We start from the raw sequence: 64,345 nt of genomic DNA, 5'->3' as shown, positions 1-64,345 counted from the left end.
AAAATCTTCACAAGTAGCTTGCAGACATGGAATCTGCATAAGTGAAGCTGCTCTAAAAATCTTTTCAGCATTGTCTTCTGAAACAACATCTTTTCCTGTGTATAGAAAGTCAAGAATCTTTCCAAAAATATCGGCATCAATGTCATACAACTTCACAACACCATCTCTATTTTCCCTCATATCATGGTAAAACATTGCTTCAAAATAAGGGGACATGGCACATAATATGACTTTATGACATCTGAATGACCTTTTACCCACAATGACCTCTATGTCTGAATGCTGACCAGAAGACAACATGCTCTCTAATCCACCAGTCAAGGTGTCCAGATATCGTAACCTGCCTTCAGCCATTTCCATTCTGCAATAGAAAAATCTTGCAATCTACATCATTAAGATTAATACATCAAATTATTTGTTGAAGGCTATAATAAAATGTTCTACAAACCCTGCAGAGGTTTTGATGGGTTACAGTCATCACAAATCATTAAACCAGTAGTCTGAAGTCCATGGCTGGTGAAATGGCAGTGGGCCTATGAAAATTCCTCTTACAGTCCAGTAAAATAAATACAATACAAATACAAAATATTTATTTGTTCAAATACATGTACATGTATATAAAACAAATTCTCAAAATATGGATTGGGCCTCTGAATCAAAAGTCTACTGTAGGTTAAAAGGGTTATAGCGAGCATTGCGAAGCGGTGTGAACTTTATGGTTATTACATATACTATCTAAATTTCCTTTAAGGTTCCGCAATATACTAAGGCTCCCAGGAGCCTGAATCGCTCACCTGGTTTAAGATTGTCTTTCAAGAGCAATAAATTTAACAAGGAGTAGTCCAACAATTTTGACTCAACAAGACTTTAGTAGGACTATCTTAAGGATCATTTTAGCGATTGAAAGTTTCGTTCTATCTATTATAGTTTTCAATATATTGGCTGAAAACTGTAAAAAAAGGCATTTTTTATCTTTCAAGGGCAATAACTATTACAAGGAGTGGCCTGACAACTTTAATCCCAGAAGACTTTTGAAGGCCTTATAATAAAGGTCATTTTAGCAATTGAAATAATAATGCTAAACCCAACGGTTTTGGAAATATATGCGATAAACACAGTCTGGCCCCTATGTTCTTTTTTCAGTGATGGTGGCTATGTTCTTCAACAATCAAAAATCCCCACATCAGTTCTACATTGTTATGTATGTAGGATACCCCAAAAACATTCATACCAAGTTGATTCCAATTGGTCAAGTGGTGTCAGAGGAGAAGATTTTTGAAAGAAATAACATTCAAAATAGCAAAAAAATGTCTAAAAAGGCCAATAACTCCAACATGGCATAACAGATTACAATGAAAATTTAACCAAGGATAGATCTCATCATGCTAAATACTTTTATCCCTATCTCAGAATTTGGCTAAACCTAACAGTTTTGGAGATGCAACATGTGTATGCGAAAAACTACTGTCTGACCCCTTTGTTCTATTTTTAGTAACGGCAGCCATGTTTTTCAACAGATCAAAAATCCCCAAATCATTTCTATGCAACATACCCTAAGGAACATTCATACCAAGTTTGGTTTCAATTGGTCAAGTGGTGTCAGAGGAGATTTTTGAAAGAAATAACATTCAAAATAGCAAATAACTAGAGGCTCAAGAGAGCCTGAATCACTCACCTGGCTCACCATTTGCTTATTTGAAAAACTTGAGGAATGAGACAGGCTAAGTTAAAATCAACTAAATTGTCAAATGCAGGAAATGCTTTTCATAGCATTTTCATGACCTGAACCAGAAAGGCAACAATTTTTGAATTTTTTTCAAAAACCTGTCTTATGACCCCCAAGTTCCATTTTAGTATAGGCAGCTATATCTATTCACGGATTAAAAATCACAAGAGTCATTTTGAGCACAATACACTACAGAACTATTATGCTTATTTTTATTCAATGATCTTAATCAGGTGGTGTCAGAGGAGAAAAGTTTTGAAAAATTGTTAACAACAACGACGACGACAGACGCCAAGTGATGGCAATAGCTCACATGGTCTTCGGCCAGGTGAGCTGAAAAGTCGTGTCCCAGAAGTAACAAAAAGTGACTGTCCTTACGGAGAAAATTCATCCCTTCCTTAAACCAAACAAATAAAAAATGCAAAGGTCAAGATTACGTTTCAGTAAAAATAAAGTCATCTTTTCTGATAGTTTTCGAGTCTTCCTCTATTTTTTTCACCAATTAAAAGAAGTAAATATGATGTTTTTAAAAAGTTCATGAAACATGTGGATGTATGTATGTGTATCTTCGCTGGTCCACTGTCGCTATAGTCAAAAACCTAACCCGCATTGGAGAAAAAAACATAACTCCAATTATATTACCCAAATTGAAGCATAGCTTTCTAAGATAGAAAAGACAATCATTTTCTTGTTTGGAATTCGCAGCTATCGTATGAATTTTGTTTATGTCACATGATATGTGTAAAATATTCCCACCATCTGTGGAGAACTGCCATATTTCGGGTATCTGTACAGATTGATCTGACGGGCCAAAACTGAAAAGGATGTTGCTAGAGATGCCTTTAAGGGATAAAATATGTAAAGTATTGCGTAGTGCTATAAAGTTATCAACCATTTTCAGAGAGAGGGGTATGGGGTTGGAATTTAGGAAAAACTTTTTTTCATTTCATTATGTTATTCATTTATTGAAAAAAACTGCCCATTAAATAACAAGACTGATTTTCAAATAAAATATTGATTTTGCTTGCTGCTTAAATATAAATAAAAATATTGCATCTGAGAAGGTAAAATTTTCATCCAGGTCGACACCCCTTTGTAATGTCCTTTATTATTTTTACAAGCCTCACAGACAATACATGTATGGTAAAGCTGATTTACCCTTCTGTGGTACATGTAAGTTGGTGAGCATGCTCAATATACACTTCCAAGAGGTAGGGCTTGGGTAGAACAAAAGAATTTTTTTCGCGGAAATGTTTATCGATTACCCTATCATTGGCATAAAAAGGGTTTATTAGCTTACAGACTTGGTTTTTTTTCTTTCTCAAAATATTTTAAAGTACAATGACGTCAATGACAATGTATTGCTGTATATTATACATGTAGCTAAAAATGTACATGAATGTTTGGCTTTGCCACTTAAGGCACAGAAAAACTAAACAAAGAGGAAACCATGACAATAAAACTTTAAAAAATGTTTTTTAGACTGTTCAGAGTAACTAAATCAGAAGCGCATGTGGATGCGGTCAAAACATGTAAACTTTGTAGGGAGCAGTACACCAGCAACTGGCACTAACTCGTGTCATATACAATTAATTCAAAACACTAAAATTGTAGCATTGTTACATACATGATTAAATGTATCCATCAAATCAACAATTACCAAGTCAAAAATAATTAGAATCTTTTCTTCCGCATATTTTTTGTCGCCAGCTGCTGAAAATCTTTTCCAAACAAACGCTTAACAGCGTGGAATTCGACGAGACTTACAAGCGCACATGTGATATTAAAACACTATACACATTTGTTAATCGAAAAAACGCTTTCTGGAAACAAAATATACTGTATAATACCATGGCCATCTGTCAATAAATACATAATTTATTTTAAATGAGCGACAGAAAACATAATTATACCTAAACACAAACATCTTTTTGTTTCAATTAAACTGAGTGTACGGGGAAATCAATGGAACCTGCACTAGAACGTTGATAAAAAAAAAGAACACAATTGATCCACAGGTTTTGTTTAGAAGAAAAAATAGGTAACTGGGTGTTAAATAACTGAATTATGTCATCGTCATATTAACATTTAACATTTTAATTAATAGATACATTAGCAAATTATGATTGGATCGACTTGAAGTTGGAAATCAAGTCATTAATATGTAGATTGAAGAGAATGAGTCTAAGGAAATCTCCTTGTTTTACTGCACCTTACTCAAACCTTGAAAGAATGATTCTAAGAAACCGAGGAGAAAAAATATTTTTCCACAATTTTTAGAAAGACCATCGCGCCATACTGTATCAATGGCTTTTTTTAAATCATGAATATGGACAAACTATTGCATAACGTATTAGTTATGATGAAAACTCCATACGCAGGCGCTGAAGGGATGTTGTCGAAGATGAAAGGAAACTTAAGTCGACGATACGAAGGTCATCTCGTTTGTCATGTGTTTTCCTTTACCATCGATTCTGTACGTAATACCCTCTACTTTCTTTGGGGCAGATGCTTTGCATAAAATCCCCGATGCTAGGATTTTTAAAAATGTATAATGAGAGTGAATAAATAGGTCAACAAGTAGCGAACATTATAGACAATAGACAATAGACAATTATATTAGTTCCCACTGGTATATATGTTGACAATACGATAAAAAAAATCCCTTCCGAAAATTGTAGTTGCAAAGTATTGGCACATTCTTCAACCCATACAACGATGATAATTTTCATCTCATGATTTATTGCTATGTGATATCAAAGATGGCGTTTTTAAACTTACAGTTGATAATTGCACATGTTTTACGGTGATTTGTTATTATCTTGATTTAAATTTTGTCTATTTCGGATAATTTCCCACAATTTTTACATATTTAGTATGTTAACATCATGATACTTTGTTGGAATTGATGTTTGAAATCGCCCTCGTGACTCGTGTCGGAGAGCTGCATTGTTGTTGCTAGACTTTTACCAGATTAACTTGCATTATGGCGGGTGACATAGCGGAGCAAGACACCTTCCAGGGCACCTGAGATAGTACTATACGGTTAGGTCAGTTCTGAAAATTTTGTCTCATTTTTTTCTAATAAAGCTGTTTTGAGGTAGTCCACACAGAAATTTCAAGTGGTTTTTTTTTCATGAAAAATACATATTTTTCTAATCCTTGGTGTGTGGAGGTTCAAGTAATTTATCGGTAATTTAGTGATTATTGTCATAGAATGCAGTATAGCCATGGTAACATACTGAAAAAAATATTACTGAGTTTTAGTACAAAGCAGGGGTGCCTATCCAAAGCTAACAGCCACATACTATGTTTTATAAAAAATCAGGCACCTAGACACTAGCACAGAATGAAAACCAAGTTAAATTCAATTTGCGTCGGTAAAACAGTAAAGCTTCAAATACTAAATATGTATCTCTAAATGTTAATGAAATATGTAAATACGGAATCATACGGCAAGTATTTAGGTTACAGACCACCAATTCAACCAATGAGCATTTGGAACGTAGGCAAAAATAGTCCTACGCAGAAATTACCCCTGTTCCTCATAGTGCTGTGAAAAAAGTTCTCATCTTATTAAAAATATTTAAACAGTTTCTGAAAGGAAAAACATTTCTGTACATTTTATAGGTGCATTTTGCTTCTTGTGATGTGAAACCTAATCTCCATAATGATTTTTAAATATACCGCTATCTTGTGAAAACACTGGGATTTCCCATGCTATTTATAGACCCTTCACTTCCGGTGACCAGTACTGCACTGCAAGTCTGCTAACCCCACATGCCATTCTGAGGATTGTGAGCTGACATATGTAGAATCATGCTGATATATAGTCCTCTGCAGGTTAAAGTTAAGGTAAAGTCCAGAGAAGCCATTGAATATTGTGAAATTAGCATAGAAGCCTATGGGAAGTGGAATTAGTGGTTTTTAGCCAGTATCAGTATTCAATAGCACTTTATATAATTATGTGTGAAGAAAGGAATTATGTTGTTGTTTTTTGTTGTTTTTTGTTTGTTTGTTTTTTTTTTCGTATTATTTAGAGAAATATATGCTTGTATGTGTTTTTTCTTTTGTTCACAAACATATTACGTAAGTGGTTCCAAATATATTATAATAATATAAACCACTTGAAAACATATGTTGCCATCAATTTTCATATTACCGACTTTGACTCTGTTTTTTTAATTATAAGAAAAGGGAAGTAAATCGTCAACTCAGTAGACTGGTGTACTGTCCGTTTGGAGCAAAGAACAGTAGTAGTCTTCAAATTCAAATGTTTGATTTATTGGAGCTGTGGTAAGTACTTGGATACTTTCAAATAACTGATATCCAACCATGTAGGTACATATACTTACTGAATTGTATAAAAGAATGTAAAAATATGTTTTAATTTTTAGCTCTATTAATGAAAAAATTATTCCGTTAGTAGTGTTTTGTTTATAAGATTAAAAAATAATTCTGGTTTTCTGAAATAATTTCGTGATCCTTTTACTTCACTATGAACATATATTTTTATGTACATACAATACTAAAATACACACAATGCAACTTAAATTGTAAAGTGAAACCGGTATCGATTTCATAATGTATTAAGTGTAAGTATTTGTAAGAATCAGACAAAATGGGAAAAAAAAATCAGAAACATGCATGTAAAAACCCCATTGATATGACAATATAATTTCACTCAAGGATGTTTTCGCTATTTGAAAAGACCATTATTTAATCTCTGCATCACTGGCTTTGCTCAGAAACTTTTCAATAGAGTGTTAGAGAAATTAGGTTTTTGACAGAGTTATCTCCTTTTGAAATATTCATTTTTCAGTGCATTTCAATGAAATTGTAACTCAGTGGTCCTGCATGATATGGAACGTACTGCCTTATTCTTACAGGAACTGACACTTCAACATTGATTTTGAGTGTTTTGTTAGTTCCTCGATGCAAATAATGGAATTAAATATATATATATATGAAGTCTAAAGGAATCTGCCAACCAGCAAACTTAATGGGTATCGGATCGTCCAGTCATGACGATGCAGCACAAACAAAAATAATTATATAAGTCTAAAGGATTGTACAACGATACCGATAAAGATGTTAACACACTATAAAAAAGTATATAATGGGCAAAATTTTCAGTCAACAAATGACCTTCTTCAGTGCCTTAAATTATATATATATATTCAATTTAACTCAATGAAATAAAGTGTTATTTTTTTTTCATTTAAAACGAGTTTTACATCAAATAACACAAAAAGTACTTATCTTTCATAAAGCTAGCTACAAAAACGCCTTTTCTATTCACCATAATTTTATAAGTACTTTAAAATACGTCCCGGTGAAGAAAAATATTCACTTAACAACTTTTTTTAGGCTTGCTTTTTTTTATATCTTTATACCCTTCCGGGTCGATTCACAAACTATGGGCGTATGAATATTACAGTCAAGATAATTTACAAAACAATTAAATTGGCTGAATAACTAATTGACAACAATCATAATGACGATTTTGAAGAGTCTTTTATTGTAATTAAATGTTTTTTTACTACCTAATGGGCTTATTTTAATTTCCTATAAAACAATATTCAAGATTCCAGATTCAAAAAGTTTATTGACAGGCTCAGGCACCTATATGCAACCTGAGCAAACCAATAACATGACATACATACATACATAGAAAGTAACATGTAATAGACAACATTTTTACATGAAAAAAAAACGGGGGATAGAGATGACAATTAAGTAAATAATCTGTTTAAACCTTTCAGAAAAAGAGAAAATATGAAAAAAAAAAACCACGGTAAATTCATAATCTCCATATCTTTGAACGAATATATAATTTTCTTTGCAGTTTTTGTTTGTCTGTTTTGTTTTTATTTTTGCAGCTGTACATGTATATTTTTAAGTAAGCACATTATCAACGTGCTTCATAAAAGAAATATGTGCACGCAAAAAGTATCTTTTGCGTGCATTTGTTAATATTTCTAACATGTTTGACAATATGTAAAATTTATTTCATACGATAAAAAATTGATTTTTTTTTCATAATTATTCATAAATCATATCACATTAGTAAGTTGCCATAGTGATTTCCCTGTACTTTGTAGTTTTATTTTCAATACTCAAAAATCAATTCAAAATGTTTTTTTCATCCTTGTAAGGACAACGAAATGTATACACTGCTAAAATGAATTTTTATAGGTCCCCAAACAAAATTAAATGAACTATCATCAATTGCTGTTTTGTCATACATAACAACTACTAATGTATTCATATAAATTTAAATGATGTGACTCAGATCCTCCGGCGCTCCTTTATTGTTAGAGGTTTTTATTGCGTTCCTCAATTGTTATATATTACCATCCAACCTTTAGCATTGCAAAATATAAAAACTATTTCTGAAAACGTTCAGTTTTCTGTACACTGTTCCATATTGCCACAGACGTCTTTGTGTCTTCACGCGAAATAGTACCTATAATAAGATTGCATAATTTTCCTTTTTCAAGAAAACATTTAGCAGTGTCATTCACACTAAGTGATACGTTATCATTTATTGAATGGTATTTAATTCCCTTCAATTTTGAAGGTAAAATTCCAAAAAGATAAACATCATCGATCCAAAAGAATGGCGAAAAAAGAGCGGAATGTAACAACTTTGGAACTAAATCTGATGTCATAAAAACAGCAGCCCCGGAACAGGAAGTAAATGGATATTTTGCTATTCGTTTAAATTCGTCATTATCAACTCGCCAAGTGTCATTTTCACTTCTGTGAATGAGATTTGTATTTGGCAATATTTTCCTACATGTAAACGTGTTTCTCTGGTATCTTAGAAAAGGTAGTTCATTGAAGACCCTTGAGAAATACACAAATACATCATCGTCTATTTTCACAACAAACTCAGCATTCCGACAATTGTTGCCTATCCATTTTAACCCTATCATTCCTTTATATGTCAAATTATGGTACGAGTCTTTAAAGTGCCCTTGTACAATATCTCCATGTCGCTCGCTTTCTTTTTCTAATTTTTGTTGTAGCGTTGAATTTGATGGAGTCCCAAAAAGAAAAATAATCCGAATAGATTCTGGTCTGTAGGCTGTCAAATTGAGGAAAGTTTTCCTCATGACTTCTCGTCTTTCAAAATTAGAAGGGTCACTATGAATTATTATAACACACGAAAGTCTCTTTTCTGTTCTACAAATGTTTTTATTTTCTATACGGAAATTTTTTGACAATGTTATTGGGTATTTTGTCTCAATATTTGTTACTCTTCTACCAATATCACGCGATGGTAGTAACTGATGCATCTTTGTTTTTTCTCCATAATTTAAAATCTGTAGTTGATATAGGAATCCAACAAAACTTATAATCGTAATAAATTGTAATATCAAAAGTTTATGAGTTCCTTTGTTGATCTGATGAACCATAGAGTACAGCATTTTCTGAGAAAAAAAAATAAGTATAAGCAAAATGAATTATGCTGCAAATCGTTTGAAAGTTGACAATTTCAATGTTATGCATGAAGTGTAGTAACAAAATTACTCTAGGTAATAGTAAAAAGGAAGATTCGCGCTAGAATTCTAACAAATAGGCTTCTGGAACAGGGTTATGTTGCTACAAGATTGAAGTTTTATAGTCGTCATCGTGAACTCGAGAATTATTACGGTGTATCTGTGCCATGAGAGGAGTATTACGGTGTATCTGTGCCATGAAAACTGATTTATTTAACGTGTCATAGTTTTTGGTCTACGCCAAATTTCATTATGAATGTAAATTCGAATTTGTAACAAATCATACCAAACACGAAATTTGCCATCGTACGATATTACAATTCTTTCAAAATGTTTAAAAATCAGAAATAAATGTGTAATATGCTCAATAATCCACCAGCATTACAAAAATGATCAAAACACTTAGATATAAAAGATGAAGGTGACAAAATATTGTAACCAAATCAAAATCAATAAAAAAATAATTCAAGTCTAGCTGCTTTTCTGTGATAGCTAACAGTGTGTTTTAAATAAGTAGTAAAATAAGTTTCAATGTGATCAGTAAACATATGCAGGGACGACTACGGTTACGATATCGACAAAAAGCGAAGCGTGAACAATCGGACAACAAAGATACATCGAATGATAAAACATGGTCAGAACGTGTTAACAAAGATGATCAACGTACACAATATAGCGAACCGAAAAATAGAATGCATGTAAAGACTGAGGAAAAGGAAAACAGGACGTAACACAAAAACTTAAGCTCTAGCAGTATTTAAGTCTCACAAAAAACTGGAGAAACATAAGGTGCTACGAAAAGATAAGGATGTTCTGCTACACCAGCGGCACCAATCATATTGCGAGTGAGTGTAATAATGATAATAGTATGGGAACAAAAATGCAGCTCCCCGACACCGCGTTTGGGTGATATTATTCAATTTATGTGCAATACATGTATATTGCCGAAAAATAACAAATTCTTTTGACGAGGTTTAGGAACAGTCATCGCGAAAGTTCCCTGAGCTAATCTGTTTTGAAGCGATACAAATAAATACATTAATATTTTCGGCAACGTTCATGTATTGTTTTTATCATACAACCACATTTTCACGTTCCTCATAAATGAAAATGTAACCTAGGGACAATATTATGCAATGGAGGAATAAAGCTTTGCGTTATTCGACACCCTTTATTTGTATAGTAGAACGCTTATTCGAAGGATAAAACAAAATATCATGTAAATTAAAGTTAGTCATGCGAAAATAGTGGACAATTATTCAAAACAGAAAAAAATAAATTAAGAAAAACAAAAATTACAATTAACATGTGACAATATCAACTATATATATAAAAGAACACCATTTGGTTTTTAACTTGATAAAATAAAGTAATTTATCATGGGGAAAACTCACATACTGTCAAAAATATAATTATATTAAAAATACTGTAGTGAATCATATGATCTAGCCCCTTTGACTTGCTCTGAAAAAAAATTTATTCCAAAGGAGCTATACCACTGCAGCTAGTAAATTTTAATATGGTTGGTTGTCAATACTGGAAGACGGGGAATCTAATTCAAAATGCCTTGTCTCATTTGTAAGATGGGAACTTCATATAAACAAATCTTGAAAAAATACTGGATTTATTGAATAATTAACATCCAATTCTCTCCACAGAGAACCCTAAACGTACGTCATATATACAAAATTAGATATCCACTTAAAGTACGCTTGCTCTGATCTAGCTCAGAACATACATGTATTAAAAAATGACAATACCAACATTAAAGTAATCGGTCACTTCAATTCCAGTGGACTGGACTTGGCGTAGGGACGTCAGTTACTAGACTAACAAGATTTGTAGTGCACTACTGAAAAATGACTTTGTTCTGGCGAAGGGATGCGATCAGGGGTCGAATATATCTATTTCTGATTTTATTTGAAAATCTTATCCTTTACGGATAAATCAATCAAGGGCATTAGATAAATCCATCGGATTTTGTGTTAAAGAAAGTGCTATGTAGACTATATTTCTGTAAAACTGGGTGATTTTAAATACCATTTTCAATTAAGTACCTACGAGTTCTTTTTGTATCAAAGTTTTAAACGGTGAAAAAACTTCACAAGTTTGTGATATCGATACCCCTGGTGCAAAATTAGTACGAAACTATGCAGTATAATGAATTATTTTTTCATTCGTCAAGATTTTTGATAAACGAAAATTTGTTATTATTTATATAGATTGGTATATTCTTGATTTCGTTCATATTTAGAGAAAACAAATCAGATTACAAACAAATTAAATAGGTTAAGTTAATAAACACTCAACTGCCTCCAAAGCTGCATTCATTTATCCCTTTTAAGATTATTTCTCAATAAGTTCCTCTGTATGTAAGAATTAGACAGAAGTAAAAACATTGTATAAAAAAACCACCCTGTTGGAAATGCAATTTGACTATTTGCACAATCGATGTCAGAATCAAGGAAATAGGGGATGATTTTCCATTGAAATGCACTGAAACTGATACTTTTTGGCAGAATACTCTGTCAAAAATCTTTTTTGAAAATTATATAACATTGTAAAAACATTCTGAGCAAATCCAGTGATTCAAAGATCGAAGAGTATTAAAGGGAATCTTTTCCAGCGGAAATCAAAAGAATGTACTCCAGGGACAAAGACCAGACATGGATAACAGGCAATCACAACACAGTAACTAAAATATACATACCAAGTAACAAAAGTAAATGAGCAACTCAGGACTCCACAAATACTGGGAGCATGAAACAGGTGCACCGGGAGGGTAAGCGTCCTCTGCTTTTCTAGAAATACCCGCCGAGGTTCTCATAAAATGTCAAGTTCGAGGTAGACGAAAGAGGAAAGGAAAACTATGGTCTTCCCAAATGGATAAAACATCATGAGTGAAATTATATACTGTCAGATTGGTGGGCCTTTACCATCAATGTTTCTGATTTTCCAATTTTGCCTTATGCTTACAAAAACATACACTTAACAATTATTTGTTTTAGTTTAAATCTATAAAACTTTGAATGTTTTTGCAAGTTTTTTAATGTGAAAACATAGATAAAGTGTATAGACTACAAAATAAAATCAATAAAATATTCATAAAAATCGTATTGAAAGATCTAGAAAACACTGCTTTGAGTTGTTTGTTTTGTTAGATTTTTGTATTTGTCTTTTTTTTTTTTTTTTTTTTTTGCTTATTCATACCTGTTCTAGAACAGTTCTATAATTTTTATGACAAATCAAATCCCAGCTCCATCTTAAAGATGTATGCATATATGTTACCGCTACTTTCTTTATTGAAACGTCGAATACATTAAATTTCTATTGTATAGGCCAGGTGGAAATCGCCGGGATAGTCTTAACCTATCAATATCATTTACGGTACATGTTCAATACTATCAATGGTTAAATTTTGAATGAACTGGATTGGTTAAGTACTAGTTGATAGCAATAAACCTTTATGCCAATTTTGTGAAAAAAAAATCTCGAAATGTATCGGAGAGAATCAGGAAAGATAATCCTAAGGCACTAAGTGAGTGATTTTACACTAGTCATAAGAACGGGGCTTTCAAAAACCCGAAATCAGCTTTTCATTAAAAAAAAAAAGACAAATACAGAAATCCGACCCAATTAAAATGAGAATGTAACAATGTTTTTTTGCATAGTTTATCACAATGGTAATCACGCGACTGTTTAAACAAAAGATGGGGAATACTGTTTTGTTTGTCTTTGTCCTTATTGTTTTATTCTTTTTTAAATTGGTACCTTTTTGAATACAATAATCTGCATGAAGATTGCAAGAATGTTTTGTTATAATAAATTAATATCGAAGATCGGAATTTTTTACATAGCATTCAGCAGAGCCTAGATTTGTTTGCTCCTGCAATAGTATTTTACACTGCAACAAAAGGTAATTAAATTAGCATACCCCTTCATTTACGTAGATTCACTTAACAGGTGGCTCTCAAATATTAAGGCTATTATCATGTAATTTACCACAATAATCAAACACAATAAACCACTTTTATTTAAGCTAAATATGCTGAATAATTTGGTTTGAATAAACAACGATCCCATTAAAAATAATTGAGCAGTACTTCCCTTCCTTTTTCAATGCATTTCCGAAACCTTTTCGCCACTGTCAATTTTCAAACTTTTAAATTTATTTCTAACAACAAATTTAATTTTATAACACAAGGGATATGTACATGCTCAAATTTAACAAGAAATTAATGTTGTCAAAATAAATAGAAAATAATAAAAGCATCAATTTATAAATCCAATTGTTTTAAGTGAACCTTTCATGTCTTATGATAGGGTACCTTTACTGCTTTGAAAGCTTTGAGAGTTTTTTAATCAACCCTATAATAATAAGACCTTCCAAACGTCATGAAACTGATAAGATATTGATTGAAAGTCATAGGCAAAAAATATGTATTTTGATTAAGGATGCCTAGTGGTTTATCATGCTCACATTACACGTGTGAAGACGCGTAAATTAATACTTACAATTAAATAATTGCTAGAAAAAAACAGGACCATGTTGCAAACTTGTCAACGCTCTTGCAATCTTCCAATAGAAAGTTTTAAATCTACAAAAACGTTGCACCACTACGTGCACATAAACATGCAGACATATTTTCTGTGCCACAGGTACAAACACATTTATTCTGATGGATATTTTGTACATCTTGATATCTTAATTTGATGCAAGATGTATAGAAACAAAATAAATTATTTTGCCTATGGGTGTTTTGAGAAAATTTATAGTAATTATAGTAATACTTTTCCACGCCTCATTGAGTTTTGATATGTATTTTATTCAAAATAAATTTCTAAAAATGAAAAGAAAACTGGTATGTGATTTCTTTTAAATCAATTATTTAACATGCTAACTACCCAAACAGTCACTGGTACTTTAGTATTCAAATAAAAAAAAACAAATATAGAACCAATGTTATATCCTAACTTCATGCATTATTAAGGTATTTAAAATATGTTCCTAAACATAAAAAAGCCCACCAGTTTCAGAAACGTTTGTATTCCTAAAACGTGTTAATGAACACATGCCGCGTACATACGGAAAATTTTCGTACGAATCTCAGAAATATTGCCATCCCTTCATTGCCATGGAAGAGGCAAACAAAAACAACAAGATCATAAAGTGTTGTAGATATAGCAGATACACAGAGACGGGTTGAAATCCACTAGATAGCAAAATTAACTGTATCAAACACAGGGCATCCAGGATTGACTTCAACGTCAAAGCGATAAGTTAATTTCTGCTACAATTCCTAGTAAAAAACATAATCATCAGGATTGTGTTAGTTCAAAACAGAAGTTCAAGGAGTTCGCCAGGAAATTTCGGGCGCGTCATAGAATTCCCTGAGAAACGTTAGTAACATATTCGGACATTGAACGGTACTATCAGATAATGTTGTGCATATTTATGCACTCTAAATACATTAATGTATAACCTTTAGATCAAATATGCAAACACACTTAACCAAATGTTGAGGTTGGATGAAATATTCAATGAATTGTAAAATGTTGCGTTCACATAAATTTTGCTTAGATGATTGGCATAGTGATTTGGATAATACAAAACTTCTCTGAAATGTTTTATTTTATAGTGTTGTGTTATTGCATTTTTTAAATAATTATTGTTTGGCTATTTTTCCATGAAACTTTAATATACCAGCGTATTATTTCAAAAACTAAGTGCATCAATCATCATACCTTAATTTTGAAGTTCGTATTATAAAACTTCCGCGTTCATTGATGTTGATGTGCATGCATGTCTCTGGATCTCATGTATCTTACCAACAAAATTCCCCCATATTTCAAAGACAAATCCATACCAATTATTTCATATTCCTATACTTCACCCATCGCATCCAAAATTTCAATTATAAAAGGCTATTGCAGAACCTCGAGATTGAGGACTTCAAGGCTAAACCACCTGACTGTTCTTGCAAAACCTCTCCATTCAAATATGGTCCTTCTGGTCACGTCGTTACGGGAGATTTAATCATTATCGAAAACGAATCTCTTCGTAATATCCTTTCTAAAGGTCCCAAGTACCGTGAACCACGCTCCATAAATTGGAATTATAACTTTAAAGTTCTTATGGATGCCGTCGAGGACTGTGCAAGAAAATGGATAAAACGAGAACAAGAAGACATTGATTCTCTGTCAGAGTGGTTAAAGGCCGTGAGGTCTTTAATTTTGAAACGAATGAAAGTTTTAAGTAGGTCAATGAGTGCCAAGGCTACATCAGTTTTCAAAGACCCCGATGTTGCAAAAACATTGTCTACTATACATGACAATTATGTTGTCGTACCAGCAGACAAAGCCCAAAACAACATTTTTTTTGTCTGCAAAACGTTTTATATCCAATGTTTATTATCAGAGGTAGACGTAGAAAATAATAGCAGTGATAAGACCTACACTGCTACCACGCTTTCCAAAGAAGAGAATGTGGAAAAACCATAAATCTGTACTATTCTCTTTTGGTCTCTCTACCAAGGACGATGATTGTGATTTACCGTCTATGTACTAGATTCCTAAAGTTCACAAGAATCCATACAAACAACGTTTCATAGCTGGATCTGCAAAATGTACCACCAAAGCTCTTTCAAAACGTTTAACTTCTATACTCACAACTGTCAAAGAGGGTCTACAGTCCTACCACAACACTTGTTACTCCCGTAGTGGTATTAATTCAATGTGGATCCTGAAAAATTCGAAAGATCTTTTGAAGACAATCAGTTCAAGACTATTATCTGAATAAAATAGCATTAAAACCTATGATTTTTCAACACTGTATACTTCTATTCCCCGTACTCAGTTAAAATCCCGACTTAAAAACATTACACATCGTTGTTTTTCCAAAAAAGATGGTGCACCTAGATACAAATATATAGTTCTTGGTAGAGATTCCTCATACTTTCTAAGAAATAATTCCAAATCATCTTCCAAATATACAGAGGAAGATGTTTACAAAATGCTGGAATTTTTAATCGACAACATATTTGTCCAGTGTGGTGGACGTGTTTTTCAACAAACGGTCGGCATTCCAATGTGGAACAAATTGTGCCCCTTTACTAGCTGACCTATTCCTGCACTCTTATGAGGCTGACTTTATAGCTGATCTGATCAGAAAGAAAGAATATTGTTTAGCTAGATCCTTCAACCTCAGTTTCCGCTATATAGATGACGTGTTATCTTTAAACAATCCTAATTTCGGGGATTTGATACATCGCATCTACCCAAAAGAACTTGAGATAAAGGATACTACAGACACTGTGAAGTCAGCCTCATATCTTGACCTACACTTAGAAATCGATGGTAAAGGAAAACTATTGACCAAACTTTACGACAAACGTGATGACTTTTCATTCAGAATTGTCAACTTTCCTTTCACCTGTGGCAACGGGTCATAGTTTTCCTTTCCTCGTTTGTCTACCCCGGACTTGACTTTTTTATGAGCAACTCGGCGGGTGTTTCTATAAAAGCAGAGGACGCTTACCCTACCGGTGCACCTGGTCCATGCTCCCAGGTTTTAGTAGAGTCCAAGTTGCTCATTTACTTTTGTTACTTTGTATGTATGATTTTATTTACTTTATGTTCTTTGTTGTGTATGTCTGTTTTCCATGTCTGGTCTTTGTCCCTGGATTACATTCTTTTGATTACCGCTATAACCTTGGTTCCCTTGATTACTCTTTAAAGCAGCAATAGTTTCAATGATTGTGGCTTACGTTTGGATGATTGGACTTGCACCTTCGACTTTAAGGTCGATAAATTGAATTTCAACTTGAAAGACAGAAAACTTTAATATTACACAAACCACTGGAGCACTGGCTTGATGTCCCGAGAACTTTGCTTGAGTTTATGTAAAGATAATTAAATGTGGTTCATAATCAGAATGTGGAATTTAAATCAAAGAGTTCAACATTAGTAATTAACAAGAAACTTTTTGTTTCGACACGTTCGCAGTCGATTTCCGTCCTTTACACTTCTCTTATCCCTTTTTGTCAGGGTGTTGCTTCTGGTACATTTTCAATTTCCACTTTCTTACCTCTTTTCAATAAAAAAATTCCCTCTGTTTACAATAGTGTTTTAACAAGAAAAGTTTTGATCGATATATATATCGTATGGAGGTTGTAAAATTTGGTGATGTATAAGAATGATAATGGCGTTTCTTTTTTTCTTTGGCGGATGATGAATGATGCACTAAGTACTTAAGCCCAGAGGAAATGTTTGACGGAATTTAGTTTTGCGTTTTCTGATAGACCGATATAATGCGCCAAAATATGCGTAAGAAACCGATTAAAACGAATTTGTATATTTTTTTCTTACGAGCAAATGAAAAATCTCTATAACGATATAAGTTCCAAGGTTCTCTCACGGTATATTTGTATTTTTGTGCTCTATGCATCAGGAATAACAATTTATCTAATATTTCACATAATGTTGACTAGTCGTTTATAGAAGGGTTTTATTTTGTTTTAAGTTAGATTTGAGATGTTCAATATTAATGATATACCCTACTGTAATAGATTTAATAATAAAAAAACAAAAAAACAAATGTGATTGTAATTTTGTAGCCTCTTTCTGAAAGATCTAAATGATGATGTTACAATGAAAAAAATGGTCAGCAAGTAGAGGAACACAATTTGTTCCCATTGGAATGCCGACCGTTTGCTGAAAAACGCGTCCAACACACAGGACAAATATGGTGTCGATACAAAATTCCTGCATTTTGAAAACATAGTCTGCATATCTGGAAGATGATTTGGAATAAATTTTCACAAAGTATGGGGAATCTACAAGAAACTATATATTTGTATCTAGGTGTACTATCTTGTTTTTAAGAAACAACGATGTATAATGTTTTTGAGTCGGGATTTTAACTGAGTATGGAGAATGGAAGTATACAATGTTGAAAAACCATTTTAAAAGGTTTTAATGCTTTTATATTCTAATAATAGTCTTGAAATGAAAGCTTTAAATAATAATGTTACAAAGTAACAACAGTTCCGTGTGAGAACCAGGATAAAATATTTAAATTCAATTATTTCCATACTTTTTTATCATTGAAATAATCTTACATACATAGAAAGCACTAATTGAACATATAATTGGAAGACATATGTTTACTAATTGTACAAATGATTCAAATGAAAGCAAATGTTTTAATGAAACTATTAAGTGGGAGTCAATGTAAAACCAAGCAGTGTGTGCCACATGACATATTTTTATTTCAAAACATTTGCGCCCATTTTATTCTACAAATTCATCCTTTTTCAAAGTTGAATGTTGGTTTTTGATTAACGGTTAATGAAAAAACAAACTTAATAGAATGCATTGAAATTCTTTGAAAAAAGAGAGACATCCCCCTTAATTGAGCAAAATTTAGTTTCTATGTTAAGGAACTTTAAAATTAATTTCTGAGTCATCCATAGGCAATTCAAAACATCTTTTATATCATTTGACATGCATATAATCATATAATAAATACATTACATTGAAAAAAATATTCAATGAGATAGTTTACCCTGTGCAACACATATCATACGATATACCTTAGTTTTACATGGATACTCTTAATCTGCTATAGATGCATTAAATGGAATTTGTAGATAATTGATATTGTTAATATCACAATGTTATTACTGGGTACAACTTTATTTTGTGAACGACAAAAATGGTTGCTCCTACTTATGTTTACTATTTACTTTAAATACTTTAAAACTTGGGATAAAGGACAATTTGAAAGCTTTCTAGTAGAGAATAATACATTGCCATATCTGTATCATATATCATAATCCGGGAAATAAATATTTTTTTTAAACTTAAGCCTGTGGTAATTAAGGCCCAAGTGACATGGCGTGAAATTCGGACTTTTTCAATGGTACGCCCTTTGTCAAATATTTGGGCAGGAGATAATAGTAACAGTAAAACATTATTGTAAATGTTATAATATTTGCAAAGTATCGAAACTATTACTATTTATGTTCAACTTTCTTTACACTGTTCCATATCGCCATAGACGTATTTGAGTCTTCACGCGAAACTGTTCCTATAATAAGATTACATAGTTTTCCTTTTTCAAGAAAACATTTAGTAGTGTCCTTCACACTAAGAGTAAAATAATTATTTATTGAATGGTATTTAATTCCCTTCAATTTTGAAGGTAAAATGCCAAAAAGATAAACATCATCGATCCAAAAGAATGGCGAAAAAAGAGCGGAACGTAACAACTTTGGAACTAAATCTGATGTCATAAAAACAGCAGCCCCGGAACAGGAAGTAAATGGATAGTTTGCTATTTGTTTAAATTCGTCATTATCAACTCGCCAACCGTCATGGCCACCTCTTTGAATGGGATTTACATTAGGCGATATTTTCCTACATGCAAACGTATTTCTTTGGTATCTTAAGAAAGGAAGTTCACTAAATACCTTTAAGACGTGTACGAATACATCATCGTCTATTTTCACAACAAACTCAGCATTCCGACAATTGTCATTAATCCATTTTAACCCCATTACACCCTTATATGTCAAATTATGGTACGAGTCTTTGAAGTGCCCTTGTACAATGTCTTTTTGTCGCTGGTTTTCTTTTTCTAATTTTTGTTGTAGCGTTGATTCTGTCGGAGTTCCAAAAAGAAAAACAATTCTTATTGTTTCTGGTCTGTAAGCTGACAAATCTAGGAAGGTTTTCCTCATGACTTCTCGTCTTTCAAAATTAGAAGGGTCACTATGAATCATTATAACACACGAAAGTCTTTTGTCTGTTCTACATATATTTTTGTTTTCTATACGGAAATCCTGTGACAACGTTATTGGATATTTTGTCTCAATAATTGTTTTTCTTTTGCTGATATTACATGCTGGTACTAATTGGATTATCTTTGTTTTATATACATAATTTTGTAGTTGATATAGGAATCCAACAAAACTCAAAATTACAATAGCTTTTAAGGTCACAAGTTTATGAGTTCCTTTGTTGATGTGATGAACCGAAGATTTCAGCGTTTCCTGAAGAAAAAAAGTATTAAAATAATGAATTATGCAAATATGAAAATTATGAAATCTAGTGGAAATGAATACTAGTAGTCAAAAAGGAAGTCCGTAAAACAATTTGCAATATCAAGGCAACAAGCTGGAAAGTTGGAACAACCGCAATGATTCTGACTTGTTACCGCTATTTCGGATAGAAATGGTGGATTATGCAATAACGAGCAAAAGTTGTAAAATTAAAAATTAAAACAGTATAGAAAAAATACTGTGATATCATATTAGGGTTTGTTGAGTCCTATCAAAAATGCAAAGATTCTCAAGGACGCATTTGAAACCATTGTTACACCAAGAAAGAAAGAGAAGAGTTATTGACGACACTAACGTTTTTATATTCTAAAACAAAATAAGCTTAAGAATTCATACGAAAAAGTGTATACATGTCATATAAGCCCTGCCTGAAATTCTGATTGGCCTAATATACATTTTCTGACAAATTGTCTTTCAATTTTAAGAGGTAATTTCACACAAACATCATGTAAAAACCTTACCGAAAGTTTCATAATGTGATGCTACCGCTATTTTAACCTTCTAATATATCTAACAAATATATCTATCTATCTATATATATATATATATATGTATGTATCCATCGTTCTGGGGTGAGTCTTTGGGAAATTTACAACATAGTTCATACTTATCAACATCCTTTTAGATGGATAAAATACTATGAATGGCTAAACATAATTTATGTCGACAATCAGGATTGGTTTAAAAGTACAAGTACTTGATAACGATAGAACCCATTTGCGGATTTCGTGAAAAGACTATTTCGAAACTTATCATCGTGAATTAGAATAATTACAATGAATGTACTTAGAGTGCGTTGTTTGGTAGTTTGTGGTAATTTGGTCTCCTTAAATATGTAAAAACAAAAATTGATCGTTTAATCAATAAATAGCTTGTACAGTATACATCATTGAGTACAAAATCTTGTAAATCTAACAAAAGAAACAAAGGGAAGACTTACATTTCATTTCTTTTTTAAAGATAGTAGTGGTTAGAATTTTGTTTGCGTTTCCCGCATTTTACCCGTCGGTCAAGTCTTAAGAATATGTATATTCGTTACGTGATTATGTACCCTTTCAAATATTTTGTTTTAAATTGAAATTCTATATCCAATATGATTATTCATATTCTCAAAACAAATATCTGTGTTTAGCTGACGAGGAACTGAATTTTGCAAATATATGATGCTTGAGTCTATAAATTAAAAGAAAATCAAGGGTACCAAGTTTCCAGTGGTTATCGAAAAAAGTTTTAAAGAAAAACGACTTATTTAAACACAAAAAAAGAACATGAAATAAACCAAAATAACACACAAAAAGAACCAAATGTAAATGAGCATCCACTGAAAAACTGGGAGCATGGACAAGTGCACTGGTAGTGTAAGGTCCTTAATATATAATTGGCATTATATAGTTGATGATACTATCGGATTTTGTTTTTCAAGAATGTGCTTTCTACACCATATTTCCGTAAAAACTTGGTGAGCAATACCATTTTCAATCAACAACCTGCAAGTGTCTTTATATTCTTGTATCGGAGTTTTGTAAGTGTGAAAAAACTTGATAAATGTATTCGAAGTACCCTTGATGGATAAGGAGTACGAAACAATGCAACATTGTGAATAAACAAAAAAAAGATTAAAACAATTTCATTTCGTCAAGCCTTTGATAAACGATAATTAAAGCCATTAAAGAAATTTAAGCAATCGTTATTGTTTATATAGATTGATATACTCTTGATTTGCATGACTATTTTCAGATGACAGCACATCGTATCGGGGGGTGTTTCTAGAAAAGCAGAGGACGCTTACCCTACCGGTGCACCTGGTCCATGCTCCTAGATTTTAGTGGAGTCCGAGTTGCTCATTTACTTTTGTTACTTTGTATGTATGATTTTAGTTATTTATGTTCTTTGTTGTGTATGTCTGTTTTCCATGTCTGGTCTTTGTCCCTGGAATACATTCTTTTGATTACCGCTATAACCTTGGTTCCCTTGATTACTCTATCAGTAAAGAAAATGAATAAAATTTAACAAAACTATAAAACATGCCAGATATCTTTATAATTTCGAGTGGAGGATGGTCTCATCAAATAACTTCTTTGATATACATTGTATTTGGGTACCAAATATGCATTTAGTTACCGATTTTTTTTTTATTAGATTGATTTCATTCATATTTATAAAAAGCAAATCTGATAACATAATTATTCTGTTAAGTTAATTAACCCCTTCAGTGCCATTAGAGTTGATAATATTCCTTTTTAGTAATATTGCTTATCTACAATTAACTTATTTTATTTAAATCTATAAAAATAAATGGTTTTGCATTTATTTCAAATATTTTCTTTTTTTTTATAAATCGTATTGAAAGAAGATCGGCCCGCCTTTTTATTCTTAGCTCGTGTGTTTGTTCACAATTGTTTTAGAACTGTTATCATTTTTTTCTTTAGAAACAAATGGTTTCATCTATATAGGTTAGGCATATTCTTACTGATACCTTCATCTTTTGAAACGTCGAATAAATTAAAACTTTCAGCTCAAGTTTTGTATAAATATACATTTTGTACATCGGCCAGGTGAAAATCGGGAAATTTATGACAGTGTTAAACTATCAAAACACTTTATTTTATATGTTCAATGCTATCAATGGTCGAACTTAGAATGAACCGGATCACTTTAACGCTAGCTGATAACAACAAAACCTGTATGCGGATTTCGTGAAAAGCATATCTCGAAATATATCGGAGAGAGTTGGGAATGATTATTATACAGATATTCATTATGGGATATCATAGTAGTTATAAATATTTGGGTTTCGAAAACCCGGAAGCAGCTTTTTAAGTTGTTCCAAAGGTAAATAAAGTAAAATAAAGATGTTGGGCATTATTGGTTTCAATTTGATTTTGTCTTTATTTCTTTTTTCTTCTTGTTTTATCGAGCATTTTTTGATATAATAATTTAGCAGATAGACAGCGGAAAGTTTGTCTTGATGATTAAATGTTTCGCATATGTTTAACCGAAACAAAATTCCGCAGGAAAAAAAGGAGACGGTTTACATAGGAATCAAACTAAGGCATAGTCTGATGCCCATTTCGCTGAACTGATACATTTAATATTTAAGGGAAAAGTCAAATGCAGGCTTCGGGTGTGACAAAAATGTCATCTGTCAAAAACTGCGATTGGATTTAGCATTAGGTAGGGTTGTATTGTTTGTGAAACATATTCCGTTTCCGCCTTCTTCTATTCCAATAAAACAAATTCTGAACATTCCTCTGAAACAACATTATATTACCAAGCTTTGATTGGCATACATATACATTTAATTGAATTTAAAATATATTTGATCCAATTTCTGAAGAAGAGTTCAGACACCGCAAGGCTTGTTGTCCTCACAAGGCATGTTTAGCTCATCTGGCCCTAGGCATGTTTAGCTCATCTAGTCTTAGGCAATGTTAGCTTTTGCAATCACCTGGCGTCCATTGATAATTTTTCAAACTTTTCTCCTTCGAAACCACTGGACCAATAAAAACCATATCAGGTATAAATGTTGGGGTACTGTACTTAGAACTGATGTGGAGCATTTATATCCGTCGAAAATCATCGCCACCGTTACTAAAAACAGACCATATCTCCAAAACCTTTAGGTTTAGCTGAATTCTGACAGGTGTAGAAGTGTTCAGCTGGAGAAGATCTATCTATGGGTAAATTTTCGTTTTAATTGTCTTTTCTCGACGTCTTTTTGTTAGAGTCATTGCCCTTCAAAGCCAAAATAAAAAAAAACACACACAAAACAGGTGGGCGATTCAGGCTCTTCGGGGACTCTCGTTTGACATACCTAAAGTGATAAAAAGGACGAAAGTAAATATATCTTAAATATTTGAACAAATGTTCACATTTGTTCACATTGTAATACCGAGTGATTGCTGACAAATTGTTACAATGTACCGATAAAACCAATTTGCATATTGTCTTCTTTGGAGCATCATAAATAATATCTTTAACTAAATAGATTCCGAGGTTCACCCAGAGCATATTTGTACCTTTGTGCTCTATTTTTTTCTATGCTACAGGAATGACAATGTGTCTAATGTTTTACATAATGATGGTAATTTCACCAGTCGTTTATAGAAGGGTTTTACCCTGTTTTAAGTTAGAATTTAGGTGTTCAATAGTATGCTCTTCTGTTATAGATTAAAAAATTAATAAAAACAAATACCATGATTATTTTGAACCCGTTTATGCAAACTATAAATAATGATGCTAAAATGTAGCTAAAGTTCCATGTGAGAATCAGGATATATTACAACTCATATACTTCCGTAGATAGATAGCACAGTTGGAGCAAATATCCTTCCTTAGTTGCCTTGAAAACACGTTTACTTATTGTTCAATTGATACAAATGACAGCAAACGTTTTAATTAAATATTAACTAAGTGGGAAATGCTAGATACTAGTAATATGGTTTTCTTTTTCTTATTTCTGATCTACGGCGTAGAATGTACAGACAAAATCTTTGAGTATATTTGCTGTATCTGGATTTAGAAAATAGATATAACATTTTGCTACAGTATTTCGTCTTATGATACACTCAAAATGAAAACTAATCTGAATGTGTTTTCCCGTTTTATTAATTTCCTTAAGCAGAGTCCTTCAGAAACTATCAAAAGCATGGAGACATTCCTATGTAGATGCATAAACTGGTTTCTGAGTTAAAATGGTACTTTTTGTTTATATATATTATTTTTTGTCTGATGGCAAAATATCGCAATTTTATTACTGGATATTTTATGCTACTTCAGAAATGACTGTTATATTTTTAATTTGGTCAATGAAGAAATAACCTTAATCACGCAGTACACAATAAATAACCTAAAATAGACCAAAAAATATAACAGTCATTCCTTAAGTGCCATAAAGAATCCAGTATTAATGAAATTGCGACATTTTGCTTTCAGATAAAAAGAATATATCCAGATCTCCAGTGTTATAGTTTGTGATACAGGCCTTTTAACATTTTAACAGAAGATTGCAGTTAAAATATAACATTGTTTTAAATGTTATAATAATTGCAAAATATCGAAACTTTAACTGTTAAAGTTCAATTTTCTGTACTCTTTCCCATATTGCAACAGACGTATTTGTATCTCCACGCGAAATAGTTCCTATCATAAGATTACATAATTTTCCCTTTTTAGGAAAACATTTAGTAGTGTCCTTTACGCTACATGATACGTTATAATTTATTGAATGGTATTTAATTCCCTTCAATTTTGAAGGTAAAATGCCAAAAAGATAAATATCATCGATCCAAAAGAATGGCGAAAAAAGAGCGGAACTAACAACTTTGGAACTAAATCTGATGTCATAAAAACAGCAACACCGGAACAGGAAGTAAACGGACATTTTGCTATTTGTTTAAATTCGTCATTAGCAACTCGCCAACCATCACGTTCACCTCTTTGATTGGGATTTACATTAGGCGATATTTTATTACATGCAATCGTATTTTTCTGGTATCTTAAGAAAGGAAGTTCATTGAATATCTTTGAAAAGTGTACGAATACATCATCGTCTATTTTCACAACAAACTCAGCATTCCGACAATTGTCGTTTATCCATTTCAACCCCATTACACCCTTATATGTCAAATTATGGTATGAATCTTTGAAGTCTTACCATGTCTTTTTGTTGCTCGTTTTCTTTTTCTAATTTTTGTTGCAGCGTTGAATCTGTTGGGATTCCAAAAAGAAATACAATCCTTATTGTTTCTGGTCTGTAAGCTGCCATATCTAGGAAGGTTTTCCTCATGACTTCTCGTCTTTCAAAATTAGAAGGTGCTGAGTGAGTCATGAAATTCTTTTATCTGATCTACATATGTTTTTATTGTCTTTTTCGAAATGCTGCGTCAACTTAATTGGGTACTTCGTCTCAGTCACTGTAGTTCTACTGTAATTGCGATTTGGTAAAAATTGTACAACTTGTGTGTCTGTGTCATAAACAAAACTAGCCATCTGTTGTTGATACATATACCCGACGAAGCCAAAGATTAGTATAGCTTGTAGTGGTACAAGTATGTAAGGATCTTTTATGGTCCGTTTGAAAGTGGATATCAACATTGTCTGTAAAGAAAGCAACGAGCGTTAACATATCATACTTCACAAATAACGATTTTAAGTATACAATACCTATTATTTTTTTGATACGGAAATAAAAGGATTTGAGCCTCATCTCATTACAAATGATGAAATTTATAATGATATAGGAGTAATTACTGTTCTCCTCGAATACAAATAAAAACAATTACCATTCAAATGTCATGTTGGAGAGTGAACGGTCTGATTTTACACGTCCATAAATTCTGGAAAAAGGTGCTAAATCTTAAAAATGGTTGTATGAAAATGATTTTGCATTTCTGGATGTTTTTGTTATTTTGAGGACGTTGATGTATAATTCACCTGTGTATGGCACATATATAACTAAGCTAGTCCAATGTTTCTCGTATGTACAACAAATTGTATCATTTTTATGAAAATGACTATGTTTCGACATTGCATTAGACTGACACCCCAATGAATTGATCAATGACGCGTTATTGTTGTTTTGCTGTATGCTATTGGTAGAGGCCCAATATATCCAGTGTAATTCGGCGAAAGTTTATGAAGGACATTTTCTTTGTGTACTTGGTCCCAACACTTTTGGGGGTGGGGGGGGGTAGCAATCCAGAAAAAAACATTTTTTTCGTTTTCTTATACCTACTCTTTGACAGGAAAGTGTGGTTTAAATGCACAATTTTGGTAATATTTTTCTATACGCCTACTTATGACATGGGTTGAATACTTTGACTGAAGCTTAAATTTTGTATGACATTTCTATTGTGTGATTGAAACGTCTTGTGGGTCAAAACTTTCTTGTTTTACAATACGGTGGATAATGAACGCAATTAGTCACTTTACAAATGATTTAGTTAATGTACGTCCCTTTCGCCTTTTTCGATAATCTTCAGGATTTTTTTATAAACTAAAGTACATGTTACTCTGCTTATCAAATATAACGGACGATAGTAAAATAGTTTGAGTGGTTAAATCTTACATAATCCTTGTTTATGTTGATAATCCGAATTGGGTTAAAACTGAAACGAATTTTGAAGCACGTGCGGGCATTGTGTGAATCTTATATCGTGAATCGTGTGTTTTTCATCATTTTTTACATAATACGAAGTATGTTTTTAAACAATATTTATATTATTTTTTGAAACTGGTTCACCGTTACTTTTTGTTGTGTATTGGTTCTTTAGGTTCTCCTTATGTTAATAAAAAGGGTTATCTGCTGCATCAAAACAGGCAATAGGTCTAGATCTTAATATTCTGAAAACGTGGGTATCAATTTTAATCATTTGTCAAAGTTTTGTTAGTTTGCTCAGTTTAAAATTAGTAGATATCTAATTGAGCTATTCAGTGGAATATAAATGTAAATTTTATTTGTTAACTCTACAAAAGGGATAGGACACAAGTTTTACCAACTTATGAAGTCTTCTCCCATTAATAATATACAATGCATATATAAGAACATTAGGAAATTGAGGGCACGCATAAAATCATTATGAATATTGATAAAGACAATTCTGAATTAAATTTTAAAAGACAATGAAGAAAAAAGAAAAGAAAATGGAAAAACAACAATACTGTGAAAAATAAATAAAAATAATTAAAAATAAAACACACTAATACAATGAAAAAAAATAATTAAAAAAAAAAACACCAAAGTTTCAGAAATATATGTACAAAACTGAAGCGAAACATAAAGTGGACGGGTGGATGCGCTGTTCTTGAGTGACACTGGTTTTACCTCCATAATAATATTAGGTCAGAAATCTTTTTGACCTTTTAATAAACATGAAGACACTATCAAAAATAAGTATATTTTCTTCGTTCGTTAGATCAGTACTGCCCCTGGTAAGCAGTGGAACATCCATTCTTAAAGGAATTAAGCGTAAACTCTCGAATAGTGTAATACGGTTTTCTGTATATTTTTTGCATTCGAAAAAAAATGGTCGACACTTTCAATTGCACCGCAACTACACGCAGGATCAGCTACAATATGGACTCTGTGTAAATCGTAGTTAAGGAAAGACGCAGAACTTCGTAGCTGGGTCAAACAGATATTTAATTTACGAGGGCCGTAATTACAATATTGGGAAATGTCTAGTTTATGCAAGGTGATTTTGCTTCGGATTGCACATTTGAATCTTGATATTGAATTCACATTTCGCACGTCTTCACTTAAATTGTTCCATTCTCTTGTAACAGATGGCATGAATGATTCACTAGTTAATGAAAATCTACAGAAGGGTAGTATAATATCAGATCCATTTCGTACCGGATAGACTGTTGTACTCTGAACAGGAGGGGGGATAAGTTCGCGGAGAGAGCCTGGAGCATTGGCATTTTGTATATTGTAAAAAAATTGTAATTTTCTCTTTTTTCGCCTGTCAGACAATTTTTCCCAACCTGTTTTATCGTATAAGTAGCAACATTTCGTAATTATAAATACTGGAAGACCTCTTACTATCATCTCGGCTTCTAATTGCAATTTTTTCCAGTTTGTTAGAGTACGTGATACCACAATTATCCCAGACCTCACTGGCATATTCTAAGATGGGGTGTATAAAGACAACATATAACTTACCGATATTTTTCTACTTAATCTAAATTTTAATTTTCGTAGTACACACAAGTGTTTGGATACACTTAGAATAATGTTATCAATATGAATATTCCATTTACTGGGATATTTTTTTTTTTAATATTAATTCAAATTTTGATCAAAAAAATAAAAATATTTTGAAAACAGCTGAAAAAAATAAAATAATTCAGAATTTAAAAAAAAAAAAGATTTGAAAAATCTGAAAAAAAAGAGGAGGAGGAGGAAGAAGAAAATGAAGAAGAAGAGGAAGAAGATGAAGAAGAGGAAGAAGGTGTTCAGTGCATTAAATGTTGTTATTAAATTTACCATGTGTTAACTTTTTTTACTTTATTTTCTATAAGGGTCCATGTTACTCATGTTTATTTTAGTTCTTTGTTGATTTTAGTTCTTTGTGTGCTTTATATGCGTTTGTATATATGCATGTTGGTTGGTTTATCTGATTTGCAGGCTACCGTTCACTGAAGATATATAGGTCGCCAAAACAGTTATTCAAGAAACACTACAAACAGGTATTATTTAAACACTTTTATTTGCAATAAATCTTGGTAAATGTCAAAGATATCATTCTTGGATATGTCTTCAATATAACTTGTGTATCATCTGTTCTTGCAAAAATAATATCAGAAGGATCAAAATTTTGATCACTCATAAAATTAAATAGAAAAAATAGCTATTTAAATAGTTGAGCGAAGTTCTATAGTATCTTTTTAGGAAAACGTTTTTTTTTTCAAAACTTCAACTGAAATGAAGTACCTTTATATTATTTACAGATGTACAGGAAAGCGGAAGACAACTCAAAGAGTATTTGTGAATGGCCCACCAATCATGCTTCCTATTGAAATAAGTAATGCTCCTTGGACGGTCATACCGGAAAGTGTCAGAGTAGCAGGAGAAAGGTAAGCAAAATGTTATGATTGTTTTAATGTACAGAACACAAGAATGCCTAAAAAAGAAAAAAAAACTGCTGCCATACATTATTATACAGAGCATTTTGAATTATATGTTCAGCTTTATTATATTAAATAGTTAAGTTTAGCTAAGATGATTGTCACGTAGCTTTTACCTATGTTTTATTAATATCATTTTATACTCATTCATGTATACATATATTATGGTGTAATTTACATTATAGAACTATTACTATTGACGCTAAATATCTCTAGGGATCATTTGTTGTCACTGTTCAAACCTGATATTCTCTGAAACAAAACAAAAATACTGCAAAAAGATGTCTGAGTATGTATTTACGTGTAATTTTTTTTCAGGTATTCCTTGCTTGTGATAACATACGGAAATGGAGGACATTTTAATTGCAACATGAAAATTCAAGGACCTCGGTATCTCTATGATGGTCTAAGGGAATACCATAGTGCAGGAACTGGCCTACAGAAACTATGCTCACCAAAACCAAGACAAGGCTATAGACAAAATTGTTTTATATTACCGTAATAAAATATCACTTTGAACCATGTGCTTTATAATATGCATTTTTCCTATAAGCATACGCTGGGATATTGCTCTTGCAGAGAGCAAAAAGCACACATTTCAGGAAATTCAAAAAAATAGATTAGTTTCTAAAAAAATAAAAAATAAAAATAAAAATATTTGCTGAAAGTGTAAAATAAAATCCAATTTTATTATGGTCTGAAAAAAAAATATTTTAATATTGGGAAATCCCAGCCCCCCCCCCCCCCCATAAGAAAATGGTTCCTGCCTAAGCCATTTAGAGGACCAATTATTCAATTCTCTTAAATCGTGATTAATTATATTTTTATGTCTTCAAGACTGGAATTGGAGTAACTCAAAGACGTATCATCTGCAAACAATCTAGTTAGAGGCGAAAATTTGTCCCCGATATCATTTATATAAATACTCACATTAAGTATTCTATCTTTACCAAATCACGATATTTATCCCTTAATAATTAACATGTTTTCTATCCACAAAAATATACAAGTAAAATTTAGACCAAAACACATTTAAATTTATTATAGATTATAGTTTAAAAAAATAGGAATTAAGGTCTTTAAGCCTCATTGCCCCTGGAATAAACATTTACGTATGATACCATAATGACGAGTAAAAGGATGAGATTTGACAAGAGGGAAATGAGCCTCCTTTTTTAAATAGTGCTTTGTAGGTGCCTAGGTTTTATAGTAGATGAGGATAATCGTAGCATCAGACTTTACATTCATGAAGTGAATGTTAGTACAGTGAAACATTACTTAACAGAACCCAAAATAAACCAAAAACCTATCTACTTCAGACACTTTTTGTAGTCACTTTGTAATACTTTAAATGTATTCTAAACTGGGTAAACTGAATCCCTGTAAAAAGGAACATTCTATGGTACAGAATAGGTTCTGTACTGACAGGTTTCATTGTATTAAAAATTTTGGTCTACATTTCACTTTTATTTGGTAACTTCATGCTTGAATAGGCCTCAGTGTATCTTTTTTTTTTTGTTCAACTGCAGTCTGCGGTACGTTCATTACAAAAAGCTTTGTAAGCATCAGTAAGTTATGGAGGAAGCAGACGTCTCCCCTGTGTAGAGCTTGGCTGAAACCTAAACTTAAAAAGAAGTCCAGTAAAAAATATTGGTATTACGAACCACATGAAATGATAAGGAGAGTGTTATCTGGTTCTTAAAAACAATCTTGAATTTGTTAATGTAAAATTCAATTGCTTAGGAAATACGACAATTATCTTCATTTAAGGTTGAGAGTACCGTATTCAGCAAAAGGTTAAGAACCTTACCAAAATGAGATTTGATTTAGCCAGTACAAAATAGGGTGACTAAATGATAGTTCAGAAGTTTTTGGTTTTTTTTTATATATTTTTTATTACAAAGGCATTGACTTCTGATATGTGTACTCACTCCTTCCATAATCATTTATCAAACAAGATATTCTATGAATTTTCATTGATGATATTTTATGGTTAGAATAAAAGGGACCTTAATGCACCTTTACACATGGTCTATTAATTGTTTGACTAGGTGAAATATTGATATTAAACCATTGATATTAAGTACAACGTCTATCATTGAAAAACATGTGACAAATTCATAATAAATTACAATGAATGTCTTTTTATTCTTTAAAACGGTTTGAATGGCGTCCTTCTTCTCCAGCTAGTTCGAAGCTGCAAATATAGTATTCAATATTAGCGGTTTACAAAAAATTCACACACAAAGGGTAAAGCAGTTATAAAAACCTATAAAAGATTAGCATATAAACACATTAAAATTTTCTTCGCAATTTTGTACAGTTAGATTTGATGTAATTATAATATTATCTATTTTAAATTGTTGCTTTACTGAAATCGACAAAAAAAAAAACTTCAAGAAAAGCAAGATAAATGGTAAACAGTAAAACCAGTCTCAATGAACCCTGATAATCTGAAAACCTTCTTAACTAGACCTTTTTAAAAGCTTCTTAAGGAAGTATCTGCTCTGTTTAAAAAAAAAACCAATCTTTTAGAACTCATCATGCTAAAACAATATGAATAGAAACAAGAGGCACCCAGGAGCCTGCATCGCTCACCTTGTTGAATTTTGCCTTTCAAAGGCAATAAATTTAACAAGAAGTTGTCCAACAATTTTGACTCAAGAAGTCTTTGGTAGGATTTATCATAAGGATCATTTCAGCAATTGAAAGTTCTTTTAATCTATCATAGTTTTCAAGATATTGACTGAAAACTGTTTAAAAAAAAGTCATTTTCCCCTTTCATGGGCAATAACTCTTACAAGGAGTTATCTGACAACTTTTATCCCTGAACACTTTTGTAGTCCTAAGTATAAGGATCATTTCAGCAATTGATAGAATTTGGCTAAGACAAATAGTTTCGGAGATACAATGTGTATGCAAAACTCTATGTTCTATTTTTAGTAACTTCAGTCATGTTTTTTGACTGATCAAAAATCCCCACATCAGTTCTATGCAGGATACCCAAAGGAACATTCATACCAAGTTTGGTTTCAATTGTTCAAGTAGTGTCAGAGGAGAAGATTTTTGAAAGGAATAACATTAAAAATAGCAAAAATTGTTGAAAAAGGGCAATAACTCCAACATGGCTTAATGGATTTAAATGAAAATTTAACTGCAGATAGATCCCACCATGCTGAACACTTTTATTTAGTCAAAATTCAGCTAACTATTTAGAGATATATGCAAAAAACTACTGTCTGACTACTATGTTCTATTTTTAGTAAGAGCGGCCATGTTTTTTAACAGATCAAAAATTCCCACATCAATTATATGCAGGATACACCAAGAAACATTCATAGCAAGTTTGGTCCCAATTGATCAAGCAATTTCAGAGAAGAAGAGTTTTGAAAAATTGTTAACGACAGAAGACGACGAATGCCAAGTGATGGCAATAGCTCACCCGGCCTATGGCCAGGTGAGCTAACAAACTACTGTCTGACGCCTATGTTCTATTTTTAGTAATGGCAGCCATGCTTTTCAACAGATCAAAAAACCCCACAATAGTTCTACGCAGGATACCCCAAGGAACATTCATACCAAGTTTGGTTTCAATTGTTCCAGTAGTATCAGAGGAGAAGATTTTTGAAAGGAATAACATTAAAAATAGCAAAAATCGTCGAAAAAAGGCAATAACTCCAACATGGCTTAATGTATAAAAACCAAAATTTAACCAGAGATAAATCTCATCATGCTGAACACTTTTACTTACTCAGAATTAAGTCAAACCTAATGATTCAGGCGGCAATATTTCTCAACGAATCAAAAATGCCCACATCTGTTCTAAGCAGGATACCCCAAGGAACATTCAAGTTTAGTTCTAATTAGTCAAGCAGTTTCAGAGGAGAAGAGTTTTGTATAATTGTTAACAAAGACGAAGACGACAGATGACGATGAGGGATGACGATGAAGATGGATGCCAAATCATGGCAATAGCTAACATTGCCTTTGGTCAGGTGAGCTAAAAATGATCCTGAGATATAATATTTGAAATTGTGGCGGGAAAGGGATTTCTGTGGATTTCCCATTGGTCTTGTATTAGTAGGTTTTATGCATGAAGAACCCGAAAAAAATAGTAAAATAGTAAAATTTCATAAAACTTCTTAAATAATAATTCCTAATTCAAATAATACCTTGTCTCAAGGATATAAAAAGTAAAATAAAATTCACCTGAACATAATGAAGTAGTTTCATCATGTCTAAGAACGTTTGTACCAATTCTCTTCTATCTTCTCTCTTCAGAATGTTATATTCTCTGCTATATGTTATTACTGCCTTCTTTTTCTGCAAAAATCCTTTGCATAAATTTTCATAATATCCATCTTCTGGTTTAAAAGTTGTCAAGGTCACCTACAATACAATAACAATGTATGACTTGCATGATTTGCTCGAGTAGATCCCCAAAGTTGGGAATCTCTGGTGGAGTGTCTGACATCTTCACTGATAATCTACAGCAGAGGACGTTCTTTCCATTTTTTTTAAATTATTTCTTCAAATATTTTTTTAATCGATAGTTCATTTTATACAACAACTAAAATGCATAAATATGAAAAAAAAAAGTTTGAGCTATATTCATTGTGAAAATGGTACAAAAATAGCTACAATTGAACATTTACATTGGTAACAAGAAGGCTGTTAACTTGGTCACACATTTGTTTGCATAGTAGCAACTATGTATGAATTGAAAAAAGTAGTTCCAGTCACATGGGCAGTGGGCGTGGACTAAAGTGATACTATGACATTGACATTTCAAAACCTCATGAATAAACAGTCAATGTGTTTAACTTGCACAAATAAGCAGTATTCCCTGAGAAAAATGTTACGAAAGTCCTAGTTACTGACGGAATGATGGAATGACGGATAGTGGGGGTATGATTATCAGTAAAGTTTGCACATGTAATGTTTTCATAGTAACAAAACATCCTACTAAATTTGAAAGAAAGTGGTTACAATGGAGTAGTTCTCATAAGGTCCTATGAAAAGAGAGATGAACAAACAAATAAACAAATGGATAGACAGACAGACAGACAGATAATTACATTAACCCTATTTAATTAGGTCATCAACTTATAGTTTCTACTGATGCTTTGACTTACATTTGTTCCTTGTACAAGAAACCCATACATTCCATTGTTTCAAAAAGCAGAAGATGACAAAGTACAAAGGAATTGTTCTCCTAGCTGACCTTTCAATGATGATCCAATGTGTTTGGCATAGTTTGCGTTCTTTGTATTTCTCAAAGGTCTAACAACATCCATGTCTTCATCTTCCTTGTAACGCTTCACCTATAAATGCCAGTGATGTTAAATCAGTGGTCAAATGTTATTTGATCAAGGAGCTTATGATAAACACTAAATCAAATATTTATGTTAACAAACATGTTCTCTAGACTGTCACACTGTAATTTCATATCTGACATATTTAAGTGTTATTAATTGCAGCAAAAATTTAGTTCGACATTTTTTTTACAAATAAAATCCCATGACTCAAAAATTTAAAAAAAAATCAAATACATATATAAAATTCAAAAGGCAGCTAACACCAAATAGGAAAAAATAAATCACTAATATTTCATAAAAATTAAGAGCAGTGTTTTAGAGTTCTTGTGCCTGAAGTGGACAGCTTGACACCAGTATACCATTACATGTCCCGTCTAATAAAACAAGCTGATAAAAATTATATAAAGTACCACTAATTGCCAGTTTCATTTATTATAGTTGTATGAAAATCAACAGTGATAATATAGACAATGAGAAAAGTGAAATACAGTACCGGCATATGGCCACCAAGTTTTTTTGTGATTTATCAAACCCTAAGATTTATTTCTTAACCTGAAAAAGTGGTTATATATTTTTTTTCTAATTTTTAATTTTAAATTTATGACAAACGTGTTTGATTTCTGCTGCAAAAATGCAAATGAAATAGTTAATACCTTAATGATAGCACATATTCTGTCCTCATCTGTATCAGTGGTATGGCAAACTAATCCATCAAGTATAGCAATAATGTCAGTGTCATTGATCTTTAATGTGTATTTTTCAACATTGGAGCCACTCCTGGAAATAACATTTGGCAAGTAATGGAAAACAATTTTTTTTAAAATACCCTACAACATAGTTAGCATGATGGGGCAGTCAATCCATGAACAACTAGAAATACTGTGAGCAAGCTCATAAAGAAAAACCCATAAATACCAAAACTTACCTGTCAACATTTCATGAAAATAGAATTGAAATAAAATAAATCAATCATGGACAGCACCATGATCAGTTCAGCCCAACATCATAAAGTCAGTTGGTAAAGTGAAAGTGCAAATTTGTTCCTTATAATTTCAATCCAAAATAACAAAATAAAAGACTAAGACGCAATGTGAAAACATTGAAGGACATCATATTTGCAGCTAGAAGACTCTGAGGAAAAATTGTGATAGCAATTTCCTTAAATTGTTCAGGTTAAAAAATAATTTTTGAATATTTCTCTTTTTCATCTGTGTAATTAAAAGCTTTACAAAACAGAATGTGTTGGTTAAATGCTATAACTAGAAAAACAAAAACATAGAATATTTACAGAAAAGTCTTTGATTACATATACATCTGAATAGTACTGACATCAGTACCTAACAGACATAGCTGCATAATTCAATTCCTATGGGCAACACAACTATCATCATTTTTTTTTTTGAAAGATTATGATTTATGCAAAGCCTTGTACATTTTACGAAAGTTGGTTTTGCATTAAAAGTTATTTTTGTTAACATGGTGTGAGTTTTCATTGGAAGCCAACATAATACAAAGGTGGTCTTTCCCTTTATTATTTTTCATTATCACCCTTTGGAGTTCTTCAAGCAAATCTAAAAATATATGATATCAAACCTTCCATTCAAATTTCATCAAAATCCCTTCAATAGTTTGGAAGGAGTTGGGCTTATGAGGTTTTAACATGTAAATCTTCTCCAATAATAACTGTTTTTCTTCATGCACATCTATGTATCATATTTCACATTCCTATCAGAAATCACATCAGGTGGAGTTGCACATTTAACATTTTAACATGTATAAACAATTAATTTTGATTACCTCCCTTTGGAGTCCTTCCACAGTAATTATTTTGCTTCATGCACATCCGATATGATACCCAACCTTCATAGAAAATTTCATTAAAATACCTTGAATGTTTTAAGAGGAGTTGCACTTATAAGAAATGTGGACAGGCAGACAGACAGACAGGGTGATTCTTTCAAGGAGCACAACATGATACAATTACAGCATGTTAAAAAATGTGGCCACAATATTAGTTTTCGACAAATTAAGAACAGGGACTTACAGGTCATTATGGACAAAACAACTGGTTTGGTCATAATGTAGCCAACAATTTGAAATGCAATTAAAGGTAAAAAAGATTGGCTTGATTGATGCTTATCAAAGACCTGTGACAATGACTCCTGTACTTGAAAGCATACAAGATATTAATCAGCAGTGATTTTCAGAAGGAAGTGATTTTTTTTTATTTGAATCGGACAAGATAAGATATAAAGAGTCTGTGTTATAGGGTGTGGCACTTGGATCCCTCATAACTGGAAAATCAGACAAAAAACTATAGGCTCAAAAGAGAGGAATCACTCAGCCGGCTTGATATGACCAGGCTTTTTTTATAAATGGCCATATTTTTCTTGGATAAAATTTCTAATGCTTATACGATAATAAATGTATCAATTTGCATTGAACTGTCTTTGAAAGTAGTTTTAGAGGAGAAGATATTTGAAAGTACATGTGAAAACTTTCATCCCAGTAAGAATTTTGCTTAACCAATTACTTTTGGAGATATATGTGGAAAAATTCTGTCTGCCCACATTCATACCAAGTTTTGTTCAAATTAGTCGGGTGTTATCATAAGAGAAGATTTTCTAAAGTAATCACGTAAAAGAATAGTGAATAAATGTCGAAAAGGGGCAATACTGTGAAAGTACATTAATTCGTGGATACCAATTTTTGTGGATCAGGGAATAAACACAAGTTTGTGGATTCTTGAATTTGTGGTTTTGAAGTATTCAGTATATACATTAATAGGAATCTCCTATTCGTTGGGAACCAAATTTTGTGGTTTTACCTACCCACAAAACCAAGAAAATTGGTACCCCACGAACAATAGAACTTTCCCAGTAACATGGCTAAAAACAAATTTACACAAAAATTAGACCACAGATAGAACTTATCATGCTGAACACTTTCACCTCATGTCATAGTTTTGCTAAACCTATCAGTTCTGGAGACATATTGTACATGTACATGAAGATGCAAAAAATGTTTTTTTCTGACCCCTATGTTTTATGTTTGGTAATGGCCACCATGTTTTTCAATCAATCAAAAATCCCCACTTCAGGACTATGCAAAATACCCTCCTGAAAATTTACATCAAATTTGGTTCTGATTGGTTCAGTAGTTTCAAATAAGAAGAGTTTTGAACTAATTTAATGGGGATGGACCCAAGTGATGGCAAAAGTGCTCACCTGGCCAAAGGCCATATGAGAATTTGTCATCACTTGGCGTCCAACGTCATCATCAGTCCATAAACTTTCTCAACCATCTTCTCTAAATTTGCTGCACCTATAAAAATCAAACTTAGCATGGTTGTTCCTAAGGGTTTTTTTTAACAAAACTGCCGTGAGAATTTTTGATTAATTGAAAAACATGGCCCGTTACTGAAAATAAACCAAAGGGGTCAAACAGCAGTTTTCAACTTATATTTTTGAAACTATACTACATATTGAAAAACCTACTACAATGTGCCTCAAAATGAAGCTTAGGTAATGGTCTTCCACTGCTTGCCTAATGAAGTAGACGTTATGGCCCCTGAAACAGCTGTTTTTGGCATTTTTTGCATGTGTATCTTTGAAAATCTTCATCTTAAAAACCATACAAGATCATTTAATGAAAATAAGCACATTAGTTTTTAGTGTATTGTGCTCAAAATGACTTAACTGTAATTTTTAATCCATGAATAGATATGACTGCCTAGACTAAAAATGCAACATAGGGGTCAAAAACTGTTGCCTTTAACAAATTCTGTTTCAGGTCATAAAAATGCTATTAAAACATTTCCTTCTTTTGACAATTCAGCTAATTTTAACTTTGCCTGTCTCATTCCTCCAGATTTTCAAATAGGCAAATAGTTCATCAAGTGACTCAGGCTCTTTTGAGCCCCTCCTTTTAGGTTCTGGCTTCTTTGACACCTTATAAATTGAAAACCTGGAGACACCTGAAATCTGACAGAAAGAGGCTGGCAGAGATTTTGTAAGAAATCAGTCTAGAGCCTCTAGAAAGCCTGAATCGCTCACCCGGATAATTTGAAATCATTTGGTTATAACTTTTGATCATCATAGAATAAGAGAGTTTCCTATACATGTACTAACTGCTAAGATGGTGTCACACACTTGCTTTGTAAACAAATGAGGTCTCTAACTAAAGGCTCTAAAGAGCCTGTATAGCTCACCTGGTAAACTGTGCCAAGTCAGTGTGTAATGATATCGTTTTCATTATTATCATTTAACTTTTTATAACAATTATATACATGTATTGTTTAAACCCATTTAAGTAAAACAATTGGCGGGAATATGGCAGCTATTTTAAAAATGGTCATCTAAAACAAAATCAAACCATCACCATTCAACTCAGTTACAGTATACCATGTTTCCTATCGAAACCAAATGTCATTGAAATATGAGTAAGTATAAAATTAGCGGGAAAACGGCTGCCATTTCTAAAATGGCCACCCATAACAAATTTTTGTCATCACCATTCAACTCAGGACACCTGGGTTCCTCACTAAACCAAATATCATTAAAATTACAGCAAGTAAAAATATTCTAAAAAAAAAAAAGCCGTTTTAAAATTGGCTGCCCCCCAAAAAAATGTGTTACTTCAGATCAACTATGGATATTATGTTTACCTTAAAAATAGTATTAATGTTCATGACAGGGTAGGAAACTCACTCAAATTCTTGCCAGTCCTGAATACAATATTTTTAAATATATTTACTATATGGCTATATATAATTTTGCTAAAATTAGCCAGCCCTGCCAAAAAATAGCCTCTCTCGGGCTGGCGGGCAGACTACTATTTCTAACTCTGTTCATGAATATAAAATAATGGAGGAGAAAACTAGAAAAATCAGCATTTTGACCCCTATGTTCTATTTTCAGTAACCAATATTTTTAACTATATCATTCTGAAATGCGGAGCATTTGTAACTTACAAGCTGAAGACTATTCCTACGAAGAAATCTGTGAGGTAGTTTCAGAGTAAAAATTTTTTGAATAAAAAAAACTGGGAAAATTGCCACACTTTCAGGGGCCAAATCTCACACAAAAGTCAACATTTTTCACTGACATTTACACCAAAGACAGATCTTATTGTGCTTTCCATTATTTCCAATTTATAATAACCATAAATCTGCAATCCTTTTCGATATAACTAGCAAAATTCAGAAAAATCGTCAAAAATTACCCTAATAAGGGCCTTAACTCCAACAATAGTCAAGCAATTCCACTGAAACTTGCACCAATGATGGATCTTGTCTTTATATTGTTAATACAGGTTGAAATGTCAAGCTAGCTACTATACTTTTCAAATATATAACCAAAAACTGCAAAAAATATGTAGAATTAGCTTAAAAAGGGCAACAACTCCACCATAGGTCCTCAGATTTTCATGAAAATTTGCTGAACACTTTTACCCTGACAAAATTTGGCTGAACATAGTGGTTTTGAAGATATTAGTGAAAAACTGCTGTCTGACCCCTATATTACTAACAGCGGCCATGTTTTTTGATGGATAAAACATCTAAACAGTCATTTTGTGCAGGATACCCTACAAAACAACCATACCAACTTTCATAGAAGTCTATCAAGTAGTGTATGAGGAGCTTTTTGAACATTGTAACATCAGAATAACAAAAAAAAAACGTCAAAAAAGGACAATAAGTCAAACATAGGTTGACAGATTTTCATGAAAATTTGACCACAGATAGATCTCATCATGCTGAATCCTTATACATGTAGCTCATACAAATATGACTAAACCTAACGGTTTTGGAGATATATACAAAAAACTTTTGTTCAACCCCTATGTTCTATTTTTAGTAACAGCAGCAATGTTTTTCAAACAATCAAAAATCCCCATATCAGCAGAATACCCTAAGGGACATTCATGCCAAGTTTTGTTCTCATTGGTCCAGTAGTTTCAAAAGGAGAAGAGTTTAGAAAAGAAAAACAACAACGGACGCCAAGTGATGGCAACAACTCCCATGGCCTATGGCAAGGTGAGCTAAAAAGTGAAAAACCTTGCTTGCACTTGTGTAACCATTATTATGAATGGGTCACTTCTCATTGTATTGATCATTTGTAATTGGTCACTTTTTATTAAAACAACTTCCTAAGAAATGCCTCCATTGTATTACAAGTTTAGCTTACTACATGAGAGTAATGTAATATTTTTGTCAAACTTTAAGCTATTCTAATGACACTCTCACGTAAACACAGGAGTAAAATGTGTCGGTGAATGACAAATATAATGCCTAACTTCTGGGAATTTCATTAACAGGAGGAAAAAATGCACCTTATCATTACATTTGAATGCTCACGCTTCAAATTCCATAGAAATCAATGGAAGTAATGTTGATTTTCACCTCCTCAATTTCACATTTCCCCTGTCCAACTAAAACTTATTGAAGTCCCTAATCTATATAAGTGGCTCCAAGGAGCATAAATCACTCTCCTGGTCAAATTGTTGCCTTTTAAGGGCAATAACTGTAACAAGGAATTATCTGACAATTTCAACTCAAAAGACTTTGGTAGGACTTATCATAAAGATAATTTCATCAATTGAAAATTTCTTTATATCTATTAAAGTTTTCAAAATATTAGCTAAAAACTGCTAGAAAATGTCATTTTTCACCAGTGAAAGCAAAGATATAGGCAAACATTGCATAACTGAATCATGTCATAAAGTATAAATTTGTAAAAGTTTCATCATATTCTATTCAGCAGTTTCAGAGGATTTGTTAATAAGAAATGGGGACAGATAAATTGAAGACAACTGATGATCACTATAAAAATGGACCTCCCGCTCTGCAGTGGGTAAATATGCTTTTTGTTTGATAAAAATACTTACACAATCTTCAAACCAAATAGTCTTACAAATGAAACAAACAATTCTTGATACATTCCTTCTGATATTTCCTTGAAATCATCCCTTCTTCGTTTTCTAAGCATGTAGAGGAGCTGATCTTTAAACATTCCTAGGAGTTGGCTGAGTCTAGATAGATCTCTACGAAGTCTATACAAAAACACCAAAAAAAAAACAACAGAAAAACAATTATTAAAACATGTAAAATGTAGTCAACACAAGTTTGTAATGCCTGTCAAGGCATAGATTTAAAATACTGCAGAGCTCAGACATCAAATTCAAATTTCTGGCAGGACAAGTTGGACATGACATTCAAACTTTTATGGCATTTTACACAATGGAAAGGACAGGACACCAGAAATTCAAAATTCAAATAAAAAATTGAATTTTGAAAATGTGCATGCATGAATATTTTGACATGTGACATTGTATGTACATGATTTTTATTCTACCTTGAAAATACACACCATGTACCTGTAAGTGAATAGGCATGCTGTGAAATAACACAATTGTAACTCTAAATAAATCTTGACTTGGTCAGTACACATAATTTACTATTATTTACATTTGTAGTCATTATTTGTTTTTGTAGGAAAGGTTTTTTCACATACATGTACATTGTATACACATGTATGAATAAACCTCCCCTCCCCTCACCTTTTGTGCTTTTTTAAACCTCAGTATTGTTTTTCAGTAACCCTCTACTGTGATATTTTAACACCCCTGCTGCAATAAATTAACCCCCCCCCCAACTGTGATATTTTAACCCCTGCTGCAAAAGATTAATCCCAGTGCTGCGATAATCCATCTGTTGTGATAAATAAATTGCCCTCCTGATTCCTGCATTCTCCCATTCTTTGTCCACTTTCATACAGCTTGTGCGAGTGATTAAAAATATTTAATCTAAGCAATGTGCTGGGAATTAAAATGTCACGTGTGTTAAATTACAGTAAAGCAATTACTGGTAATATTACACAGTAACATACATGTAGTTCCACAAGCAGACAGAGAATTTGGTCATATTACTTTACTTTTGTTACTCGTGGTCATTAAATAATTTCTGATTTCCGACTGTTTAAATTTTGTTTAACACTAATTACAATTTAGTTAGTAATGCATCAACAAATAGTAATGTAGTATATGTAATATATATTTATATGACACAATGATGGATGAAGTCTGCCATGTTAGGAGAATTTTACCTATTTTTTTTCTTTTTGGCCTTTGAATTCATGGGAGAAACAGATTCTCCTCCAATGCTTTCATGGATTACGCAAGATCTCTCCTCTCTCAATAGTTAAATTTTAGATTTAACTCACTCATTAAAGCTTGTGGGTCAAAATCTTAAAATTTAAATATCTTGAGTGGAGAAATATTGTAATCCCCTAAAGACTGTAGTGGAAACTATATGTAACCCTCTACTGTGATATTTTAAACCCCCAATGCTGACCACTTCAATCTTGACAGTGACAATTTGTCCTTCAAATGGACATCATTTAATACTGTTATTAGTGATAATCCAGCTTAGCTGAGATCCATCGACAAGTGCATTCCACCACTATCAAACTGGAAAATTTGTTACACATTAAATTGAATTGTGATAAAGATACATGTATGTTTGACTCACTTTTAGAGAGAGTACTGGATCTATTTTTTAATGTATAACAGAGGAGTCTCCGAGATTGTGCAATATGTCAGAGTAACTACATTTGTACATGCAGTCAGCAGTCAATAGTTTTAATACAGCTTCAATTTAATTTTATCTGTAAATTCTTTGATACATATTGTTTTATTTCATGTTTGAAATGATGATGAAATGAAAAAGGGATGGGACACAAGGACAATGGGGTCGACAAATTTTGATTGCCACTGGAAATAGGGAGAGGTGGGTAAGGTCGGGCAATTTAGCCTCCTGTGGCAGAGCCGTATGGTTCCTAATCCAGAAGAATACCACAGTAGGGTTCTTTAATGTGCGAGGAACGTGGCATCTTTCCCAACACGGTGCACCACTATGGTTTGCGGTCAGGTTTTCCGTATTATAGCCTGACAACCCCAGCATGAAACACACCAGGGGTACCCCATTCCACCACCTGGGGCACACATCCCAGTTGCTCTGTGGGCAGAGCACCCTAGCCCCCGGCTAAGGTTCTGAGCACTATTTAGTCGCCTTTTACGACAAGCTTAGCGCTGCTGCAGGCCTATTCTTTCAACACTCGGACCTGCACAGCGCTTTTATTTCAGGAGTTGTACACAGGTATTGGGAAATTTCATCTCCATTCCCATTCCCACCTGAGTTGTTTCGCCCTGATTTTTATTTTTTAAGTGGGTCATTTTGCCCCAATTTTTATTTAAGGTGAGTCCTTTCGCCCTGATTTTCATAAAGTCAGTGTGAAAGATTAATGTGTACTTTTATTGAACCATTTCTTGAATTGAAGTTAGAGATATGATATTATCCCTGTGTATACCAAAATAACACTGATTGAAAAAGCTAGATAAATACATGTAATATAAAGCATTTGTTCTTTTAACAAGTTTCAATTTAAGGATAGACAAAAAATATATACATGTACATGTATGTCTGTGTCTAGAATCAATTTGCACCAAATGGGGTTTCAGAAAGGTAGAATTTGCACCACTTGTTTAATTTTCAGTGGTAGTATTATTGCGCCAGATTTACATGTACATGTACCTGTATACTCACATCTATAATTAACTATAGTAACTTCACCTGTGATCATTGACCCAGAATAACTTAAAAAAAAGATGTTCGATTAGGAATTAACGATAATTGAATATGACAGAGGAGACCCAGTTATATTTGTGGAAGATTACAAATTTCGCTAAGCTTTTGAAAAATGGAGAAATAAGATTGAGACATACTTTTAAGCTTTGTGCCATAAGACTATTTACTGCTCCTTCTTGTAGTGTTATCGTGCCTGCAGAACTGGATCACATTCATGAGACAAATTCACAAAATATGGAACAGCCTGCACGAGGAAAGGAGTAGCCTAGATATAATTTTGCAGCCTCCATCAAAAATAATAAAATATTTACTTAGCACAATCTATACCCAAGGTTTGATCAACGTAGTGGCACAAAAAAAGGTACTGGTGCAATTTGACTGTGGCGCAAAATACTCCATTTTTGGCGCTATTTGATTTTGCCTATGTCTGTTTAGGATTACATTGGTTTGAAAAATATGGTAGGTAGGTAAAATTTTATTTTCAAAATAATAGATACTAATTGAGAAATTTCTTGTTTTGAAAAAAACGTCTTATTGTTTTTTTTATTATACATAGTGTACAAAGAAAATATGGTAGTAGAAGTGACTGTAAACAGACATACATGTATATTTACGTTTTTTGCTGAAATTTGCACTTAAGAAAGATCTCAAGTGTTTCTTGCTTGTATAAGAATGGGAATTTCACATGAAATAATCAGTTAGCTTTGAATATTACCTGGTTTCCAATTCAGGCACTGAGGCTAGTTACAAGACTATATAGGTTGTATACATTAGCACGCCCCGATATTTATGAATATTCATTGCCAGTTGCTATTTAATAATATGGTTCATAAACTGGTTCCCTGTCAATATCATAGGTGACCAAAAGATCACTACAACATGCCTTTTTTAAAAACACATCATACACATGTCTATGTGTGTTTTTTGCTTGTATTATAATGGGAAGTTTACATTAAAATATAAAATGATTGGTTAGCATTGAATTTATGTAATATTACCCAGTTCCCAATTCAAACACAATTCCTTACAATTGATTATATAAAGGTCATATATATTATCAGGACACCGATATCTAAATACTCATTTGGGTCATAACAGTTACTAAAGAGTACACAATATTATCAAGGGAACCAAGATTTTAGCAGAAGTCACCCAATTTTAGAGCATACATGTATGTACCATTTTGGATGTTTAAAATATGTTAAAATCAGCGACTTTGAAGACTTCAGTCTTGGATTTCATTATGTTTTACGGGTGAAAGTACCCTTTTCGGTTCAAGCACCCTGCCCTTTTAACCCTTTCAGTGCCAAAGCGACATTTTCGTCGTTTGAGGGTTGGTTGCCAAAGCGACGTTTTTGTTGTTTGAGGGTTGACTGCCGAGGCAACATATTTGTCGTTTAATTTAAAAAACAAGCACTTTTTTTACTTATTATACTGTCTTTATTTTACAGTAATTCATGGTACTATGTTGTATATGTGTAATAGGGAATAGTGTCGCAATGTTTTTTTCTGTTAAATTATTTAACAGAAAAAAAATGATGTCATAGCATTATCGCATGTGAAAATGCAAGGTAAAAGTGCATGTATTGCCCATGGCGATATACTTCGTGGTCATAAGTGATCTTTTCTTGACCGTCGCCTCATGAGATGTATTTATGTATGACACATTGACACTATTCAGACTGGCTTTCGTATAATTTCACAGGAAAACTTTTATTGTTAGGAGTTAATTTTTTTTTTGAAAACATTCGTGTTATTAATTTCTGATGAACTACGTGCAGGTATTACATATCAATGCTCGAATTACAGAATAATACATGTATAGGTAGAAAGGTTTGAGAAGATTTATAGAAATCGGATGTCAGTCATAGAAAGTGGAAAAGCATGGATCTGAAGTCACTCCAATATCCATTCATAAACGAAACCGAAAATATGCAAAATAAAATATTTCATTTCTTGGAATTTGTTATAGTTAAGGTCCATATGTACTTTTATATTGTTTATAGAAGATACTGAACACTAAGCCACGCAAAAAAAAAACAACAACGACAAAAAAACATTTTGAAATCCTATTCAACTTAAAGTACTTGAACAGTGCATTGATACTGCAAATACTTACGAAATGCATTTCAAAAGTTTTATTCCTATTATCATTATATATGGTAAAAACCCCTGTGTAGAGTTTACCTGATGATGTGTTTTACCTCAAACACTGTATACCAAATTAATATGCGCTATTTCTGCGATGGACAGAAAAGCGCAAAAATCGTACCCACAGAATTAAATTTTAACGCTAATCATTTCACGACAGCGCGAATATATTCACTTAACAGAATCCGTAAAACCCTGAAACCGCGAAAATAATCCATTCACAGTAAATGTGTAAAATCCATGATTTAATACAGGCAAATCATTTTGATTAAAAGAAAAAAGTTTCATCTGAAAAACATGATATATTTTTTAGTTCTAGTTGGTTTAATTCTTCATTTGTCAAAAAAAATCAGTATACTTCATATTTCACTTGATCTCACTAAATTTAAGCATATCGAGGTGACAAAAACGATAATAAATGTACAAGCAAATTAATGATACAAAAAATATAAGTAATCAAACAGCCCAATGCAATCAAAACAAAGCTAGCTCTGCAAATATTTTTCATTTATTTACTTTACACAGTTTTCATATTTCATATATTCTGTTGCATAGTGTGCCGCCCAGATTATCAAATGCAAATTTGTTCGATTGTTTCTCCTGAGACCATTTCAAACTTGTCGGTATTCATTTGCCAAGTTTTCTGTTTGATATGCTCAAATCATGTCAGATTTAGTTCTATAGAATTAATTGGCATTGGGATATTATGATGTGACATTAATATCTACCTGAAAAATGAAGCATTATTAAGAAATTAGTTGAAAGTTTCGAGTGATACGTAAGATCGAGTTTGAAGAAAAGTTTTTTTCAAGTCAAAGAATTCAAACAGCAATATTATAACGTATGCAGAAGCAAACAGAAATTGATATCAGATCAATTCTTTTCTGAGGCGTAGACCTTTTTTTTTGGGGGGAGGGGTGCTGGTGGTGGTGATTTGTTCATTAAAGGCAAGAGAAATATTTTAGCAGAAGCAGTATTTCTATTTGACATTCTACATGAGTACTGGGAATTATTGATGAATGATCATATGTTTTCTTTATTTTGGCTAAGTAAAACTTTATTCAAAAATTAGATATAAGCTTTAAATTCCTTTTAAACATCCTAGTCCCCCTTCCGCTTAAATATGGTGCAATGCTTGTTGCCTTTTAGTTTAAGATATACAAATTCCTGTGCAAGTACACGAAATATATATATTGTACAAGCACTTGTACTAAAACCCAGTATTGAACAAGCCAATATAGGTATTCAGTGCAATTTGAACGATTACAACATTGTCAAGTTGGCTATTTATTTTTATTACAAAATTATACATGTAGTTCTATCATGTACCTATTGGAGGTTTGGCCAGCCATACAACTTGGTTTAACTGCCTATTCACTTGAAAATATCTGTACTATGTAAGGAACATTGTTGTTAATTTCATTTTTCTGGTTTATCCTTGATTCTTGAGTTTTTTTACTATACGATATCTTTCTTGCCGATTTATGACTTTTAGTTCGGTAAATTTGTTATTACTTTTATTTAGCTACATGTAAGTCATAAAAGTCGCAAGTTACTCTTATTTTTCTAGCTTTCTTCTTTTTTGCACTCTTTTGTGTTGTCATTTTGTTCGACTGTTCTTATCTTCAATTAACATGCTTTTCTTACATACAAGTATTTTGTAATGAACATGGAGAAAATTAAGTCTGTGAACTATAAAACTAAAATATGTCATGGCGAGAAACTCCCTGGATAGATTAAGTGTACGTTCCATTTATGCAATTTGAAGGGTCGTGTGGTCTTCTTTTTTTCAAATGTACATGTAAGTGTAATTTAAACCAAGATAGACTATAGCCCCACATCATTTTTAACATGGAGTGACCCCTGTTTTAACGGGTAAACCTTGTAAACACTGGACTTACAGACTTAAAGATAACATGCCACTTCATGTTTTATTCAACTATTTGAGGCTGACCTCTTAAAATTTTATAGCTATGTGTCTCTGGTGTAAGTCAAGGAAGGGGGCGTGACCTAACCCAGTGAGAGTATACCCATCTCCACTCTACTGATACCCTGTTATCTGTTCACCTTTAATTCTTGATCTTATAGTAACTGTCTATTTTTAAAAAAATGCTTTGATTTCATTGATATAATGTACATGTTTAGGTCTTTGGTGTCAATCATCGATTAGGGGATTTGTTTTGGCTTTTTTTGTGTTTACAGTCCCCAAACGGGCGGATCCAGGATTTCAGGATTAGGGGATGTAATAGAATTTAAGGCCGAGCAAAGCGGAGCAAGATAATTTTTTGGAGTGAATTAGGGAAAAATCACGATTCATGCCAGAACAAAATAGTGTGTCCAAATGTTAGAGTAGGGGGTGGGCATGTCAGGTCCGTCCCTATGAATCCGACCCCATCAAAGACTGATTTATAAGTGGTAGCATGATAACTACGATTCAGATTGAAAATGAGATCAATGATTTATATTTAATTTGTATCACTAAGTACATGTACATACTGTCAAATAAGAAACGTCTTTACAAGAAAACGTTTCCAGAAATGTTCAATCATTATAACAGAATATCTCTGTTGAAAGACAGTAAGCTAGCACAACGTTATGAATCTCATGATCAATCGCAGACCAATAAGGAACGTTTTCCAAAACATCATTGATATCGATCAGATACATGTAGAATGTGCTCAACAGCAATTTGAAAAAAGGCTGAAATCGCAAATATTTGCCATATATTCATGAAGTCGCCAAAGTATTTGGCACTGATAATGTCGTTCTGTTGAGGCTTTGTGGCAACGTCAGCAACATTCAAAATTTTTATTTGGCACCGAAAGGGTTAAGGATGCACTATACAGTTACATTATGGCGCACTCTTTCGCACACCAAGTTACCCCTGTAAAATTTTGTAAAACTTAAAATTAATAGTTGAAATTTGGTGGATATATTGTTTAAATGCAGTTAAGCATTTATACATAGACAGGTGTAATATATGTAATGGTAAACAGATGTAATTTAAATAAAGTATGGTATCAGGAATGTTTCAGTCCCCTGCCGCATTAGGTTCTATCCTCAGCATCAGATGTCTGATTTTCAAAATACATTATTTTGCACAAACTTTTGGAACTAAAATTGTGAGAGAATAAAACATAGTATTTGGCTGTTACTTTTGGAAAGGCACCCCTGATTTGTACTAAAACTCAGTAATATTTTTTTCAGTATGTTACTATGGGTATTGGATTTTATAACAATAATCACTAAATTACTTGTATATGACTTGAACCTCCGCACACCAAGGATTTCAAAAATATGCACTTTTTTACAACAAAACACTAGAAATTTATGTGCGGACTGCCTCAAAACAGCCTTATTACAACAAAATGAGACCAAATTTTCAGAAATTACCTAACTGTATTGTACTACCTTATGGCAGGTTTTTGCGAACCCTACATCTGAAAAAATAGCATTTTCATCATAGAAACCACAATTTCTTGTGTAGGTTTAGGTGCACTGAGTAAGAAAATGTAGTTCATGTCAAGAAATTTAATTGTTTAGTGAAAATAAGTCCTTAGAAACCAAGTTTTCTGCAGTTTCATCATTTCAAATGTGATGTCATAGAAGATATTCTTGTATCTTCTTGCATTATGTGCTATTCTAACCACTTTTAAGTACAAAATGTTACTTCTTTAGCTTATGATAAATAAAATGGATAACCGAACAAACTTTTTCTGTGCAAATAAGTATTGCAATGCAGAAAAGAAAGTCAAAACAAGCCTTTTAATAACCAGTCTTAAGTTTTGGAAAAACACAATGATTTTCTATACTTTCATCTTCATACGCTATTTTTGGGATATGAAAACCAATGATGAGATAAAAAATATCAAATAAATACTATGTTCAGTGCCCAGAGTGTGAAAACAATCTGTGTCTTAATGTGTTTTCTCATTTTTTGCCATGTATACAGTCTTTTTCATTATATGAATGCATTTAGCAGAACGCAAGGCAGAATTATCCCCAACCTGGGGGAGCAGACCAAGTATTAGATTTGCTCAAGAATCAATATCCTATTTTCAATTTAAATAAATCTGGTATTTTTTAATTCCATACAAACAGAGCTTTCCAAAAATCACAAGACATACACCACTTAAAAAGTCCTCTTCTCCTTAAGAGTGCGCTATACAGTTACATTAAGGCGCACTGTTTCGCACACCAAGTAACCCCTGTCAAATATTGTAAAACTTAAAATTAAAAGTTGAAATTTGGTCGATATATTGTTTAAATGTAGTTAAGCATTTATACATAGACAGATGTAATATGTGTAATGGTAAACAGGTGTAATTTAAATGAAGAATGGTATCCAGAACGTTTTAGTTCCCTGCCGCATTAAGTTCTCTCCTCAGCATCGCCCCGTGCAGGTCCGGGTGTCAAAAGAATAGGCCTGCAGCAGCGCTAAGCTTGTCGTAAAAGGCGACTGAATAGTGCTCAGAACCCTAGCCGGGGGCTAGGGCGCTCTGCCCACAGAGCAACTGGGTTGTGTGCCCCAGGTGGTGGAATGGGGTATCCCTGGTGTGTTACATGCTGGGGTTGCGAGGCAATAATACGGAAAACCTGACCGCAAACCATAGTGGTGCACCGTCTTGGGAAAGATGCCACGTTCCTCGCACATTAAAGAACCCTACTGTAGTATTCTCCTGGAGTAGGAACCATAGGGCTCCGCCACAGGAGGCTAAATTGCCTGACCCTACACACCTCCGCTATTTCTAGTGGCAATCAAAATTTGTCGACGCCATTATCCTTGTGTCCCATCCCATTTTTCATTTCATCATCATTTCATGTTCATTTTATCATCCACTTTATGTTCATCACCTGAATATAGCTGAAATATTGCTGCTCGGGCGTTAAACTCCAACAAACAAACAAACTCCTCAGCATCAGATGGCTGATTTTCAAAATGCATTATTTTGCACGAACTTTTGGAACTAAAATTGTGGAGATTAAATCGACAAAAAGGTCTTATTATTTTTACCATTTTTCACCTACTCCATGCATGCTGTCATCCGGTGGTCGTGTCTAAGTGCCTGATATTTTAAAAAACAGTATTTGGCTGTTAGTTTTGGAAAGGCACCCCTGATTGGTACTAAAACTAAGTAATATTTTTTTCAGAATGTTACCATGGCTACTGAATTTTATAACAATAATCACTAAATTACTTATAAATGACTTGAACTCCATACACCAAGGATTTCAAAAATATGCACTTTTTTATGACAAAACACTAGAAATTTATGTGTGGACTGACTGCCTCAAAACAGCCTTATTTAAACAGTATGAGACCAAATTTTCACAAATGACCTAACTGTATTGTACTACCTAAATCCTAGTTAGAACACGGAGTACATGTATGCCTTACCTTTTATGAGCATTCCCATTCCACATTTAGTATTAGAAATGGTTTCAACAAAGTTTTCAATCCATGAATCTGTATCAATTTTCTTGACGTCAGCTTCAGAAACTTCATAAATGTGATTACAGTCAATATTAAATACATCGTGTACTGCATGTTCACAACATTCAATTAGCTGTTTATCATCTGCACTACGAAATCCTATCTTACTCATAACATCTGAATATGAGTATTTATTTCTTTCATTAATAAAATGACGGTACTACGAATCACCGGAATGCCCCGTAATCACCGAAATGCCCCTACAAATCACCGGAATGCCACCGAAATGCCCCTTATTTTGTTGTAAAACTATTAAAATTTTATAAATATTGATTCTATGAGATGTTATGAGGTATATCTACATAATAAAATTTTGATATTTTTACACGAAGATTTTTTATTGAAAGAAATAAATATTAGCATCAAAGAAAGATAACTCTCGCTTATTGAAACATGAATGTACTCTGCATAATAACCGATTACATACAGAAAACGATGCAAGTTTTTATCTGTTTAATAAATTATTTGCAAATCAATTGTATAACAAATAATAATTTATTTATTTTTTGTAAAAAAGGACAATTGAAAAATTGCCCTTTTTTTAATCTTGCCGATCATAAGTTCTACCGCTCGTCGTTCAAGGGTCATTTACATAATTATACAAGCTAATTATAAATCAGATCTGAGAATTTAATAATTATCACCAAAATGCAATCTTAATTAGTTAATTTCTAATGAAGAGACAATAATTTTTGACACTAGTTTTTTTATGATCTTAAACTTGTATTTGATCTTCCGCTTCTCATCATTAAAAAATAAAAATGTATATAAGGTTAAATATATTTATGTTCTACAATCATACCACATTCTGATATTCAGTATGGCTGGGTTATACCCCTGCACTGAATGCAAAAATGAATGTGGTGAAGGCACCATACAATGTAATTTGTGCACCCGATGGTTGCATGTTCAATGTGTACCCATGTCCGATGTGCAGCTCAAGTCATGGTCGCAACCCATGCTGACCTTCCTCTGCCGCAAATGCTGCTTTGTGAATGGCGAGTTTGACCTGCAGAAATCCTTGCAAAGGTAAAATTTCATTTATATATTTTTTTTAAATCCGGGTTCATATATTTATTTATCAAGTCTATCATAATTAGTACCATACTGAATTTTTCCCCACGGAGAATTACACTGTACATTGTGAATTGAATCGTTCAATCGTTAACTCCACCGAATACTTGAATTTTCCTCTAGGTAGTATTTCAGAAACGTAAATAAATTGAACAGCGTTTTCTTTCAGCTCGTCTACAAGGTTTTTGATGTTCTTTACTATGTCATTTGGTGAGGAATTATCACAAATGTCATTGCCACCAACTAAAATAATCACTATGTCAGGTTTGAAAATCAAGATTTCGTTTATTTTGTTTTGTGGAATATTATCAGCACGCATTCCAGATACCCCAAAGAATTTTACTTCTGGAATTTTTAAGTCACCCTCACAAAATTTTTCAAGTCTAGACACGTAACTTGAACCCACTAGCGCTACTTTGGCCATTTTATTCCAAATGTCCCAGAAGGAGGAATGGCAATGAAATCTTTTTTTGGAATTTATATACAGATTCATAACTAATTGCTATGAGTAATATTCACTCAGAGTGTCTGATTTTAGATGAATAATTGATGAGTTATGTTCAGCTAAATGTCAAATTATTAGTTTAACGGTAATTACCCGGCTTAGATTGAGCAAGATGCAAAGCCGACTAATTATCAACAATCATTTTCTATGAGTAGAGTTCAGAAAATCACAAATTAGAATAACTGTACGATGCATATAATGTGATAAAAATTATTTTTAACTTTAAGAAAAAAAAAAGCGATGTGTTCATAGACGTGTATTTAAATGTTTATTATTCCTGATTTTAAATTTTGAGAGATTAGGTTTTTTTTAATAAAAATTTTCAATACAAACACCGAATTAGTGATTCCTGAAAGATAATAGATGTCAACATTCTGTTTGCAGTGGGGTGTTAATACCTACCGTAAGGAGAACATTACGCAACATTATGCAACAAATATATCTAGCAAAAGATGGCTTCATATAATTGAGCCATACGGTTAATATAATCATGTATACACAATGGCATAACATGTATATACATTGGTATTTAATTAATGTTACAATTTAGCAATTCTACATTTCCTGACATTATAATGGAAATAGAAACCTGAAAACGTTCTTTACTTTTTAAATATTTAATATTCATATGTTGAACTTAGAATAAGTATAATGGATTGTACCAGGCCTTCCTTTTAGAAATGATTTCAATTTTTCTTTTTCCATTCTTATGTGAGAACTTGTAGTACCGCGTTAAATACACGTATATGAACACATCGCTTCGATGATATTAATCTTTTTGTTTCTTTCAATTACAAATTCGTTCAAAGTGATTTTTGAGATTATCTGTTTAATACATTTCAATCGTTTTATTTTAGGCCCATTATTTATACATGACAATAGCGACTTTGAATCATATAGCAATTTCTTCAATCATCTTCGTACAAAACTAGCAGGTCACTAGGCAAAAAGATTGGTCAGCACAAACGAAAAATTAACGAGAGGACAAAGACATTCAAAAAAACGAAAACAAAGTAAATGTTCAGCTAAGTGAATGTTCAGCTGTTTGATATTAACAGTGCGTACGCCGTATCTTGTTGTTGAGATGCCCAGAAATGGGTAGGACTCCACTGTTATTATTAAACCTCTTCGCATGGACATCTAAATTATTTTTTTCAGTTTATTGGGAATAGGTTTTTTTCTGCCACACATCTTGTCATCGTGATTGTTTTTTCTTTTTGTTTGTTTGTATTATATTATATATTATATTATCGTCTTTATTATCAATCAGATGAATTTTAATCATGTTATGTGATTTAAAATAGTAGCTATATGTCATATGCCTGAGACGCTTCTTAAATAGTTGCTGAATGATTTTACATGCTTATTATCATTTATATTTTTATGATGTGTTAATCCTTACATTTTTTTAATAGTAGCTTCATATATTCTGTGTTTTGTAAGAATTTGCTATCTGCTTTGCTGACATATTATTGACTGTGTACCAATAAAAAAATATTATGAACTAATTTCAGCATTTAGTTATCAATTAAAGTCTATGAAGTATAAATCATATTGAGTTTCCACCTGATTACTGGTAATTACTAGAGATTGCGCAACATAGTCTTTATCTCCAATGCGAGTTATCGCTCTTTGAACTAATTGACGCTTCGAGAAACAACACTTTAAAATATTTAATTATGGTAGGAATTATGCATATATGAAAATTTTAAGCATTAATCTTTATGAAATTCATCATGTAAAGTCATTTGAAGGGGCATTTCGGTGATTTCAATGGGCATTCCGGTGATTTGTAGGGGCATTTCGGTGATTACGGGGCATTCCGGTGATTCGTGTTACCCATAAAATGAACGTAGCCTTTGGTAAAGATTTCATAAGCACTTAAAAGCTTATCTAATGGAACTAGCGTGTCTAATTGAATACGAAAATTGGAGAGACATTCTAAAGTCCATTCAGAAGTTTTATTCTTCACACCATCCAGAAAAAATAGGATTATCATAAGAATCTCCATCTGTCTTGCTGCAGCTATCATGTCTATGCCTTTTGATATTTGCAGCACTATCGTCAGACATGACAACAAGTTCTGAATCAGACAGCCTTCTCTTGATGGAAGTGTCGTCGTTTTTCAAGGGTGATTCCGGACTGCTTTCCGTTTTTTTCGGCAAAATCACTGGCAAAATGGACATTACGTGACATACTCAATACCACAACCAGGGAGTATCATAGCCATAGGGAAAGGGGAAGGAAACAGGGAAAGATATTTGTACCATCGGAAAAGCTCGGGGTTTTTAATAAATATTAATTTCTCCTTAACGAGATGTTCATTTCATTGCATGGTTGATAACTTAGTCGAAACGTAACGAATTTTGTAATTAGCCACGTGCATATCAGGTTTTGTTCTGTTTTTTTTTTTTTTTTTAGATTCGGCATGCTTTATATTTTAATTTACAGACAATATTCACACCATAGACATGTATATGAAAATTTCAACAATGCAAGTACATGTACATATAATGGCCCATGTAAATCCATTTGAATCTTAAGGAGAAAAAGGGAGGGACCTATTTTGTGCCCTGTATCTTTCAAACCAGAACCAGATTTTTGTTCTGCCTATTGCATCCTCCTTCTTTGTATTCATATAAAATCATATATCATCGTCCTGTATGGCAAGCCAAAGTGGACAAAAATTAGCATTTTCTAATATTAAAAAATGATTTTTTAATATTACAAAGTCACTTTCTAATATTACAAATTAGATTTCTTATATCACAAAACACTTTTTCAATATGAAAAATTCTATTGAATTTCTAATATTAAAAAACTATTTTTGAATAATAGAAATTGATTTTGTAATATTAGAAAATGGATTTGTCGTATTCAGTTGCGATTTTTTAATATTAGAAAATCATTTTGTAATATTATGTGGCAGCGTCAGGTTTTGTACATATTTCTATTAATTGTCATGTTAATTATAGTTTAGTATTTCATTAATTTTATTCTTAATTAAATTTATGAAATTATGTTTTCAGCTGATTGAATCTACCTGATTACAGTTAATTTATAGTATTCATGTTTTCAGCTGATAGTATTCTCCTGATAGCAGTTAGTCTTAATTTAGTAATTCTAATCTTGTAATAATTATTTTCAGAGTAGTAATTTATAACAGTACTTTTGGTTATTTATTTCTATTGGTCAGTTTTGGTGATAGGAATTGTGGGACAGTCATGTGTCATATTTTAGGCGGGAATCCTTTGTCTTTGTTTTGGTCACTTGACTTATATGTTTTGACTGATGGAAGCCATTATTTTGTTTGTCTAACTTGAACTCATATTTTGGACTTCTTATTATGGATAGTTGCCTATTCTTTTGAAGGTTAGTCTTATTACTTCAATCCTTTATTAACATATCTATGAAACCTTATTTTAACTGGTTTGAGTTGTGAGATTGAGAGTTATGAATGACATAGTGTGAATGGCTGATTGATTGTATGAAAAGTGTGTGTAAGTGTGTGTGACTTGATATAAACTTTTATAGTAAACTGCAAAAAGTAACTAATACAGATAAATCAATTAAATCTGGTATGTAAATTATTTGATTGTTGTAAATAATTTATAAATAATGGTTAAAATTATAATTTTGACATAAAAACCATTAACTAGGATTTTATCATATTGAATGAGTGTTTGATTATGATTTTAATACTTAAATAAGTATATAAACTCAATATGTAAATAACTGGATAAATAGACAAGGGAGATAATATTTTTGTCCATTTTTGATTAGATTTTTAGTAGCTTAATATTTATATCTTCAGGTGGATACAGTGTACGTTATTATTACTGTGTACTATGTAGCAGATTATCTTTGGTTGTAAACCTAACCTTTGCAAAACCTGCAAGGTATGTTTTGTTGTACTTATGTGTGCTTTTGCTTTGCTTATGTATTGTTTATTAACATAGTGTAATGTTGCTTTAACATTTGCTTTTGCTTAACTAATATGTTATTTTATATTTTTACTACACAACATTTAAAACAAGATCGAATACAGCAAATATATTATTTACTGTGATGTGCAGATGCATTCTTTAAGATGTGCATTTAACTATGTAAAAGAAATATAGATTACAATTAGAATGCATCATACTCATTTTGAACAGATCCGATATTACCGTATACATTTTTAATATATTCATATTTGGTAATTATGGGAATATTGTACTTTTCCTGTATCATATATAATTACTAGATTTATAAGGTATTTTATAGTAATTGTTGAATAGATAGTTAGAATATCTTTATTGTTATTTCAGGGTTTTATAACCATACTTTCTTTGAATGAATAAAGAACCTATTAGAACCTGAGATAGTGTTAATTGTTTTCTAAAGACCGTAAAATACAGCATTGTCACAATTACAAAATGTGTGATATTTTATAATATTACTAAATCAGGAATTTGCAATATTAGAAAATGAATTTTTAATATTGCAAAATGAATTTCTAATATTAAATATCTTTTCTAATATTAAAAAAATGATTTTGTAATATTCAAAATTCATTTTGTAATATTACAAAATATTGATTTTTGTCCCATTTGGCTTGCCATAGTCAACAGCAACAGCAGATACTGGTACGATGGAGAAGGGGTTCCAGAGGTTGGATCCTACTTTTATATCATAAAATTTTGTTTCATGTGAAATTTTGATAAAATGAGCAAATAGCCTAATCCCACCATTTCAAAACCCCTGGATCTGCCTGTTTGTTTGGTCTAGTAATCAAATGGTTGCTTAAAATATGCTTCCCCATTAATTATAGCTATATCATTGCATTATGAGAAAGTTGACTGATAATTTAGATTTTTTTTTGTTAGCCTATACATGGTTTTCTCGCATTTTTTGCTGCATATTCTGAAAGTACACTTTACAGTGCAGTGTATAGTGTGTTGGTAAATATCAGTTGTTCACCAATACACTTACAAATGTATATGCAGTAATTTTTATAGTATTCGAAAGTGTGATGTTCAAAAATTAAAGCAGATTTTAAATTACTAAATAAAGATGATATTCTTATGCTTTCCTGTCCTGAGATACAATTAGTTTTTTTTATCATTTGATAAGATGTCCTATTAAACAGTTGCATCATGAGCTCATGGTGTGATTATCCTCACCTCAACATCTCTCTTAACTTGTGAATCAAAAAAAGAAAAATTCACAATTTACAGGTCTGAAGATAATCACAAATTTGTAGTCTATACAAGGAAACCAGGATTTCAAATCCATCAATGTAAATTATATGTACAAGTACATGACATGCCTATGATTAGCTCAACATTCAGCAATAGATCCTTCTTTTAATTTTTTTTTCTATTTACTCCTTGAACATAGGTTTTTTTCATTGATTGGATGTGGTTTCATTGATTATTGAAATCATTTCTTGCATTTCAGGACAAGAATGTTTTACTATATGAAAATACCCTGCTTTATACTACTCTACTATTATGACATTTTGAGGCCATTTCATAGTGCTACCTCACATAAGCAGCAGTTGATGGTTGGCATGTCATACCACTAAAAAACACATTATTATGAATTAGCCAAATAGTTGTTACACAACATTGCTTGTTTGAAGAGGAGTGAAAGACTTAGCACTCACTAGTCACAAATAGAAAACTTACATACATATACCATTTATGATTGCCAATGAGATAGTCATTCAACAAATACCAAGCAAGTAAGATTAAGCTTCTACAAGTGAAATCACCACACGGTCTTCAATGATGGGAAAACTCCATACCATAAGGCAAGCTACAAAAAGCCCCCAAACAAAAAAATGTAAAACTATTCATAAAAGACCATAATCAACCTAATCTACAGAAAAAAATAACGATGAAGTAATTTTTAGCTCAGTTGATAGAGTGACAGCTTGCAGTGCAAGGGATTCTAGGTTGTATTCCTGAATGGTACTGTCTTGAAGTATACATGGCTGTTATTGTATACATGCATGAAAGTGACTTACATGTAAACTATTAAACTGAACTTTCAATCACATTTTTATCATTTATTATGACCAAGGACTTTATAATACTAATAGTATTATAAAGTCCCTGTTATGACATAGATATATATGCATGGACTTTGTTCAGAATTTCAAGTAGCACTCCAGCTAAGAAACATGCAAAATGTGATACATGGTTGGAAAGCCTACATATTTTTATTTTTGATATTTTGTTTAAAATGCTTTAGTAAACAAAAATTAACATTTGGTTTTTCATGTAACCTGTGCTCATATGAGATAAAAATTGTATTGAATGCACTGTAGAATTTAAAATTAAGAGAGATAACTCTGTGAATGACACTCAAATACAATAGGTTTTCAATGCTGGATATCTCCTAAGAGCAGGCAGACTTGAATGAATAATTACACATTTCATAATATAGACACATAAAACAACTTGATTACAAAAATAAAAATATGTAGCTTTTTTTAGGTGTATCACATTTTCAGATTTTGCATGATTCTTACAAAGACAGCTACTTAAGAAAAATCACAAGTTTCAGAGAGCTGAAACTTGAAGATAAATCAATGTAAGGAAGAATATGCAAGGTTAATATAACAGATAATGTACATTTATGGCTGAAAAAGCACGAATATGCACTGTCCCTGATTATGTTAGAATCGGAAGACAAACGATCATTTCATCTTATAATGTAAACTCCCCGTTCTCATACCAAAAAAAAACCATAATACATGTGTATGATATTTTTTTAAAAGAGGTACATGTACTTTTTAGCAGAGGCCTATTATAATTAATTACTGTGTTCATGATTTTAGCAGGGTACAGACATCACGGCCCTATGTTTGGACCACTCGACTCCTAAGTGATATGTTCTTTTACGATCTTTGCATGTAGGTTGGATAGTTGGATAGTGGATAAGTGATTTTTTTTTCTTCGTTTCAGATAACTAAAATTTGGTTTAAAGCAAAGGATTCGACATTACTATCGCATTGAACACTTTATTGCCAAGGAAAAGAATGCTTTACATATATTTGTGGAGATATGGCCCCTGTTAGAAATATTTCAGATATTTGATGACTGAATGTGTTTATTAGACTTTAAGATACAAGGCAGTATTTCGTCTTTTTTATTTCAAATTGTAAACTGAATTATATATGCATCATAGAATGATTGTCTCTCTAGCATGAGAGAGTGAGAGAGAGTGAGAGTGAATAAGGGTAATAAGTGCAGTCTTTCAAATTAATGTTGTATATTGAGGAATATATACAAAACCCATTACAATTTAGTCAGGAAGTAATTTGGTGGAATGTTGTAATAGCCTGGCTATGTCGATCACTGATTATTTCCCTTCATTGACCATCTAATCCTTCTGTCCAGGACCATACAATAAAATTCCCTTGGTTCAATTTTATATGTAGTGGCTACTTGGAATGTGATTTTAGCCCTGCTTCCTGCTCAGTCCTAGGCCTGGTATCTATTTATAAAAATTTTTCATAATTTCTTTTGTAATCATATAATATTTACTAACGATATATAGCAAACGGTAATGATAACTAATTTTCCGTTATCTATGGGTTAGCAGGTTGCTCTCTCATAGGTAGCGGAATTTAATTATCGATCACAGGTGATATTTAGAATTACAGTCTGTTAACCCATAGATAACAGCGTTATCCCATACGGGGTTTTGGTTAATTTCGCGTGCCATATATATACGCACTGAGGCCATCGTCATCATCTCTTTTGGTATAGTTCTATGTTGATTGTGTAATCATTGTGTGTGATTGCTTGGTAAATTATAGCATTCAAAAGGTTGAAGTTTTATTGTTGATAAAAAAAACTCCAGAGATTTGTTGAAATGTTTTTGTTTTACGATGGCCAAAAAAGTCTCGCCCAGAAGACCAAAGCCAGAGAACAACATACGTTTATTCAGCTTATTCAGCATACATTTATTCAACTTATTCATCATACGTTTATTCAGCTTATTCAGCATAAGTATATTCATCTTATTCAGTTTATCACGCTAGCTACATTTATATAGCTAGTCAGCTGACCAGTGCATTTAACTTCTTGTGGCTTACAATTACAGAAACATGGATTACATTTTAACAGATTAAGTATAAAATACGGAAGGTTCTGTATCCGTACGAATAGACTTGTAATGAAGAATTTTATTCAACCTTATCTATATCAAAAGCAAATGAGCTAATGAAGTCAAAGCCTTTTATATGAAATATTAAATAAATTCACTAGGGATGATTTATGATATTCATTTTTTGTATACAAATCATAAAAGTCGTCAGATATTTCATTCTGTATATTTACTTCACTAATTTTATTATAAATCCTAGTAAAATCAAATGAATTTTACCACTTTTTTTCTCATTTCTTCATAACAAACAAAGCGAAAATCATAATAGATTGTACTGTCAATCAATTAATCAATCAATATTATTTAGATCACCAGCACAATGCAAGGCTAAGTTCGTGTGTAAAATTTGCCCACAAAAAATGAGTAAATAGTTGTAGCCTGGAACTCCCTTCCTTTATTCAATTAAGTCTCCTGATCAGAACCACTGTCCTTTTAAATAGCCGGTGGATTCGCCCCTTCATGAAATATTTGTTGATGGTATTCAGCATCCAGGGCCGTAACCAGATTTTCTGAATGGAGGTTCGAACTGATCACTGATAAGCAATTTCACTTTGGTTATCTTGTACGATTTTTTCCTTTAATAGGGCCTGTAAGTCTCGTTCTAGTTTGATTTTCCTTCCCGGAATTTCTGGTATAGAGGTTACAGACCACCAATTCAACCAATGAGCATTTGGAACATACGCAAAAATAGTCCTACGCAGAAATTACCCCTGTTCCTCATAGTGCTGTGAAAAAAGTTCTCATCTCATTTAAAAAATTTAAACAGTTTCTGAAAGGAAAAACATTTCTGTACATTTTATAGGTGCATTTTGCTTCTTGTGATGTGAAGCCTAATCTCCATAATGATTTCTAAATATACCCCTATCTTGTGAAAACACTGGGATTTCCCATGCTATTTATAGACACTTCACTTCCGGTGACCAGTACTGCACTGCAAGTCTGCTAACCCCACATGCCATTCTGAGGATTGTGAGCTGACATATGTAGAATCATGCTGATATATAGTCCTCTGCAGGTTAAAGTTAAGGTAAAGTCCAGAGAAGCCATTGAATATTGTGAAATTAGCATAGAAGCCTATGGGAAGTGGAATTAGTGGTTTTTAGCCTAGAACGTATTGAAACTCGAAGACCGGTCTGCACTTTATTGTTTACTTCCGCGACATCGAAACGCTGTATTACAAGGTCAAATCGTCTATTTTACGTTTTTCTTAACACTTTTATCAAGTGGAAATATATATTTGTCATTTCTGGTATTTTTACACGAAAATATATTTTGCATTTATAGAACCAAACGCACTGAAAATGACAAATCTCTAGGTTTGAATGGTAGACTAGGACCCATTCTCGTGAAACCACGGTGTCACTTGACGAGACTTACGACAACGCAAATATTCAAACAAATTACGGTTTTCTCCATTCTAATATCTAATATATCTGTAAAATCAGCAATCAAAACACTTTAAAAAAATAAATCCTGACATGCGTAAAATTAGACAGTCATACATGGAATTGACATTCCGAAATTAACTAAATCATCCAATGAAAATCCCCGTTTCAACAAATGTCAATCCCTGCTAGAATAAGGTTGATATTAGTTTGTTGAGAATATTGTATGCGATTTTTTCTTCTTGTGTGGTATGTTTGTTTTCAGATTATTATCAAACTTGCAAAGAACATTTCAGCAAGTGTATTTGACGATCCAAGAGTACAGTTGATTATCAGTGATGGCGCAGAATTAATTAAAAAATAAAGAATCAGAATTTGATATAATAATCACAGATGATTTACACGAACACTAAAAATCAAAATTTGAAAGAACCGCCTTTAAAATTAAACCTGCAAAGCATGCGGCAGAATAATGTCTTCGATTGGAATAAATTTGGCTTTCCTGGCTGTTGCTTCTATGAACTGGCACAATGAATATGCGACTTGACGTAACAGACAAGAAAAAGCGTGGTCTATTCGACTGATCAATAGTTTTTGAGTGAAGAAATGTCTACCATTGGAC

General features: G+C 32.4%; 2 protein-coding genes and 1 pseudogene across 5 annotated transcripts in view; 1 reads left to right on the top strand and 2 right to left on the bottom strand.

Moving 5' to 3' along the window:
• Positions 1 to 3,516, bottom strand: part of LOC148617186 (kelch-like protein 24) — a 14,257-nt gene extending 10,741 nt beyond the window's left edge. The window contains exons 1-2 of one of the 3 annotated variants that reach the window (XM_088584646.1): positions 3,354 to 3,516; positions 1 to 361 (exon numbers count right to left, since the gene is read on the bottom strand). The exon at positions 1 to 361 is cut by the window's left edge and continues 515 nt beyond it. In XM_088584646.1, the coding sequence (XP_088440772.1) occupies positions 1 to 360 (360 nt within the window). In that variant the 5' untranslated portion in view covers position 361; positions 3,354 to 3,516. The remainder of the gene's footprint in view (positions 362 to 3,353) is intronic. The other 2 variants (XM_088584644.1, XM_088584645.1) reach the window with 2 other exon arrangements.
• A 26,036-nt stretch (positions 3,517 to 29,552) lies between these two features.
• LOC148617184 (uncharacterized) lies at positions 29,553 to 52,750 on the bottom strand (annotated as a pseudogene). Its single transcript, XR_015922450.1, has 6 exons — positions 52,501 to 52,750; positions 42,194 to 42,358; positions 35,959 to 36,082; positions 35,123 to 35,311; positions 34,197 to 34,376; positions 29,553 to 32,184 (listed from the first exon to the last, which is right to left on the bottom strand). The product of XR_015922450.1 is annotated as an uncharacterized LOC148617184 (transcript).
• Positions 29,785 to 30,489, top strand: LOC148617185 (uncharacterized). Its single transcript, XM_088584643.1, has 2 exons — positions 29,785 to 29,936; positions 30,306 to 30,489. Exons 1-2 carry the CDS (start codon positions 29,785 to 29,787, stop codon positions 30,487 to 30,489), a joined length of 336 nt encoding a protein of 111 aa, XP_088440769.1.
• Positions 52,751 to 64,345: the final 11,595 nt, after the last annotated feature.

The sequence above is a fragment of the Perna viridis genome, chromosome 5, assembly GCF_037379345.1.
Source record: "Perna viridis isolate PV_CMFRI_1.1 ecotype Kerala chromosome 5, ASM3737934v1, whole genome shotgun sequence".
Taxonomy (NCBI): Eukaryota; Metazoa; Mollusca; class Bivalvia; order Mytilida; family Mytilidae; genus Perna; species Perna viridis.
The sequence above is the reverse complement of the archived record's forward strand: the minus strand, read 5'-3'. Positions and strand labels throughout refer to the sequence as shown.

Coding starts and splice junctions, on each gene's coding strand:
- LOC148617185 (XM_088584643.1), top strand. CDS start 29,785: ATGAAGTACCTTTATATTATTTACAGATGTACAGGAAAGCGGAAGACA. Junction 29,937..30,305: donor GTCAGAGTAGCAGGAGAAAG/GTAAGCAAAATG, acceptor ATTTTTTTTCAG/GTATTCCTTGCTTGTGATAA.